Source organism: Lontra canadensis, unplaced genomic scaffold (assembly GCF_010015895.1).
Source record: "Lontra canadensis isolate GAN:19392208 unplaced genomic scaffold, GSC_riverotter_1.0 scaffold21, whole genome shotgun sequence".
In the NCBI taxonomy this organism is placed as follows: Eukaryota; Metazoa; Chordata; class Mammalia; order Carnivora; family Mustelidae; genus Lontra; species Lontra canadensis.
The window spans coordinates 11,049,244-11,121,332 of record NW_022631015.1 but is presented as its reverse complement, the minus strand read 5'-3'; the positions used below and the strand labels follow the sequence as shown (position 1 = coordinate 11,121,332).

Below are 72,089 nucleotides of genomic sequence, written 5' to 3'. Positions count from 1 at the left end.
GTAGGTGGACCTCAGACCAGTAAATCATCAGCTTCCCAAAGCTAGGACCATGATCTGCCCAAGATCAGACAGTCTTGGACTTCAAAACCAGATTGGATAACTGGTGGTCAAAGTCCCAGGGCTCTTGGGGCTGAAGACAGTTCCTTGAGACTCACTGCTCTCGACACTGGAACACTTAGGAGGTGCGATGCGAGGCACATCAGCTCCCCTCTTCTTTACTGCTTTTCACCAAAAATGGAAAGGCTTCCCCAAAGAGGTCCCCAGGGACCTCACGGCAGTGTGGTCACTGCTCTTATCACTGATATTACAGTAAGTGCTGTGATGCCAACGAGCTGGAATGTTTGCTCCAAACACCAGGATGTCCAGTTCTTTGTGGCTGCCCTTCAACAAGAACCTCTGGAATTTTGAAACTGACACACTTATTTTTAAAAAAAATTAAATACGAGGTTATCAGCCAAAATCCAAGGGAATTTCCCACCCTGAATTGTGCGAGCCAAAACTAACCAAACCACTTGGTTGTGTTTTCTTTTTTTATTGCTGGCATGCAAACAATACAAGCATCGTAGTTTATGCTGGAGATATGGTATCACCCCTAACCAAGACAAAAGATCAGAACAGGCTTTGTTTTAGGACTCTCTGTTCTGTGGCCAGAGAGTGCATGAAGGATTTCTACTTGCAAGTCCTTGGAGGGCAAATCAGATTCCTTGAAGTCCCTAGCAGACTTGTTACTGTAACCACAACATGAATAAGGACTTGGCATCCCGATGTCATCTTTGCCGTGGCTTCTCTGCACTTTCAGCCACAAGAAGGCATTGCCAGTGGTGGGGCTTTCCCTTCTTGCTGAGAAGACAGGAGGCAAATCTCTGCCACCATATGCATCTGGGTTTCTTACCTGTTCCTCAGGGCCATTCAGCAATTCTGAATCACAAAATCCGATTTTTTTTTAATTTTTTTCTTTTTTAGATTTTATTTATTGATTTGACAGACAGAGATCACAAGTAGACAGAGAGGCAGGCAGGGGTAGGGGGAAGCAGGCTCCCCGCAGAGCAGAGAGCCCAATGCGGGGCTCAATTCCAGGACCCTGAGACCATGACCTGAGCCAAAGGCAGAGGCTTCAACCCACTGAGCCACCCAGGTGCCCCACAAAATCTGATTTTTAACACATTTGGAAATCATCAAGTCCAGTCTCTTCTGCATGCAGATGAGAAACTCATAACCTTTAGGAATAAAGTGCCCAAGGTCATCCAGCAGTCTGTGGCAGAGCCTGAAGTAGAATTCTGTCTTTGGATCCCAAGCCCATGCTGAGTCCACTGCTGCCAGGCAATGGGCTGTCACTGAAACCCCATCCCACACAGGAACAGTCTGGATCCTTAAAGTGAAAGCCTGACCTACCAGGGGCACTTTATAAATGCTTCATTTTGGAAGCAGAGGAGATGACGATGCTGGCCCTCAAGCAGCTTTAACTGTGGAAAAGCAAAAGGATAAGCTAGCACGTCAAGCACTTACCACATGCTCAGCACTTTGCACGTGTTGTCTCATTTAATCCTGGTGGCATCTCTTGAACACAGACGCTATTGTGAAGCCCATTTTATGCTTTCAGAAACACAGATGCCAAGTGATTATCACACCCAATATCTCAAATCTATGTAGTGGCAGAGCCGACCTTCAAAAGTCCTCTGCTCTTGAGCCAGGCTTGCAGACTTGCTGCCTTTCCATGGCCTCAAGCCTTACCACACTTCTCCTGAGGTCCATCCATCAAGGAACTGGTTGACAACTCTTCTAGGAGATTTTTTTCTAACTGTGGCTATTCATTGGCTAGGGCTGCCAGAACAAAAGTACCACAGACTGGGGAGGCTTAAGCAACAGAAACGTAGTTCCCTCATTTGTTCTGGAGTCTGGGAGTCCACCACCAAGATGGCAGCATGTTTGGTTTCCCCTGAGATCCCTCCCCCAGCCATTTTGTGGTGTTCTCATATTCTTTGTGTCCAGTCTGAGTTGTTTGTGTTCTAATATCCTCTTCTTTGAGGACACCAGTCACATTGGATTGGTGCCCATCCTCATTTTAATTTAGTTACGTCTTTAAAGACTATTATTCCAAAGTGTCACATTCTGAGATACTAGGGGTTAGGACTTCAGTGTATCAATTTGGGGTGGGTGCAGTTCTGCCCATAACACCCAGATACATGGGGGTCTCCTCTGAAACAATTCTGAAATCCACAGGTACAAACATAATGGACAAAAGTTGGGGGGACAGGGGAAGAGCAGGGGGCATAGTTTCTGCCTAGAAAGATGCACAGATTTCTTTTCAAACACCTTTCTGTGATCCCTTCTGCCCCCTTAAATGATTTTACTACTTGGTCATTCCTTGCACCATCCATATTCTCCAATGAGCACTTTATACAGTGTGTCCCTGCTCAGAATCACCACGTACCCACTCTGTAGGTTGTGTTCTCTCTAAGACACTCGGGGCAGGGGTGAAAGATGGCTGAATCCAGCCCTGAATCTACTTGCCAAGACAGAGGACACAGGACACAGGACTGCGCTTCCTAAGAATGGGATGTCTTTTTCTTGATGCAAAAAAAAAAAGCGTATTTTTCTAATTGGTCTTCCCAGATGAGTACTTTCTCTAATTGGCCCAAAATCTTCATCTGGGCTCACAGGGCCCTGTCCCTGTCCCCTCCTCACCCCTCCCCCAAACCCACAGTGTTCTGAAATTTGGCTTTCTTCTAGAACTTCTCTCTCTCAATCTCCTTTCACTCACCCAATCTGGTGGCTTGCTCTCAGGCTCTGTTCCACATTATAGGACATGGCACACCTTTCAGGCTTCAACACTCTTGACCTCCTGGAGTCCCCAGTATCTCCCTCCTGATTCCTCTCCTACCTCTGAGATAAGTGTGCTGACTTCTCTGCCATTCTCTCTAGACTTCATCTTGGAGATCCCAGCCACACTACCTTCTCCACCTCGACTATGTGGGACACTTACAGATTGATATGTATCTATGATCTCCCTTCCCTTCTGGGTCAGACCTATTCGGGAAACATAACAGGCTGCTTATGGCAAATAACCATCCAAGCATACATCCTCAAGCCCAACAGACCTACCAATCAACACCTCATCTTCCTAGACAGAAAAGTGCCTATGCTCTGTCTCAGTTCATCAAAATCCCATTTCTTTCCAGCTCAAAACCTCTCTTATCCATAAAATGTTCCCTGAACTGTTCCCTGTTTCTGAAACAATGACCTGCATCACCTCTTTAACATCCATCATTTGTGACTTCATGCTGAAATTGCTTCCCATGTCTGTAGATATGAAGAGAGACAGATAAAAACAGAAAGGAAATAAGTGGGCTGTGGGGGGAGAGATGGGAGGAGGAATATTCCATCTTTGTAAGTGCATCCTTGAGGGCGGAAGTCTCTGCCTTGCATCTTTGGGTGTTCAATAACACTTAATGTGGTCACTCATAGAGAGAGAAAATTCCTTACATTTATTCCCAGGAAGGTAAGGCTGGGTCAGGAATGGCAGTTGGGGTAGTCTATGCAAATTTCAACTACTGGGATTTATTCCTGTCTTTATTTCTCAACACCTTCAGGGCCCAACTATTTCTCCTGCTATACCCAAATATATCAAGTCAAACTTTTAAGTTGACTCTAAACTCTGTATGTTGCTAAATTTTTCTGATTCCACCACCTCCTTCTATTATTTATAATCTCAATAAGGGAAAAGACTACAAGCATCTTCCAGAAGCAAACACACAAGAGCTTTAATCCGCTGTCCCTGGCTGTTCTCCTCTGTGATGTCTCTTCCTCAGCTACTTTCCCCTCCAAGTTCCACCACTTCCTCTCCTATCTTTTTTCTTTTGGTCTTCTAGCACAAATGTAACATATTTCTTGTTCACATTACAGTGCTGAGAAACAAGTTCTTTCCAGGGCATTTCTGCTCCACGTGGAGACTGAAATCTGGAAAAGAGCTATTGGAAGGAACTGATGTCATGGGCGAAATGACCAGACATCATTCCTGACACCCTTCGCTTCCTTGTGTAGACCCCGCTTTTTATCGGGTAACATGTTCCGTCTGCCTGCAGGATTTCCTTTAACATGTCTTGCACAGTCTACAAGCGATGAATTCTTTCAACTTCCATGTATCTGACAGAGTCTCCATTTTACATTTGTTTTTGAAAGTTATTATTGCTGGTAGAGAATTCTAGGTGGATAATTGTTTGTTTGTTTGTTTGTTCTTTCCAAACTTTAACATGTAGCTCCACCATCTTGCAACACACATTGTTTCCAAAGAGGAGTCTTCTAAAATTCTTATCTTTATTCCTTTGTATATGTATGTTTTTCCTTTGGTCACCTCCCAGATTTTCTCCTTACCATGATTTTTTTTTTAAATTTTAATCTAAATTTTAAAATCTATAGGGAGCCCACTTCTCCCTCTCTGCTCTTCCCCTGCTTGTACTCTCTCTCTCTGCCTCTCTCTCTCAAATAAATAAATAAAATCTCTAAAAATAAATAAGGAAGGAAGGAAATAAATAAATTTAAAAATCTGTCATGAACTTTATCCTCACCACCATTCTTACCTGATTGAATTTGATTATGATGTGCCTTGGAGTCATCCAAGAAATTTTTTCACATTTCTTCTCCTTGATTTTAGTTCCATTTCTTAGGTCTGTGAGCTTATGGTTTTCTACAATTTTAGAAATTTTTGACCATTTTTTTGGTCCCCTCTTACAACTTCATTTACACATATATGAAATTATGACTGGTTCACCCAGAGCCCACTGATATTTGGTTGATGTTTGTTCACCATTTTTCTTCTGCATGTTCCGTTTTGAGTAGTGTTTACTGCTGAGTTCACGAATATTTTCCTTCATCATGTCTAAGCTCCTATTAATGCCATCCAGTGTAATCGTATCTCAGACATGGCATTTTCATACTTAACTAGTTGACTCAGGTCTTTTTTTCTTTTAATTTTAAATTAAATGTCATGTTTTTCCTCCATATGCTCATAATTTCCTCTATCTTCTTAAATACGGAATGCATTTCTAGGGGGTGTTTTACTATCTCTTACCTCTTTTACATGGTGAGCCAATACTACAAGACCTTGTCACTCTTTACCCAGGCAATTGTTCAGGAATGTTCTTATAGCTGTTCCCCTTGAGAAATGAGACAACACCTGTCCCTGAATAAGGGCCAAATTAACTTACTGTTTGTAGTGGATCCCTCCAAGGTCAGGGTCACTTATAATGCAAACACACTGAGTGGCATTCATCTGGGCCACATTGTGTTTCTCTGGTGAGAAGGGGCATATGTTAGTGGCATTGCCATAAGTATTAGAATTCTTTTTCTCTGATACAAGAAGCTCGTAGCTTCTGCTGGCTTCCAGAAAACACTAACACACTACTTTGTTAACTTGCATATACGGTAAACATCAACCCCAGGCCCAGAAGAATACAATAGTGAACACTGAATAAAAAAGTAAAAGCGGTCTGATCTTTTAAAAATCTCAAATGAGAGGCACCTGGGTGGCTCAGTCAGCTAATAGCCTGACTCTTGATTTTGGCTCAAGTCATGATCTCAGGATGGTGAGATGGAGCCCCACATTGGGCTTTGCACTGGGCATGGAGCCTGCTTAAGATTCTCTCTCTCTCTCTCTCTCTCTCTCTCTCCCTCGGAACCTCCCTCAACTCAAAAAAATTAAATAAAATAAAAATCTCAAACGAAGCTCAGGTGAGTATTTGCACACACTTTGTTTATTTAATATAAACTTTTAAAACCAAAGGGATTCAGAGTAAATGCATTCCTCCTCTCAACGGCACTGGCTGAACCACTATCATTTGATAAATATTACATTTTACAACTGCTCATTTGCATTCACAGAAAGCAAATCAGGATTGGCTGTATACTTGTCCACCCATCCATCTTTCCTATGTTGACTCTCTGTAGAAGTCTTCTTAGCTCTAGGTAAATCCTTCAATTGCCTATGCATTCTGGGAATCCCCCCACTAGTGCTTTGGGCCTGAGGGCAGTTGTATGGCTGATATGGGACCCTCTGAGACAGAGAAGCTGGAGATAGGAAAAATGGGAGCAGACTCTAATGGTCAGCAGCCTGAAAAGGCAGAAGAAAAAGGTGAAAATGAAGCAGGTGAAGATGATAAGGCACAAGATGGAGAAAGCGGAAGAAACAATAGCGAGAAGGAACAGGAGCGTGAAGTCGGGGAGGATACCGAATCAGGAGGAGGGAGGGCGAAGAGAACATGGAACTCACCAGAGGGTGATCTTGGGAAGAACAAAGTAGAATATGTCATTTCTAAGGCCCAAGTAGCTGCTCCCGCCTCAGCTGCTCCCAAATCCAATGCCCGGTTGCCATGGAGGGTAGGAAGTTCAAGTCTCTGGTTGCCCTCCTGCTTGAGACAGAAATGAAGAATGTGGGGATCAGACTTGGGCACTTTGAGGCGCGTGGGGGTGGGGAGGGGCCTTAGAACGACAGAGGCAGCCATTGTTCACTGAATGCCAGAACTTGAATGTGGAACAGGGCAAATAACCTGAGCTCAGTGGCCAGTGCAACAGTGAGCGCACGGACAGGGGCACCTGTGCTCAGGACGACCTGGCCTGGCACCTGTCATGATGCCTCCTCAGCAGCCCCTCCCTCCCCACTGATGCATGCACCACCAGATGCCACTGCCTCCTCCTCCCTGGCCCACTCAGCTACCAGGTCCCATGATGCCTGGGCAGCCCCTGCCGGGACCCAAGACTCCTGTCATTCTGTAGCCTTCTGGGAGTAGTCCCAGCCCTTTCGGTGTTCCTCCAGGACCAGGAAACATCTCAGAACCCTGGGTACCCGCCCCCCAGCCCCTGACAGCATGTGTCCTGAACTCATTTGTTTGGGCCTGTAGTTCAGAAGCCACGGAACCTTCCAGGACTGTCCAACCCGCTAGCAGCTGCCTTGAGGGAGGCTCTCTGGCCCTGGGAGAAACAGTCCATCAGCAAGTAGTTATCACTCACCTATATGTGTCCGGCCAGATTAAGCACCATGAGAGTTAAGAAAGGAAGACACAGAACTCATCCAGGAATGAGCTTATCATTGAAGTAAATAAATAAAATTAAGAGAAAGCCATTAAAATACAATGAAATATTTAAAAAGACAAGGAAACCAAACATAATTAGTTTCTGGGGGGGAATAAAAGGTCAAAGGTCAATGCAGTTGGAGCTAGGTATATACTGAGCCAGGATCATTTGTTTATGCCCCAGTGGGATTTTGCGGGGGGCTGGTGTATCTCTGAGTATCTCTGAGCCCTGGAGAGCTGGGGCATTAGGAAATCAACAGCAGGCCAAAGTCATCCAAGACCTACATTCATCGTAAGGTCTGAAGCTGGCCATTGGCAAGAATGTAGGATTCTCTTCCAGGGCTCCTGATAGACTGTTGGCTCTCCTTAGCAAAGCCGTGCTAGCTGCACGGCTCCCCCAAAGCTTCCATTCAGATCCCCTGTATTTCTCTGTTGTCTTGAAAGTTTCATCCCACATTCTGCACAGAAACAGATGCAATAACATCATCCAGACCCCTATCTATGAGGACTCCAGTGATTGTGTTTTTCTGAAGCCTCAGACAGGCAAAGCAAAGACTCATCATTGTGTTATGTCTTTTTTCTGCTGGGGGTGGGAGGTCTCACTAGTCATTTCAACAGGTGGCTCCAATCTGTATAGAATCTCCTATTGCTTGACAAATTGTAGATGCCATGCCTACCCTTCCCATTCCTGCAACACTCTTCCTTAGGGCTAAGTTTCTGGCCATGGTAACCATGAGCAGAACAAGCCAGAAACGACAGAGAATTCATGTTCCCAGAAATAGAGTTCCACTCATGACAGATGGAAATTTGAAAGACAAACACCCCAGCTTCCTCGTTCTTCATCTGGGGTGACTGTGGGATACCACTGTCTCCTGGAGGTCCCAGCAGGATCGAGCTCTAGTTCCCCACAGTGGTAACTAGTTTGATAGCACAATGTTCATTGGCCTCCTTCTTTCTCTCCTTCTCTCCATCTCTCCCCTCCACACCTCTTCCCCTAGGGGGGTTTTCAGGGATCATCTTCCAAATACATTATTTCAACTCAAATCTTTATGTCAGGGCACACTTCTGGGGGAATGCAAACACAGTCAATCACTAAAATGAAATCCTATCTAAATGTGATGTGAACCCTAGTAGACCCGAGCCAGACAAATCTATGATCGGGGCTGAGTCTAGCGACCACGTTAGGTGTTTCTGCAGACGCTTGTATTTACCCCCAGCTCCCTCTTCAGTGGGGCCCAGGGCAAAGTGAAGATTGTTTAAAAACAAGGCGACTGGGGCGCCCAGGGGGCTCCGTCGATTAGGCATCTGCCTTTGGCTCAGGTCATGATCCCAAGGTCCTGGGAGCAAGCCCCATGTCAGGCTCTCTGCTCGGTGGGATCCTGCTTCTCCCTCTCCCTGCTGCTCCTCCTGCCTGTGCTGTCTCTCTTTCTATGTCAAATAAATAAATAAAATCTTAAAAAAAAATAAAATAAAAGCACGGGGACTAATGTTGTCAAAGGTACTAGAATATGGGGGGACCTAGGTGGCTCAGTCGGTTAGGCATCCAACATTTGATTTCAGCTCAGGTCTGAAATCAGACCTGATTTCTGTGTCGGGCCTTACTCCCGGGGAGGAATCAGCTTGAGAGTCTCTGTCTCTGCTCCTCCCCACCGCCCATGCTTTCTCTCTCTCTCTCTTTCTAAAAAAAAATAAATAAAATCTTATAAAAAAATAAATAAAATAGATAAAATAAAATTTAAAAATGAATTTTAAAAAGGTATAAAGCTGTCATATACAGCTTTTTCTTTCCTTCTTTAATCTTTCAAACTTGCCCTGGCATTTTGAATATTTGTTATTTAACGTCCTTCTAAGATAGAAAAATGAAACATTTTTTTTTCTGTTACTGAATATTTATTTAAAAATACAAATATGCTCTAAGCATACAAGTAAAACAGCTATAGCTTTGATTCTAACTTACGATTAATATTTTTCAATATTTGAGAAATCCTCCTTTTTTTTAAGGTTTGTGTTTCAATATTCTCCACATAATTTTTGTCTACTCTGATAAACAAAGTCAATGAGGAATTTTCTTTTTTTTTTTAATTTATTTTCAGTGTAACAGAATTCATTGTTTATGCACCACACCCTGTGCTCCATGCAATACGTGCCCTCCATAATACCCACCACCAGACTCCCCCAACCTCCCACCCCCAGCCCCTTCAAAACCCTCAGATTGTTTTTCAGAGACCATAGTCTCTCATGGAGATGAGCCATGAGAGACTATGGACTCTGAAAAAATGAAACATTTTAATTATTAGCATGAATTTTCTTTACAGGTGCAATGCCAGTTTTATTTTTTTTTTGCAATGCCAGTTTTAAATGCAAATCTAAGAATATGTAACTCATGCAGAATCACTGAAATTATATAATTCATATTTTGTAGTTCATTTTATTCTTACCAAAACAGTGGAAATGCTATTTAAAAAACCTAACTCAATTATTTTTATTTCATTTCATGATATACACACATGCTATCAACAGCCTATACCTCTGGCTTACTGGTGAGTAAGAAAGAACTGAAAAGAAAAAGAAGTGCCATTGGCTCTATTTTCCCATTTTCTTCTATGTCTTCATTTTCAGCCAAAATGATTGGCTAGCTCAGGGAAGCAAAAGCAGTACAGAAGGACATGGCAGGGTTCCGTGGTCATCTGTGCTCCTCAGAACACCACTGCCTTCTTTCTGGAGAGGAGTGAGTTCTGTGTTCACTTGGACTGTCAGTGCGCCCTCCTTCTTTCCTGCTCCCACCTTAGTCATAGGCACGCTTTCCTTGTATTTGCTTTGAGTCTTTCCTAGACTCAGACGCATCCTGGGTCCTGTGGAGTTCTGTGCTCATGGGGCATCTCAAATGGTACCCAGAAATGGGCACTAAGAACCAGAACCAATGGAGGTCCATACTGTGTGGAATTACTCAACTCATAGGCATATTCTGCTATCCCATTGGACTTCATTTACAAAACACAAGTTCAAAGACAATATTATTAAGAATTTCAAGATGGCGACAGCGGAGTGTTAAACCAGAGGGTATGGGTCCCTTCTGAGAGTGGGCTCCAGACCACAGCACAGTTTACTTGTCCGTGATGCCGGCCCTCCTCATCAGCGTAGAGAAGGAAAGTCGGCACGTTAGACACCGTGTGTTGGGAATCACCATTCTGCATTAAGACGGACAGATGACCCAGCAGATGACCAAGGGCAAGGCACAACTCCTCTTTGGTCATCAGAGTCCTTATAAAATGAGTTTCTTGTATATGATCTTTACAAAGTTCTTATTTCCAAAATCATATCATTGTACCAGAGAGAGAGGGGTCCTTAAAGCTCTTTTTCACATTCAAGCAGGTCTCATTTAAGACCTGGAATGAATTTATTTTTTTTAGTGATTTACTTATTGATTTTAGAGAGAGAAAGAGTGAGAGAGCATAAGTAGAGGGAGGGACAGAGGGAGAAGGAGAAGACAGACTCCACACAGAGCCCAGGGCCCGACTCTATTGGACTCCATCTCACAATCCCGAGATCATGACTTGAACTGGAATCAAGAGTCCGACACTCAACCCCAGGAGCCACCCAGAGACCCCGAACTATAATGACTTTAAAGAACATACCCGCCCCTTTCTTTGGGGTTCCCCTCACTCTCCCTGGTAAAATTGAGAAGAAAAAAGCCTGACCGCTGCAGAACCTATTTGGCAAGAACAAACTTCTTCCCTGATGTTAAGATAAATTCCATGGCTATTTTTCTCTGAAACGCTTAGGGCTTTACAGGCTTCCCACTGAGTCATTTTTCAGCTCGAGTGTCCCCACAGATTCACGCACACACGCTCTTGGCTTTGTTTAAGCAGCCACATCCGCCTGGTGGGGTCACTTAGGCTTCGGTGCCAGGGGACAGGAGGCTTGTTGTGCTCTCTGACTTCCAGCTGTCCTCCCTGCACCTGCCTTCACCTCTGTTCTCTGTGTTGCTGGAATGTCTGCTAGTTTTCCGTATCAGGCCCGAGGAGGAACACAAACATTTTGCCTTTTCTGAACGAGACGTCGTGTGTGTGCCTGTGTGTGTATCTAACTTCCTAGAAACCAGAACTGTTTGCTCTTGCCAGGCGCCACAGTGGGCCTTCCTGTGCAGGAGGTCATTTCAATAAGGACTCGGAGCTTAGTAAGTGGAGAAAAGAAGGTCATTCTCAGACAGGATGTTGGGAAGACGTCCTGAGTGAACCTTGCTGGGCAAGAGACGCCAACGGGACCAAGAATGTGGGCTAGTCCCCCAGGAAGTTATTCATGAGCCTGCACTGGATGATAAACAGGCAACCAAAGCCTTTCTAAACAACAAAAATCACAATGCTCCAAATTCCAGAAAATCCTCAAACAATGACTGGACATTCCTTATCCCCAATTTGCTTATTTGTGCACCAAATACTTTCAAAGAAGCCAGAAACTTGGGGTCTCACTTGGGCTCAGAGCTGAATGTAGTGTGCAAGGAGATGTGTGGGCAATGGCCTTCCTCCCCAGGGCCATCTCTCTTCATGAGGAGTGTGAGTCTCCCGGTGCTGTGCCAGCCCCAAAGCCTCGAATTCCCTCTGCTCCCAAAAGTCATCTTAGGGTGAAGGACAGCATGAAGTAGCTTTGACCTTGGTCATCAGGTTCGGATCAAAAGACGGGGAGTTTGCTTCTGCTGTTCATGTCACCAAGTTGACCGAGTGAGTTGATAAGGTCAAAAAGCTCTTCCTGAATAAACACAAAGACTATTTGGGGGACTGGAAATTTCAGATTTATAGGAATCTAGATCCCCCTGACTTGAAAGAGGTGTCAAAGCTCCTTGAGGATAAACTTTTTAATTAAATTACAACCTGTATTATTACGTACATGTGTATACATATAATTATAAAATGATATTCTGAATATTGTTTTCTAAATAAATATTATTATCTATGGAATAGAAGATTTAATTCTACAGACAATGCTATGTATATCACTGTCTCAATGCTTGTTTATTGGCAAGACCAACTCTCCATAAGAAGGAACAGAAATTCTCATTTGTCATTTTTCTCTCTTGTTCATTAAGGTTGCCCTTGAAAATATTTTGACAATTTTCTTTTCCCCATTCTACCTGCACACCAGGTCTCCCTTTTTCTGCTCCAATTTTGCTTCTATTTTGTCTCTATAACTTCTCTCTCTCTCTCTCTCTCTCTCTCTTTTTTTTTTATGATTTGTTTATTTTAGAGAGAGAGAGAGCATGTATGCATATGGTGGGGAAAGGGTGGAGGGAGAGACAGTCTTAGTCAAACTCCCTTGGAGTTAAGACTAAGCTTAGAGGGGCTCCTGGGTGGCTCAGTGGGTTAAGCCTCTGCCTTCTGCTCATGTCATGATCTCAGGGTCCTGGGATCAAGCCCCACATCGGGCTCTCTGCTCGGCAGGGAGCCTGCTTCCCCCTCTCTCTCTGCCTTTCTGCCTGCTTGTGATCTCTCGCTCTGTGTTAAATAAAGAAATTAAAAAAAAAAAAAGACTAAGCTTAGAGCCCAAGGTGGAGCTTGAGCTCACCACCCTGAGATCATGACCTGAGCCAAAACCAAGAAGCAAGTGTCAGATGTTTAACTGTCTACGCCACCAGGGCACCCTCTGCTTCTAGTACTTCGAACATGTCACACAATTTCCTTAATCTTTATTGTTTCCCATCTGTCTCCCACACACTCCCCACCCCTTGAAGGTCACAAGGTGACCTTTCAAGGCAGGAAGTTTTGTCAGTTTTCAGGTATCTCAAGGGCACAGACCAGTGACTGGCACACACTAGACCCTCAAAATTAATGGATGCATGAACGAATAAATAGGGCAGATAGACAAGCTTCGATGACAGGTGTCTAGAATTGAAGGCTTTTCCCCTAGGATGGGCACAGATCCTGGCACTCAGGCCTGGTACAGCAATGAGGAGGAACTGGGCTTAAATGTCTGGATGAGGGCTTCTGTCTGGAGAAGCTCATAGCCAGCCCAAAGACCGTCAAAGAGGCATCGTGGCTTCATTATTACGTTAATCAGAAGGCTGAGGTTTCTTAAAAGGCACCTTCCTCTCATGGATTTATCTCAAGGACCGGCTACACTCAGCTGAGTGTCCCTAGGGTGGTTCAGCAGGCTGTCTCTGTCACAGGAAGGCAGGTGGCCAACTAGATCTGGGAGGAGGAGGAAGCTGAACCTAGGCACAGAGTTGGTGAGCCCCAAGGTTAACTACCCATTGAAACAGCCTAAAAGGAGAAATCACCTCTGTTCTGCACGGTTTTCATTAGTGGCTTCATATGCAAAGGAGCAGAGAACCTGCACAAAGTCAGAGCTAAAGAAAGCCTTGACTTGGTTCACTGAATTCTAGCAAGCTTGCCAAAAACCTGAAGGGGCTGGGGGAAGAGCATCTGCTTTTATGAAGGGTCTTAAATGTAAAATCAATCCACTGTATATTGTTTTAGAAACACACACTCCTTGGCAGCTCTCCTGCCTCTCTCCAAGTGGCCAGCAGGGCCCATTTCAAAGACCTGCCCCAGGTCCCACCACCAACCCCCCGCCCCCCACTGCATCGAACTGGGGCAGCCTCGGAAGAAGCCCTATGCCCAAGGCCAGGGTACCTTGCTCCTTGCAAAACTTGAAGGCAGTGGCTTCTCTCCTCTCTCTCCTCTGGCATTACTCAACACAGATTATCAAATTTTGCTTTCACTCAAGTCAACCCAAGGCTTGTTTTCCTGGGAGGCTCAGAATGTCTTCTTTCTTTCTTTCTTTTCTTTTTTTTTTTTTTTTCTTTTGCAGGTGGTTCCCTGGGAGGCCTTCACTGTTTCCCCAGCCCCAAGAGCTTATATTCTATTTTCAGCCTCTGCACACGATAACCCTTTTGTTCTCTTTGGAGCCCTCATGCTGACACGGCGTCCTTCCTCCTTTATAATCTGTCTGTCTTTCTGTATGTTTATCTCGGCAGGAATGTAGCTCCAAAGAAAGAAAATCGGCTACAGGTTTAGTCCCCACAGCTTAGCAGGCTGTTTATGTCCATACAAAGCATTCACCCCAGAAAGGAATGTGTACAGCTGTAGGCATCCCAGAAAACAAACCATCCCGATGTCAGGTGGCAGAGTCAGGTACACGGGGAACTCACAACAGATCTATCTGTGCCTTTGTATGAGAACAAATGGTACCCTTGAGGGCCCAAACTCAAGTGGAGAAAGGGGAGGTGTTAGGAGAAACAAAACAAGTGGTGTTGCAATGTGGTTTTCTTCCTTTCCCAGGCCTTCCGTACCCCTCCTGTGGGGCAGCCAGGCCAAGAACCCGAGTAGATTCTTGATGGGAAAGCTCCAAAGGTTCTGCTCGGGGCTGCCTGGGGGAGGGGCCGTGGTTTCCGAGCACCTTCCCCATTGATCTTCGAGTCCTATCTGTGGCTTCCAGGGAATTCTCTGCAGTTAGTAAGTCACCTCTTACAAGCTCCTAAAATAAAGGTGAGTAACACATGATTCAAAAAGGAAGCTTCTGGAAGCTGATAAAAATTGCTTTAGGCTTAGAGGCAGAATGCCTTTTTCATGCTCTTCTATTCCTTCACAGAACCTTTTAAATAGACATGATAAGATTTTAAAAGGCCAGGTCTAGGGAGTCTAATAGGGAAAGAGGCTGGGGCTCTCCTGCTTTGAACCATTTTCTGACACTGACAAAACCCAGATGAAGCACACGGTGTAGACTTGGAGCCACCTGTTTTCTCCGTTCCCTTCCCGTAGCCCTTCTCCCTCTGTTTCTCACTTTCCTGGTCACCTGAAGTCATCCTGATGAGACTGCTTTTCTTGGGGGTTAAATATCACATGCAAACAAGAGCTCTCCAGAAGCAGTTCTGGGTTAGCCTCAGCCGGTTGGTGGCCATGGATAGATGCTATCAGCTCCTGTCCCCTGCGGTCCTCACCCGGCCCCACCCTGCGCTGCTCCGGCAACTCCCCCCTCCACCCCTCCAAAGTCTCTCTGACCAGAACCAGTGTTGCAGCCAGACTGGCCCTCTGTGGATCTTGGGATTCCAAGTTGACCCTAAGCAACCTGCATAGAGGAACTTTGAAAAAACAAGGTTTATTACTCACAGGTCCTGCACAGTCCACAGCAGCATGCCCGAGACCACACAGTGAGGTTGTGCAGGTGTGGGAGCAGAGAGAGAGAGAGAGCTCACAGACCTGGGGTTTCGCTTCAGGGAGGTCAAAAGTGGAGTGCCTTGGGTTTTTCAGGTTCATTTTTTATTGGCAAACTTAAAACCAGAGCAGGAAGGGGAAAATAGGGTCCCTGGAATGGTCTGTTGTGTTCGCACTCAGGGCTTTCTGTAAGGGGGACCTCCGTGGCTGGGGTGGCCTTTCTGCAAGGGGGACCTCCGTGGCTGAAGTGGCCTGGCCCTGCGTGGAGGTGTGTAGTGGGCCATGTGTGTATTGAAGGTGACTGTCTTTGAGATGGAGGCCTCAGTGATCACAAGCTTCACGTCAGGGACCCACACTAGAGCTATCCTTGAGAAAGTGCTGATCTCCCCTCCCCCCCAGGCCCCTACTCCTGGGTGACATCATCTTCATATGCCTTCAGCTGTGTCGTGGAGACAGCTTCCTTGTAGTGACGTGGACAGTCTGCCCAACCCCAGACACTGTCTTAGCATTCAGTGCCACCATGATGCCTTATAGGTCATTAGTCTGGTCTCGGCCTCCATTCACAAGGGTGAATTCTTGATTATTTGGTTCCTTTTCTTTGTCACTTGAGGCTCTGCCATCTTGATGAGCCGAAATGTGCTCTGGCACAGCTCTCCAGGGTAGGATCCTGGAGTGTCCCTTACCTTTATGTCCCCTGCCTGCATAGGGTTGTCCAAAGATTAGGAATTTGAGGCCTAGCTACTAACAACCTGCACTGTACTGTGGGTGAGCTGTCAGGTGCCGCGATCTCAAGAGTTTGGATTTCAACCAGGGATCTTGTGCATGAGTGAGGCCTGGAACACAGGGCTGGATGAGAAGGACCTCAGAAGAGAAATCAGATGCCCTATCACCATTTTCTTTCCTGACATAAAGGTTTCTCATCCACTCCCACCCCGAGCATGCAAACAGTCCTGGGAAGCAACTTTGGTAGTAAAAAAAAACCCAGGAGGCAACCCTAGGTGTTGTTTCCTTTTTTTTTTTTTTTCTTAAGATTTTATTTATTTATTTGACAGAGAGAGATCACAAGTAGGCAAAGAGGCAGGCAGAAAGCGGGGGCGGGGGGGAAGCAGGCTCCCTGCTGAGCAGAGAATCCAATGCAGGGCTAGATCCCAGGAACCTGGGATCATGACCTGAGCCAAAGGCAGAGGCTTAACCTATTGAGCCACCCAGGTGCCCCCTAGGTGTCGTTTCTAAACCACAGTCCAGGTCCAAGGTCCCAGTCAGCATCTCTGGATCTGGAAAAACACATCATTAACTGTCTGACTGTTGCTGCTGGAACTCACGCAGGCATCCCTGGATTAGTTCAATACTACCCACATGTTCAAACGAGTCCAGGGATGAAATCACCAGGGCCTTCCGGAGCAACAGCCCCGATGCAGTTGAATTGGGCAACATTTATCTTATGCCTATTACATGAAAGATAGTTTGGCCACCACTTAAGGGAGTGAAAAAGCCAACAGTTTCAGGGATGAGGAGAGATACACATAAATAACGATAATGAAGAGCCAAAAGTTTATTAGTAATCGTATGTAATTGCAGACCCAAGCAAAGTGCTGTCGGAGCACAAAGGAGGGAAGACGTGACCTCCAGTGGAGGAGGCAGTGGGAAGAAGGACTTCATATTACCTGGGCCTTGTGATCAGGGTCTCCAAGGGATTCTTACTGAGTGAGCCAAATGAGAAGTCCTCCATGGCGGCTCTGCCCCCCAGCCCGTGGGTGCTGCCCCAGAACTTCTCCTCTCTTTGTTCCGTTGTGAATTTGAGGTATCCGGAAGAAAGGACTCCCAGGAAAAGACTGATATTCTGAGTATCAAATAACCAATAAGTCACAAGCAGGAACCAGTGAGAATGGACATACTGTAAGCCACTGGGCAAGTTCATGCCTACGAACATCATTCCCACTTCCAGGAGTGCAGCTGGTACAGGAAATAACAAGATGTCAAAGAAGTTTGGGAGTAGGGCAAAGTTTGGGGTAGGGTTTTTTGAGTTTTGGATTTTATTTTTTTTTAAGGGAATAAGTCTTGTTTTTATCATTAAGTAATAAAGATATAAAAAATAATCTACTGATTCTAAAAGAATTTCAGAATATTCAAAAGGGTTTCAAAAGGAGACCGTGAAACTACCTCGTACCCATTAGGATGGCTACTGTTAAAAGAAGAAAAAGAAAGAAAAGAACAAGTGTTAGCCAAGATGCAAAGACACTGGAATGATCACACACTGTTGTTGGGAAGGTGAAATAATACAGTCACTTGAAGAGCAATATGGTGGTTCATCAGAAAAATTCCAAATGGAATTGCCACATGAGCCAGCAGTTCCACTTCCAGGTATAGACCAAAAAGAATTGAAACAAGGACTAGAACAGACATTTGCACACCCATGTTCACAGCAGCATTAGACACAATAGCCAAAAGTTGGAAACAACCCAAGCATCTATCAGTGAATGAATGGATAAGCAAAACATAGTCTATACACACAATGGACTATCACTCCACCCTAAAAAGGAGGGAAACTCTGACACACACAACAACATGGATGAACCTTGACAGCATTATGCTGAGTGAAATAAACCAGTCACAAAAGGACAAATTTAGTATGATTCCATTTATGTGGGGTCCCTAGAGCAGACAAATTCATAGATATGGAGAGTAGAAGGGTGGTTGCCAGGGGTTGGGAGAGGGGGGGATGTGGAGCAAGTGTTGAAGGGCTGTGGAGTTTGTTTGTTTTTGTTTCTGTTTTTTTAATATTTTATTTATTTATTTGACAGAGAGGGACACAGCGAGAGAAGGAACACAGCAGAGGGAGTGGGAGAGGGAGAAGCAGGCTTCTATGGAGCAGAGACCCCGATGCGGGACTGGATCCCAGGACTCTGGGATCATGACCTGAGCTGAAGGCAGACACTTAACAACTGAGCCACCCAGACGCCCCAGGGCTGTGGAGTTCTAGTTATAGAATATAGAAAGAGTTCTGGGAGTGGATGTGGTGACAGTTGTGCAACAGTGTGAATGTACTTCATTCCACTGAGCTGTACATTTGAAAATGCTTAAAATAATAAGTTTCATGATATGTGTCTTTTGCCATAATTAAAAAAAAAAAAGACCATGGCAAAGAAGGGTATCACAGGTGGGGGGATTGTCTATGGGAATCCTGGAGCGGGGAGAGCAGAGTGCATGCCTGATCCTGTCACCACAGTCACATGGCATTGCCTGGACCATTCACTGGAAATGAACGGTGAGAGAAAAAGTTGAAATATTTGTTTGAATCCAATGGTAAAAATGCATGACATCAGAGTCAGATAAGTTATTTTACAGTGATTTGACAGTTTTTGAGGAAGAGGGTGATATGATGAACAATGTATTTTGGGAAATATCTGTAAACAGAAATGCATGGTTCATCGAATGAGGAAGAGACTGGAGGGCTCAGAGAAGAAGGAAGAGCTAGAAGAACAGGGAATCTCGGGGGCACCTGGGTGGCTCCGTCGGTTGAGCGTCCAACTCTTGATTTCAGTCCAGGTCATGATCTCGGAGTAATGGGATTGAGCCCCGTGTCAGGCTCCGCTCTCAGCACAGTTTACTTGTCCATCTTCTTCCCACCTCCACCCACCCCTCAATTTATGCACTCTCTCCACGCCCCCACCCAATAAATAAATAAATAAATAAAATCTGAAAAAGAAAACAATGAATGTTTTCATGGGCGTGAAAACACAGGGAAGGATGAGATAGATGTTGCAAAGGTGGGACCAATGTGAAGCGTGAGCCAACAAGAGCCATCGGATATGACATTCAGGAGAGTTGGGGAAAAGACACTGATGTGACTTTTCCTGAAGCCAGCATGGAAGGGGTGGGAAGGGATAAGAAGTTTGAAACCTGTCCAGGCTTAAGAATCTGTCACCAAGAGACACCTCATCAGGTGGAGTTGTGAGTGCAGGAACAGAGCCAGTAGAAATGCCTGAGCTCCGCTGGTTGGTCCTACAGACACTCCCCCACACACTGTCCCCACCCTTCAGGTCTCTAGCTTGTCCCATTGCTCCTCCTCAACACTTCTTCCTTAGGGAAAGCCTTTCCTCATGGTCCCATCACTAATGAGGGTCCCTACTGGATTCTCCCAAAATGTCCTGTACCCACCCCACCACCCCCGCCCACATCACAGCACTTGCCCTGCATCATTTTAAGTGCTATTCCAACATCCTGGTACAGGGCCTGGCCCACAGAAGTTGCTCAGTAATTACCTGCTGGACTGGTGAGAGGAAGGGAATGAAGAGAGGGAGGGAGGAAGGGAGGGAAAGAAAATCTGGAGTTTGGAAAAGAGGGAAGTGCCTGTTTAGATGTCATTGACAGATGAAGTCAGAAGAAAAACAAAAGGGACAAAAGAGTATCCATAGAAAAAATGGAAAATATGTTAGGACAGAACCTGTGCATTGAGGAAGAGGAGGGAGAAGGAGGAGGAAGGGAGAAGAGAACACAGTAAAGAAAACAGAATGATAATAATCAAGGGTTAGAAAAAAAAATCACAATGGAGAAGGTGCCACTGAAGTGGGGAAAGAGAAGGTTTCAAGAAGGGGACACACTGGTGCATCAGGGAGGGGGACAGTGACCTGGAGTGCTTTGGGCTCAGAAGTCAGAGAGAGGATGAGAGCTCCCAGCAAGTGTGGCTGTGAATAGAATTGCCATCTCTAAGATCTTGGCCACCAGCAGGGAGAGGAAGATGTGCAGGAATTCAAAGGAGGAAGGGACGTGGGTTTTTCCCACTCACGAAGACTGCAAAGATGTGCAGGTATTCATAATAATCTGTTAGGAGAGCATTCCAAGACAAAGAAGAGAAGATACAGATAACAGAACAAAGTCAGTGGGGTTTGCAGAAGGACTCTAAGTCTAGGTCAGGGACTAGGGCATTAGCCTTCAGGAGGCAGAGGAGCACAGGGGTCCTGAAGAGAAGGGAGAGGCAGGAGGGATGGACAAGTAAAGAAAGCAGGCAGGTGAGGGAAACTGAGGGGCCAGTGGATGAGCCAAGATCATTGGCTGAATGGGGTTCAGGTAGGAGGGGCATGGGTCTTGCCGGGTTTGGAAAGAAAGGTTTAGAAATCTCTATCTGGTTAAGCAGAAAGAATGTTAATATCACAGAAGGTCTAGAACCCACAGAGTCCTTGAAATCACAGCATGCAAGTCCTGGAAGCTCACTCCTCTCCTTTTCCAACTGCCCAAGTGAGTTCGACAAGACTTTCCAAGAAAAGAAAAGGACTGTATCCATTCCAACAATTGTTCCAATTGGCAAAGTCAAGCTAAGAGAACACCCAGGGACAACCAGATCTCTGCCTGCAGGATGACCCACCCATGCTCCCACCCCTCTGCCATGTAACCTGTCTAGCTTTCAGCCCTGCAGCCTGGTCCCTCTATCCAGCAGTGGGTCTCTTTAGAGTCATGACCTTACTTGGCTGGAGCCAGCCTAACCTCCAGGAAGAACGGGGAATTCCCTACAGGATGGGTACCATCAGGGGTGGGCTGGAAATGTGTCACTCTTTAATTAGTAGAGATGTGCATTGGAAATCAAAATGACAAGAGAGGCACAGGAGAGAAGGTCATTCCTGTGGTCACCTGTGGATGGGTCACCTGTGCATCTCCTGCCCCAGGAAATGAGATTGGGGGAAGACCATCACCAAGACAGACCATTCTGGAAAACAAGGAAGAAGGCAGAACTGGGCAGGCTGTTGGCAGTAAAGTTGTCTGGAACTCTGGGTACTTGGGACTTTAGTGGAGCAGGCAAGAAGCAGAGATGAGAAACCTAGAGAAAAGAAGAGGTAGAGAGGAACAAAAACAAAGCAATACCGAAGCAAAGCCCTATCGGCATCATAATTTTACTTGGATTTCGCTTTATTGCAGAACATGGAGTGGAATTAGCTCAGAGTTTATTCTGTCCGAGCAATCTAGCCAAGTACAACAGAATCAAGTCAGGGAGTACTGGAATGACACTGGAAGGTATGAAAATCCCAGGAGGGCTGGATGGGGCGTCCCCAGCAGGTGGCTTATCTTACACTCCTCCTCCCTTGAGCAGAGAGTCAGTGAGTGGGTTTCTAAGGTTTCTAAGGAGCTCCTCCAGTTTCCTTGAGAATTCCCTTGTACTTTTCTCTCCTTTAACCATCCCGACCACCCCATGAGATGGCCACTGTGACCCTTCCCACCGTACAGATAAGGAAACAGAAGGCCAGAGAAATTAAGTAAGTGACCCAAGATCACGCATATAGTAAGTAGCAGAGTCTGGACTCAAATTCAGGCCATCGAGACTCTCTAGCCGAGGCTCCTAACCAGAAGCTTCACCACCTCCCAGATGCTGCCTCTTCCTGAGCATAGTAAAGAAAAATGATAGGGAAAGAGGGAGGAAGGGAGGGAGGGAGGGAGGGAAATGGTGGTGGGGAGAGGAAGGGAGGGAGGGAGGGAGCTGTAAGGGAACATTTTGAGAAGGGAGAAATGACCCTGAGACACATCCCAACAGGCAAGGGATGTAGTTCTACCGGATTTAAGAGAAAAGAGTTCCAGACCATCCAGTCCAGAAAGATGAGGCACTGTGTGCCCAGGGCCCACAAATGTATACCCCAACTTGGATATTTTTACCTCTGGCTTATTCCTGCTCCTGCCTCCCTTCCAAGTATTAGTACCATAACATTCTTTTGATAATTTTTCCTTTTAAAGGAGATACTACTCTTACAAAAAGGTCAACTAGCTAAAAATATTTTGCTTGAATTTTCCATGGGCTTTTCTGCATGATTTCTTTGCTTCGAGTCCTGCCTAGGAGAAACTGCGAAAACATTTTCCACACGTAGGGGCTCATTTTCCAGGCTCCAGTGCCAAGCTTTCTCTTTTCCTTCTTCCTTCCTGCTTCACCCCCTTTGGTCTTCTCAGTCACTTTCAGAAGAACTACAAGAAAGATTGTGTTTTTAAAGAAAGAGAGAAAAGTTTCTTTTTTGACATTTCAAACCGAAGGGCCAAAGTTCCTCTTTAATAAATCCCTTTATAATAACAAAGGCAGGGCGTTGTAGCATGTGGATCATTGAAATGAGCATTTTCCTGGGGGCAGGGCTGTGTGCCCCATCAAGTGATTTGAGGGGGACCCCCAGACGGGGTCTGGAATCCCTACCAGTAGATCAGTTGTTTGAGCCAAGACATGGAAGGTCCCCATTCGAAGCTCTCCTCCTGGAGCACTCCTCCCTGTGTCTCTATGTGGCAAAGTTGTACCCATTCTTTAGCACACAGTTCAGTCTAGATCCTCACAGCAACTGACTCCTAGCCCTGTTACTTTTGCTGTCATCATTTTTCTATTTGCATGGCTGTCTCTTCATGCCACCCACACTCTCCTTGTTGGATCCTAAGCACTTCTACCCCAGCTGGGACCAGTCTTAGCATCTCTGTAAAAATTAGACTTGGGGGAAGGAGAATAGACTCACCTCTGAACCTGGTAAGAACATCTGAGGGTTTACACCCAAGGAGTAAGGGGTCGGAGGGGAGGTGTGGTTGGATATTACTCAGAGGTCATGTCAAAAATAGGGGACTCTTGCTAGATGACCTAGCAGGATTCTTTGCTAAGTCTAGGCTGGGGTAGGCCCAGTACAGGAAGGGGGTCAATTTTAAGACCTAGTAGAAAAGAAGGCTCAGACGAGCCTGACCAATGTTTGATAAAGGGCAGTCTTAGTAGCAAAGGGCATGTAGAATGAAAGGATCTAATTGCCGGTAGTAACTCATTCTGACTATTCAACTGAATTCACATTATTCTCTCTATAAACCACCTCTGGCTATTTGATACACATTCTCTTTGACCAAACTCGAATCTGGCCTCTTCCAAACTCTTCCAGACTAGCCTTTGACCTGTGGGCTTCTGTGTTTGTCTCTGGATTGTCCAAGTTCAGCAAGAATCCTGCTAAGTCCATGTAGCCAGACTACCCCTCCCCATATTTTTTCCCCTAAACTCCTTGAGAGATGTCCTCTTCCCCGGGGTAGAGCAGTGTTTGCCTGAGAACAGAGGTGCTCCTCTGTAACCACAGTGCAGTTATCAAATTCAAGAAACTGAACACTGATAAGATATATTTCATCTCCAGCCCATAAAATATGGCTCTAATGTATCCCAAAAGTCTTAGCACAGTTTTAGGCAGTTTATTATTTGTCATAAAACCAAACGAAAACGTGTGGTGCACTGCAGAGACCATTCCTGAGAAACTTCCCACCAATTTCTACTAAAAACAAATGATTCGCACCATAAACTATTTATTGATCTAACTACGTTTACATTGGTTACTGCCTCATATTCAAAGGCCTCTAAATACTTATTTATAAATCCGGGAAGATATTCTGACCATCCTGCTGGCATCAAGTTGATTTGAAAGATCTGATATTTCATTCTAAATGCAATTAATCCGTAAGGAAGTCGAAGAGGCAAAATACAGCCTTCAACATTTTAGCAGGATTTGGGCTTCTGGGGTATACAAGAATGGAAATGTAGACTTGCAATGTTCTTTATGAAAATGACCCCAGGACCCCAGGAGACCAACAGCCACAGCAGGAGCCAAGAGCTAGAAGTGCTGAACTTAACACATGACCAACCTTGGCTCCGGCGCTCTTCCTTCTTACCGAGAGAGAGAGAGAGAGAGAGAGAGCGAGATCGAGCGAGCAAGCCCACACCGTTATCCACCGGGAGGGTATGTGCTGATTTCATGATCATGTGATATCAATACTGTATCAATGGCACGTTCGTTCCCACAGCCACACACAGTCTTCTATCCCTTTCTTCCTTGTCATTGAAAGAGAAGCCTTAGGAGGTCAAGGCTTTCGTCCTCTCCCACCCTGTGGGAACTTCTGGAGGTTATTTGCTCTCTTTCTCTTCCAACAATCTCTCTACTCCTCCCTCTCTCTGTTCCTCCCCTTCCCTCTCTCTCTCTCTCTAGCTCTCCCATTCCCTAGTTCTCTCTCCCCCCTTCCTCCCTCCTCTTCTTTTTCCCTCCATCTCCCCCTTCTCCTTCCTTCTCCCCTCTCTCTCCTTCCCTCTCTCTCTCTCCCTATCCCTAGCTTTCCCTCCGTCTCCTCCCTCTTTTTGTCTCTCTCTCTCTCCCTCTCTGTCTCTCCCTCCTTCCTTCTCTTTCTCTGTCTTCCTCTCTGTTTCTCTGTCCCCTTTCCTCCTTCTCCATTGGCATTTTTATCCCCATAACTCAGAGTCTACCCAAGTTCTTCCCCAGAAACCATGTCCAGGCACAGCGGCCCCTGGAGTAGGGCCATGGTGGGTGTCATGCCTAGAGGAGGTGGAAAACACAAAGAAAGGAACAAGGGACCAAATGGACACATTATTTTAAAAGCTACCACGTGAGGGGAGAACGAGATAAGGCCTTTAGTCCAGAAAGAGAGTCTGGGTTGAGGGGCTAAAATCAATTTTTTAAAATGATCTATTTATTTTAGAGAGAGAGAGGGCGTGTGGGTGGAGGGGGAGGGGCAGAGGGAGAAGGAGAATCTCAAGCAGACGCCCCACTCAGCAAGAGCCTGATGTGGGGCTCGATCTCACGACCCTGAGATCATGATCTGAGCCGAAACCAAGAGCTGGATGCCCCACCGACGGAGCCCCCAGTTGCCTGGGGTGTTCAAATCAATTTTGTAAAATCCCGACACATAGAGACAAGATAAGGACAGAAGGGACATAAATAAAATGTTAGCTAAAAATAACCATGTACTAAGTGTCTTACAGTTTAAATGAAATCCCATAGATGACAATGTACTTTTGCTTATTTTCAACACCTTGGGCCCCGGCTAGCATCCAGGTAAGAGCTCTTCGAGACAATTCCCATCTGTCCTTCTCTCCCCCAATTAAGGAACTTCAGAAAGCAGAAAGGGGAAAGCCACGAGGGAACTGGGATTTCCCAGCTTTCTGTGAAAAGAGCCAGGCTGGGGTCAATGGGTTTCACCTTCCTCTGACTGTCTCCTTTGCACGGGAGCTATCTGAGCAGATTGGGTTTCAGCCCTTTTGCTCCCAGAGCCAGCCCAGGTGGCTGCCTTTCTCCTGATGACAGCTAAGGCTAGGGCTAATGCCGCTGAAGAAAGCAGTGGTAGGGGGCTCCTGGCAAACAGACGAACCCAGCAGCTCAAGAAGGGGAAGCGTGGAGGTGGCAGGATCCTGTCTGTCCTGGGCACTTCGGGCCATGCCAGCTCAGGGATGCCGCCGGGGTGCGCAGCTAAGCCCACGGCACGCTGATCAACGTCTCTGTATCCAGAAGAGCAGAGTGATGGCCAAGGGCATGGCTTTTGCAGCTGTCTGCAGCCGTGTCTTTTATTATTTTTATTATTTAAATTCAATTACCCAACCTATAGTAAGTATGTCATTAGTTTCAGAGGCAGCGTTCAGTAATTCATCAGTTGCATTTAACACCCAGGGCTCATCACATCACGTGCTCTCCTTCATGCCCGACCACCAGTTGCCCCATTCCCCGACCTGCGTCCCCTCCAGCAACCCCCAGTTTGTTTCCCAGAGTCCAGAGTCTCTCATGGATTGTTTCCCTCTCTGATTTCTCCCCATTCAGTTTTCTCTCCCTTCCCCTGTGGTCCTCTGTGCTATTTCCTACATTCCACATCCGAGCGGAACCGTAGGATGGTCCTGGCCTTTCTCTGACTGACCGATTCGCACAGCAGAATCCCCTCTGGTTCCATCCACGTGGAGGCAAACGGTGGGTGGCCGCGTCTTCTTCCGACAGCACAGCCGCTTGACAAGGGTGGATCTTGGACGCTCATGAGAACTGGGTCCCCCCCCCCCCCGAGGTAGTTTCGCAATCATTTCATACATGAGGAAACTGAGATTTTTGTGAGGCCAAGTACGTTTCTCAGGATCATAAGTGAGATCAGGAGGAGGATTCTGGATGGAAGCCCTTGCTCTTTCCTCTAACGGTGAGAAGGGGACACTGGAATGACCGGGGAGCTCCTGGACCCCATTGCTCTCCTTCCCTCTCATCTCAGATGGAGGCATGCCTTTCTTTCTCCAGAAGTTCCAATGGCTCCTTCTTCCTCTAGGATCAAAGTCAAGTTCATGAGCCCAGGTGAGGGCTCTTCCATGTGGTGTCTATGCACCGTCCAGGCCCCCTTCTGCCATCTCCCACTTCCCCCTGTCCTGTCTGTCGCTCTCCTGGCACATCCCGCCCCACCACCTGGGTTTCTGTTATCCTTCCCCCTGCACTGTCCAGCTCTATCCTTTTCCTCCTCAACAGAGGCTGGAGAAACACCCTTCAGAGTCCTGCCCTAACGCCATGTCACTTGGGAAGCTGTCCCTGACCTTCCCGCCCCTGGAAATGCCATGACATTCAACCTGTACCTCTCACTTGACACGTGTCAGGTGTAACCTTTGAGTCTACATGAAAATCCCAGTGAACATGACTAACTTGGGCCTGGGTCACGGATGGCAAATGCCAGCCTGGGAACGTGGGACCGAGAAGCCCCAGAAGGGCATGCTAGTTACGGCAATGCCTGACATACCTCTGCCAAGCATGACCTCGCAGGGCCACATGGGAAGGCACCTGCGGCCAGAGGTCCGGGCCAAGCCAAGGGTGAGAAGCCTGAAGTTCGGCATATACTGGAAGCCAGAGAGGAGCAGCCTCGGGCCACTGGGATTAAAAACGTGGGTTAAAACTTAGATATTAAAACCCTACCTCATGTTTAGCATGATTGAGCCGGGGATCTTTGAGATGGGCACGCCAGGTGGAAATTTAAAAATACGTTTGGAAGTGCTTTCCAAAAGACCCCCAGATCAGCCATGAGATCCGTCTTACTGCCATGGACAACTTTTCAGAGGGTTCATGGCAACGAAGCAAAGCCAAACAGGGCTCTTAACTCAAAGTTTTCAAAATCTTAAGGAGGCTTGGGTGAGCCGTGACAGTCTAAGTTAGGAAGACGCGAGGCAAGTTTTATCACTTATGTGTCCCGGGAATTCTTTTTCTCAAGAGTGAACTTTGGAATATCCTTAATAAACCCTATTTACATTTATGTGAAACCCGTGTTTCTCCATGGCTCAGAAGCGGTGAGACTGGGAAATTTCAGAGAGATTGGGCCTGGTTGACCAAATTTTCACTGTATTAAGAGCCCGAGTTATTGGTAGCTTCAGATAAAATGATTCCAGCCTGGATTAATCAGAGCCAAGATAATTACAGAACAGTAAAGGTGCACCTCAAAACCCTGGAACCCTACCAAACGATTTGATACATTTCTCCAGTTGACATCTGATATTTTCTAATAATAGAGACACTGAATGGATATTTCCAAAAATAAAACAATTCGTCCTTATTTTTAGCTTGATTGTTCTCATCTTAGTTTATGAAAGAAACCTTGCCCTTGTGTCAGAATCTATTTCTAGGACTCCTTTCGTAAACTTCTGGGGTTGTTTTGACAAAAAAAAAAAAAAAAGGAATCTTATCTGCTCAATCCGTCTTAATTCTGTATTCTGCATGTAACAAAATCCTTCGAAATCCTTCAACACTTAACTACCTCTGCCTCCTTCCAGAGATGGTGAGTGAAGACCAAGTTTATATACATTTGAGAAAGAAATGCTTTAAGATACAAAGTGATGTTGATAAAGCAGCGTGGGTCTCAATGTCAGGCAAAAATTCTTTGGGGGTTATCTGCCGATTTATTATCTCTGCCTCTTGTTTCCTCCATTGTGAAGGGGGATGACATAATGTTGAGCTGATCTTTATTTACGGACACGGTTGTAATCTAGGTTTTGGTTCCAGCTTTCAATAATTTTCTCGATACAGTCTCGAATACCATGAACAGATTGCTGATGTCAAGCGCGGATGTGTTTTCACTTAGTCCTGACTCGTGCTGTCCACTCTGCCTATTGTAGTCAACGAGTCTGCTACGGAAATACCAAAGACCCTAATTTACAGATATCCCGAACACATTGCTTCCCATCTCCGGGATACTAAAATTACAGCTTTTTCTTTGGTCTCTTTTGGACGCAAAAATGTCTAGGAAGACTTCATGTTTTGCTTTGACTCGGCAAGTTTTCCTGTCCAGATAATTTGTACTGTGCATTCAGCCAGTTAAGGCGAAAACAAGAGTCTCTGACAATCATGCTGTTTTATTTACGAAAGGAATTGTTTGCTTAGTGAAGCTAACTCGTGGGAAAACCTTAATTAAATATGGTGGCTCTTCTGTCAATATGAGCATTCTACCGACACTGGGCACGGAAGTCTTAGGACTAAAAATGTTCATCACAAGGAAGTTCTTTCTTTCTTTTCTATTTAATATTTTCTTATTTATTCGAGAGACAGAGAGAGAAACAGTGAGCACGAGTGGTGGGAAAGAGCAGAGGGAGAAAGAGAAGCAGGCTTCCTGCCAAGCTGGGAGCCCCATGTGGGGCTCAATCCCAGGACCTTGGGATCACGACCTGAGCCGAAGCCAGACACTTAACTGACTGAGCCACCCAGGTGCTCCAGGAAGATATTTCTGTTGGAAGAAAATAGGTTGACTCTTCAATAAATTCTCAGTAGGACCCATCTGGGCCTTCTGCATCCTCTCTGAAAATGTCTTAGGCCAAAGCATTGTGGAAGAATGATCTAGTCGTGGGTTATGCAGGAAATAATTAGTTTCCAAGGGGATCTCTTCAGGCATCTGAGGGTTACCTGAGACGAGGCAACTAGGTTGCTGTGGCCATTTCCGGTCTGTTCTACTTATTAGCATCTGATCGTAATAACCTGTATTTAACCAGGTAAATGGCTTTGATTTAAAGAAAGAAAGAAAGAAAAGAAAAAAGAAAAGGCGTTTTTTCTTTTCTTCCAATAAGAACAAATTGTGAGAATAAAATGAGATTATAGATGTGAAAAATGGTTTGGGAGTAAAAACTGACTATCAACATTATTACAAGGATTACCCATATAGGTTTTACACATTTCCCCCAGATACTTGTTTAAAAAAAAAAAAAGTTATACCTTAGTTTTGAAAATTTCATCCCTCCTCCTTCACCTTGCAAAAAGTCTCCAAGCTAAACAAGCTTCAGATAAGAAATTGAAAGGTGGGGCGCCTGGGTGGCTCAGGTGGTTGAGCCACTGCCTTGGGCTCGGGTTGTGATCCCGGAGTTCTGGGATCGAGTCCCACATCGGGCTCCCAGCTCCTTGGGGAGTCTGCTTCTCCCTCTGACCTTCTTGTCTCTCATGCTCTCTCTCACTCATTCTCTCTCAAATAAATAAATAAAATCTTAAAAAAAAGAAAAAGAAAAAGAAATTGAAAGGTGGGCCAAAGCTTAGAACTGTAACAGATGTGGCAAATGTCAGGTCCAGGATGCCAAACCAGTCTGGGTCCAGTAAGATCCTTGAATGATGGATCTGTACTGATGTTGTCCCATGGAAAGTTTCAACCCACATTTAAGAGAAGACAGAAAGAGCCAATCTGTTTTCCAGAAGAAACTGGCACAGACAGGTTACTCTAACGTGAGGTCTTATGGGCACAAGGGGTCAGAACCAGGGAGAAGACCCAGATCTGATCCCTTCCCCATCAGTCCACACCATGGGGCTTCCAGAAATCCTAAGTCTCTCAAACCCGCTGTTCCCTCAGCCCTACATCTCCCAACCGTCTCCATCCCTCCTCTCGTTTTCCACACCGAAGAGAACACTGGTGTCTTGTATCACAAGCTGGGCTCACCCACCAACACCAGCTCTCCCCAAAACAACGGGGATTCAAACCAGGGTTCGCTTTGTGAAGATCAGTTTGGTACCTTCTCTGGTTGCTCAAGTCGGGTCTCGATTTCTTTAAGACCCTGAGTGCACAGGCATGTTTGTCTCCGCCTGTGCTTTTAAGGTCAGAAACTCGGGAGCTGAGAAGCCCAACAATTCCCTGTCTCTGCAGAACAATAAACAAAGTCGAGAAGCCCACTTGAAGCAGGATCTGAGGTGACTGATGACTCTGTGTACAGCTGACAGGCGAGTCACAACCGTCATCAGGGGATTGAATCGATGTTGGCTGCTGTGGCTTCCTCATCTTGTACGTATTTGGTTGGCAGAATGCAAGGAATTCACTTGCTGAGCAAGTTTATCCATTCTTTTTTTCTAACCAGGCTCTTGTCTACTGAGGTATGTCTCTGAGAAATTCCCTCAGCGGACTGTTGCCAGAGCAGCGCACGGTTCAGTGGGACAGTTTGAACCTGGAACGAGTCCTCTCTCTAAAAATACACTGTGTGCTATGTGGAAACAGGATCCGTCTCTGACTTGGAAATGGAGGTATCTGAACTTAACTACCACAACTGAGGGCAAAGTCTAGAAGGACATCACCCTTCCAGGTGCCCACATTGCACGAGAGGACGAATGGGATGGAGTATTTGCTGAGTACCCATTACATGCAACAGGAGACAGCGTCCCTGTTTACTGAGGAGAAAACTGAAGGTCACAGAAGGAAAATAACTTGGCCAAGTCCACACACTAAATGGCAGATCAGGAATGTACAACCAAGTCTCATGCTACAAGGCGGCATTATGTTGGGGTATCCCCTTTGATCCAACAAGTTGACCAACTATATAACTAAATGTCACTAAAGCATTAACTTTTCAATGAAAAAAAAATGTGTTAGGGGTTAGAATAACATATTTGAGAAAAATACGTAAATCCAGGTCCAGGTTAATGACTTACCAAAATCACACAGTTAATGTGATTTTTCTGATTTGCAAATAACCCCTGAACCTGATCTTAATGTTCTTTGGAAAGTTAAATTTGTTAGTGATAATGTATAGCTCTTGATTTTTCTCAACTTTACTTTCCTCATGTGTATTTTTGCCGGAAAAAAATGAACATTAGATGTAGCCTACAGAATTGAGTCCAAAAGTACAGGCTCTGTTGGTAGGGTACGGCCAAGACGAAAGCAGGGGAAAATAAAATGGAGCCATTGCGCCATCTAGTGGTACAACTCTTGCTCTGCAAGAAAATCCCCCGATGGTGATTCCATTTTGCCAATCAGCCCCCAGAAGTCTCTGAGCCTGAAGAATATTCGTAAAACTGGCCTAAAGAAAGATGTCCGATAACAACAAATAATGGGAAATCAATGGCAGTCAACAAGAACAATGGAACGGAAACGATTCTTCTGTCAAAATTCTTCTGGTAAGACTCCATTAGAAGCTGGAGGTGAACCCAAATTCTACTCCTTAAAGATCAGTGGCAGGTCCTGTTCTCCTTTCTCCTTGTATCCTGAAACGTTTAGTACTATTTCACTAATTGACACGGGCTCCATTTCAGCACATGGACGGTCCAGGTGCCTATCCAGGAAGTCTGAGCTCCTCTTCCTCTACAAGTCTCACTAAGACCCATGCTCCCTCACGGAGCTCAGCCTACCACCCGAACCTTTTCCCCCTGCTCTTGTTCTGCACCAGCGGCACTAAGTCTGAATTTGACATTTTTTCTCAATGCTCAGTAAATATCAAAATACCCAAGGATAGCTTACCCGTTAGAAAAACATTATAAAAATATTACTTTAAGTGTCAAAGATAAGAGAAGCAACATAGAAAATTAGGGGGGTTTTTTTCTGAAGATTTTGTTTATTCATTTGACAGACAGAGATCACAAGTAGGCAGAGAGGCAGGCAGAGAGAGAGGGGGAAGCAGGCTCCCTGCTGAGCAGAGAACCCGATGCAGGGCTCGATCCCAGGACCCCGAGATCATGACCTGAGCTGAAGGCAGCGGTTTAACCCACTGAACCACCCAGGTGCATCAGAAAATGCTTTTTTAATCTCAAGATTTATGTTTTGCTCAAGAACTTTTTAAGACTTATAAAGAAATATAATAATTTTATAATTATTATAGTTACCGAGAAAAAATATCAGTTCAGTAATTAATATGTCCATGTACATGGGAAAAAAAAAACCTGTTTACTTCCATTTTGCTTGTAGAGTTTTTACAGTTACCTCACTTTTATTCCTGTGGGGTTAGTAATGATGACAGTGACTGGCTCTGTCAGTCCCAGTCTTTTCTCAGGCAGAAGAATAGAGGAGTCTAACTGGGTATCCAGTACCAGCCCCTTGAAATCCCTAAGAAAAATTCCAAGTATTCATAAATTTGACAGTACAAATCCTGAGTTGATAATTTTTCAAATCCCTGTGAGGCCATCTGGTCTTAGTCAAGAATGAGATTTTCTTCCTGCAGGTAGGAGCTCCCAGAATGCTCTGTGGAAGCCAACAGAGCATCACGGAGAAAACACACAGGTAAGAGAGTAAGAAAACCCCAGCACAGCGCTGTTAGCTGTGTGACCTTGAGAAGTTCTCACCTTCTCAGAACCTCCAATGCTTCATTTGCAAAGGATTACCTTTGCAAACCTTAGTAATCCACTTAATTTGAAGGCTCACCGTGTTAAAGAATAAAGTGTCTAACATAATAAACACTCCATAAATGGTAGTCATTTATTAATAAAAGTGAGAGTGTGCCTTGTAAAACAATAATTCTTAGAAGATGTTTATGTGGCCTACGACTGGTGCTGGGTAAAACAATAAATTCAACCAAGTTTGTCTTTTGGACTTCTTACTTTTGCAGGACTACCTCCAAAATCCACATGTAAAACGGGCCGAGAAAACCCAACCGAAGGGTAAGAGAAAACATTCCAGTCCGCAGTGAATGAGTTGAGAAGCTGTCATCAAGAGTCAAAACGCCCCATAAAGCTTTTAAAGACAGGTTTATTTATATATAAGTGCATGAAATTGAATACAGAAATTTTATTAAAATACTGTATATTACAAATTTTTAATCCAATAAATTCTGTGTAATGACGTTTAAGTGCTGGATTCGCTTTTAACAGTTGTCCTGTGTGTGTCAGTAAAGAGTTCACCCTGTATATTACAAAGAGGAGAGACACACGGACCTCAGAAATGGTCCTGTGATCAGACAGTAGATAGTAATTGTGCATCTTTTCTTTAAAGCAATGAATTGGAACCTAGATCTTGTGTTTGCAGACCAACTTTCTAGAGTCAAAAATAACTTGCATGTGTTTATTGCTGCCCTTTGAAGAAAATGAGTGGTGAAAAACAATTTAAAATAAAGACCAACATCCCTAAGGCTAACTTGATGCTTACCACAATTAAAATAAAGTTCACTGCAAAATTTGTGTTCTCCAGGAAATGAGGCTATATACACAATGAGGTTTGTACATGAATTGGGAAATAAAAAAATCGCTTATATAAAATTAAAAATCAATAGTATACAATATTTACAGCTCATTAGGTATTATACATAAACATAGTTTTTAAAATAATCCTTCAAAATTAAACTGTATTATGTAAACATGCAGTACACATACTCATACAGTGTAGTTTATAGTCTTAACAGAAGGGGGGATTGTGTTCACATAATATGGGGTAGTTCATCACATATGCCTTTGCTTTTGTGTGTGACCCCGTCTAACGTTTATTCTTCCTGTCTTTAAACTTCACAGTACATTAAGTTTTTCTATAGTAAAAAGAAATCCCTGATGATAAACATATTCCTAAATGTTACATAAAGTTTCTGCCCTTTAATACTACGATATAAAACACTGTCCACGCTAGAATTTCTAGTTTACGACAAAACTGAATTTTAAAATCCCACACTTCATTGTCTTGACTACATATTTCTCCATCTCAAACTTACTTGTAAAAAGAAAAAATTATAGACAAATACCACATCATGAAAATGTAAGGAAAGTAGTTGTCATCTGTCGGAGTCAATGGCAAAATGGCTGATTTTTATTCACCATAAGGAGTTAATTCAATAAAACCATCCCTAAATTCTAAATCTCCAGTAACAAGTATGCCAATCCTGAATCCCGCCAAATTCACTCTGCAAAAGTATCTTAACTTCCAAGGCACTAAGGCATCATTTAGCTTTTAAAAACTGCTATGTTTTACTAAATGATTAATCAGTGACCTGAGAGTTAACACAATTTGAAAGTGAATTTTTAATACCTATCGGGTAAACTATATTTTTTGCTATTTAAATCAAGCCATTGTTGTTGGTTAATTTGAAGTTGATCCCCTCATCCTCAAATGTCTAGAGTCAGGGGTTAATACTTCATGGCAGAATCCTATAACTTTTAGTAAGTTATAGGACTGTAATGGAAAATACTGTGGAGTTTTATTTGTTCATCTAAAATGTGTACAGCTCACGTGTGTGTGTATTGAGGGTGGAAACTAAAAATTTCTCCACATAAATGCATCTGCTATCACAAACACCAAGAAAGAGTCAACAGTTAGACAACCAACTCATCCAGTACTGAAAGTAAATCATTTTTAACTTCTTTTCAAACAAGGGCCTCTATTTCGCTCTCTATGGAGGAAACTTTAAAATGTTCCTTCCCCCATGATACTTAGTGATGATGTGCAAATATTTAAGTCTAAAAACAAGAGAAATTTCTCCTAATCAGTAGTACTGTCAAGTTAACATTCGTTCGTACAGGGCTCTAAAACGAGAGATGGACTTTGGAAATTTTCAATATGTAATTAGGAGAAAAAGTGTTACAGTTATGGTCATTATGGATGATGGTGCCTCGTTCTATATATTAGTGTTACACCGCTTTCCAGTTTCAGTTCCGTACCTAAAGAGATTCCCAAAGAGGGGACAGTCACATTACCATTGAGGGGAGATTGATAGGACGCAGTACATCATCCAAAAAATATGGAAGAGGTTCATGCTTTCTTGGCTTGCCTGGAGCATTTATTTTTCAGTGAGATTCTAACTGTAAGGTATTAAGAACCTTTTCCTCTAAACAGCGCTTCTGAGTCTATCAACAAACGGCACTTGGGTTTAACCTTTAACTTATGACGTCGGTATGGAAGGAAGGGGGAGATTTTTAAGAAACTGGAAAATTCGTTCTTGAAATTGACAAAGGGTCATTATGTAAGTCCAACGTATGTGCAATGAATCTAAGGAGGAGTCCTCTAACCTTCAGGGAGGAGATAACAGTTCAGAGCTCAGCTCATGCAGAAATGTGGGTGCTTCCATCGATTTAATCAAGTATTAACTGGTAAGCCTCCACATTTACTGAAACATATGAAGTACTACTCCCCCAAACAAATTCACAGATATATTTTTAGATAACTACGTTAGCAGCCTCCTTAAAATCACTGTACTGTCTACACTGAACAGAGATCGTTCTATGAGAAGAGCAAACCTATCAAAACACACACACGCAGACACACACACACACACACACACACACACACACACACGGATTGCGAATGCTCCGTTGAGTCTCTCAAATAAACAGCAGACGTCCTCACAGTGTAGTTTACAGACCTACCACCGGGGGGCAGTTGTGTTCGCCCTGGCTTGCGGTGCTTCCCCTCCAGCTTCTTCCTGCCTAAAGGAAAAACTGCCCCCTGCTACAAAATGCTACCACGTGTTTGAAACACCTTGTCATCTTTAATCGAATAATGTCCTTTTGCATGAAGAGTCTCCCCTCGAGTTAAGAGAGATTATGAGCCAACTGATCGGATCACTAGCCAATTTTCCGCACTGAGATTCTCACCCCTGACTATTAAAAGCAACAATTTACACAGCAACCCAGCAGGTGGTGCCCAACTTCTCTGCCCTTTAGGTCTACCAGAACTTCTTTGTGACCTTCTATGTTCTTCACATCTTACAAACAAGTAAGGACTGTGAAGAGATTCTGATTAAAACAGTCAAGAGACAAAAAAAAAAAAAAAAAAAAGGTAATAGAAGAGTGACGTAGTTTGAGAATATTTCAGAAAATACCCTTCGTGTCTTGTGACTTCATGAATTATAACCTGACATAAATCAAAAATAACAGAACCCCCTGCAGTTAGAAACAAGTAGGGCATAAGCACCTTTGGTCCGTGGGATGAGGGACGCGGCAGGCACCGCAGCCCAGATCTATTTCCTGCAGAACTGACCGGACACCTGAAGCCGGTGGCGCAGGGTGGCGGAGGAGGGGAGGACGCGGAGGACACCCTGTCCCATCCCTAAAACAAGGACAGTGAAGCCGCATGTGGCAGCTATTCAGTGGACGTAGGCTGAAGGATCCAAGGGAAGCAAAGCAGGATAAGACAAAGACCGGGCCGGGGAGGAGGAGTGTCTCACCCTTTTTCTAGTTGAACTAGCAATAAACGAACGAATTTACTCCTGCTCGCCCTGGCCATCTCCACCCCCTCCAACTCCCAGAAGTGGTCTTGGAGAATCTGCTCATTTCCAAAATAAAGAGCTGGAGAGGAGGTAAAGGAAGCAAGATTCTGAGACTTTTTTTTAGTTTCCTTCTTAAAATAGATGTAGGGGAACATGTGGAAATGGAAGAAAATAGATGAGTTTTACAAAACAACATATTCAGTTGGTGTTAAAAATGTAATTGAAACCATCCTAATGATTCCCTTGGTCACCTACTGCCCAATAGTTACTGCTGTGCATTCAACGAGAGACGGGTCCTGGGTTCGAGGTGAGGCGGTGGGCTAGAGTCTAGCCTTCTGTCCACTCTGTCAGGGCAATGGTATCTCACTTTCAGAAAGTCTATTCAGTGGATAAACTGGGAAAACCAGAATCTGGGGGCAGGGGGGAGGAGGAACAGGACTTAAACTCTCAAACAGAATCGGGAAGTAAAATATCCCAACTTTTTAGGATTTACAATTACCTTGCTAGCTCTTGGTGGACTCAAGGGCGGGGACCCCCATCCTTGTATTTACTATAGAAATACTCAGGACGGACCTGGAAAGCCACAGAGCCATGCGTGCCAGACGGAATTAGCTGGCGTGGAAGTGCTAGCATGGGCACAGCAACATGGCAGAGCCCTCTGTGTCTTAATTAGTCCTTCTTTAAAGGCGCTTTCAACAACACTCTTTGATTTTAACTTACCCCTATTCCTTATATCACAGATGCATGATATACGGGGCAGCTCATTTCCTCACTTCTCATTTAAAGTACAAACAAAACCCTTATGCTTTTTTGGGCTGTGCAAATATATGTTGCAAATACTAAGAAAGTACCTCAGGTAACAGACTAAGACTGCTTAGTATACATTAAGATGTAAAGTAAGAGTGATTAAGCTGTGGGCATTGAATACAGCCACCATTTAGAAATGTCCTTATTCTAGGCAACCAGTGGAGTCATCCCATGGGGCCACCTGCACTGCCTTCATTTAAAAGCTTCAATGGGCCCCCCTGATCGATTCTGATCTATGGACAGTTCTAACCAGTATGTTAAGTAATAATTAGATTGGAGATGTTGGCATAGATCTCTTCTTTGGGGAACTGATTTCACCATCAGTAGTATTTTAGTAAACTTTTTTTTTTTTTTTTAAATAAAGGAGTATCAACTCTAAAAGATTTCCCCCTTCCTTCCTGCATTTATCACAAAGAAAGTTTACTGCTAAATCATATATAAATTTTAAGATGGTGTAACCCAAATACATCATAAGGGCTTTTTGTCGTATCACAAACAAGGGTCTCCAGCACTAATAACCCAAGAAAAATTTCTCCAAATTCAAAAATCTCAAACATCCTTGCTTATTTAAAGGATCACTCAACTGAACAAATATATAAAATTCTCTACTAGAACGGGAAAGTGTTCACTGAACAAAAGCTTTCCAATTAGACTATATTCATATGTAGCAGCTTTACATATATGTATATAATGATATATATGTGTGTGTGGATATATAACATTAAGCATGTGTTGTCTCTGTAGGAAAACCACTAATTTAAAAAAAAAAATCTCGGCATAGAAAGAGCTATTAAGACAATTTCATCAACTCACACGATTCAACTGCATTTGAAAACATCAAGAGAGTGACATCTGCACAAAATCCCAATGGAAAGAACTGAAAACAGCAAAGAAACCAGCAATTCCTCCAAAGGTTAAGAGCACACACACAGACACAATTCATAATGTAAAGCAACCTGATGGGGAGAGCTGGACACTCCATAGACTAATTAAGAACCATCCAATTCTACTTCCATTCTAGAGTAAAAACAGGAGTTAGAATCTCTTTGGTCCACACACGGATGGATGTAATGTGTCTGCGTTATTTTCTGGCTAATTTTGGATTCTAAACCATGTGCTCGTTATTCCCTTACCAAGGTAACTTTCTTAAATCACGAAACAACCAAATGTTCAAAGAAATACTCGTATCGTCGATCTGAAACAATGTGAACATGTGACTGGTTACTCCTCTCAAAGACGTGAAATGACCAATAGAAGAGCCAAAGTAAAGGAAGAACACAATTCAAGTCTGAAAGAAAAGGAGAAATCAAACTGACTTGGAAAATTTATGCCTAAATTTAATTTGGGAAAACATCAGAAGCATGAAGAACACATGAAAATAATTTTTAGGCTCGTACATAATAAAAATAATCAATTTTAAGGTTTACTTCAAAGATCTCTAGGGATGCATAGTTGCTTATTGGTTTAAAAAAAAAAAAAACAGATTTCCAAGCCACAGCATTAGTAAACCCCCCAAAACTGGCTTCCATACTGGTAAAAGTATCCCCTTCCCCAACTCCCTATCGTGAAGTCATTGAAAGATCTTCTGCTTTTCGGTCGAAAAGAAGTGGTGTGGGTAATGAGGGTCTTAAATTTGAATGGGACCTAATAGAAATGTACTTTTTAGCAAATCGGGGTATAAACCAGCGAGGCTAGAGTATGCAGATTGTTTTTTGGATTGCCCTTAACCTCACATTTTCTGCAGTGGGTTTCTGAGTTAGCACATTTATCAGAGGACCTGGAATTTAAAACAATCAGTTGGAGACAAATTCAACCAGGTTCTGTCCCCCTTACTCCTTGCACTTTTAAAAACAACTCCATCTTGCCAAAACCTCTTAAAATGTTGTATAACTAAGGACTTTTTCATTCTATTAAATGTCATCACTGATTCTAGGAAACTTAATAGTGCAAATCGAGAACTGAACGACAGAACCGCTCTAATATATGTTCAGTACTGTACTGATATGCTGAGATTAAGTGCCAAATTTTTAAATTACTTAATTATATTCCCCAATTTTTATTTAGCGAAATTATGTTACCACATGCCCAATGTAAGATAGTTTATCACTCTTATATAACTTGTCATTTATCTACAAATGAGGCTCTTTGTTTTCACAGCCTAATTTAGGCCACTCTTTAAATATAGGTAATACTCCAGAATGCAAGATCGTTTATGTTTTGTCAAAAATCAAGATATATGCAACAAGTAATATAATCCCACCGAGATACGAGTTATAAAGATGTTTTCTCCATGAGATACATGGCAAAAACTTACTTTAGAAGGGTCAAAGAATGCAACATGCATTTCAGACTTCTTTTCTTACAAAGTTTATAAGAAAATTTTCAAATTATATTTTTATGACACACAAACTACAGTCAATGTGTGTGACCCATAGTTTTTGAATTCATATCAATAGAATAGTTACGTAGGGGGTAAACTATTAAAAGAGTGTTATTTAAGTGAGTGGGAAGGATGCACCCTATGGGTCTACTTTGAGTCCTTACAAGAGTTTAGCTAGTTTTCCATTAAGTATTATTTTCCACATAAATTAAATAACAATAATGCCTAAACATATGAAAGCCCTAAATCCCAGAAACGTTCAACATTAAAAACCAAAAAGTTCACCTCATACTAAAGGATTCGGTGTTCAGCACTCATACGGGATTTAGCGTCACGAAACAAAAATCTCACTACGTTACCTGAATTCATGTCAAATGTGGTTCACAGCACTCATCTACATCTACACTTGCAAATTGTCACAGGATCAATGTTTAAAAAAAAGAGAGAGAGAGAGAGAAGAGTTTGGCACATATATCAATTCCTCAAAACGTCCCTGTAACTCAACACAACACTGTTAAAGAACGATGAGTCAACACCAGTGTTAACCTGATTGGCCGCTGAACAAGGTGCTTCTGCTCACGGCTTCCAGGATGCGCCTGGCCTGGGACGGAGGCACGTTAAGGTGCGGTGCGGTAGTGCAATCACTCGGACACCAGAGGGCGATCTTCGCACACAGCTCAAGGCCTTCTGCAGCGACCTGCTCCTTCCACGGTCTCCTTGCTCAATTTCATCCCCGCTCCTTCACAAGGCCGTGCTCTGAGAATCTGTACATCTGTTTCCTTCTGTGAAGTTAGACATTCCCACCGAAAGCTCAGAGTGTGGCGAGGATCCTTGAGAAGGAGATGATTAATGTCAATACAGTCTGTCCCACGCCCCACACCAGCGCCTCCAGGGGGGCCATGTTCTTCCCTGCCACTCGGTAGATGCCCGCGACGGCTGCGCCTGGATGACAAGGGGCAGAGAAAGACAAGAACACGTTCATTCCCTTCCTGACACCCTGCGCCGTGGGCGCGTCAGGTCGTTCTCCATCTCAGCACACCAGAGTCAGTCACCTACACGCTCGTGTTCTAAACTGTCCACGGAAGTTTGCGTGTGATCCGTAAGTCACACTTGACCACATCGCTTCCAGGAGAGACAGGATTTCTATTCAGCTGCAAAAGACGTATTTACAACACACGCTGTTTAGGTGACACCAAACATGTTCATAAACATGAGTAATCGGTTGCTGTAATCTCCCACCTGGGTGTTGAACTGGCCAATCACTATTTTTATAAACATACAACTCAATATGCTGATAATCATAAATGAAAATACAGAAAACTGCACAGTATAATGCAGTTCCTAAATTACTCAAGAAATTTTTTAAGAATTCTTAAATGTGATAGGAAATATTGAAGAATACTCGGCTACATTTCAGAATCTACCATATAGTTTTTATTTTGCAATAAAGCATACAACCATAAAGTTATTTAGAGACTAGTATCATGACATCTAATAAAAATGGAAGATGAATCTGACGTCTGTTCTGGAAAAATGTTTAGATCTTGAACACTTCCAAGAATGCGGGAATCCCGGAGTTCCAGGAGTCTCAGAGCCTGTCTGATTCAACACTTCACCTTATTAATATACTACCTATAATGAAACATTTAATTTAGAGTATGCCTTCTAAGCATTTAATTTAGAGTAAGTAGAGTATTTAATTTAGAGATTGAGATGGCCTTCAAACTTTCCCCTAGAAAAAAACGATCTACCCTAGAATGGCCAAACAAAAAGCAAGACCAGAAGTAAATGATTCAGAGATACTGACGCGACAATTCTTTGAGATAGAAATCTGTTCATAAAAAATTAGCTAAGAATTAACTCTGTCGTTCTCTTAAAATCCCCCAAATAAAAGTAACTATATTCCTTTAAAGAGATATAAACTGGAAAGAGAAGTTACTGATCTAAGCCAAGGACTTCATATGTGCATTTTTTAAGAAGGAAATTAAAATGTACTCCCTTTTTACTACGTGTAATGTATCTTGATAGCAATTTTACAAATACTATCTTTACAAATACTATCTTGTTTAAATATCATCCCAGGCCAGAATATTATCACCTACTGTAAAGATGAAAAACAGAGGTTCAGAGAGGTTAAATGACCCGCCCAAAGAAGTACAGTGAGGACAAGAGCTGGAATTTCAATATCAGTTAATCTGGCTATAAATCCCCAAATCGTTCTATCATTTCACATATGTACTAAGTAAAAAAGAAAGCAAGGAATTCAGAAAATCATAAAGTCTGATAAACATCTCAACATTAAATAAAACTAGTGGCACTAACATTTACCTCATCAAGTAATAAGCTTCACTAGTGTAACTGGTGATGTCCTCAAATTTTAGAATTAGAGAACATTCTTTAAAAAATGTTAAAGATCTGGGGCCTGTGGGTACCTAAGGGGCTAAGCATCTGACTCTTGATTTTGCCTTAGGTCATGATCTCAGGGTCCTGGGATTGAACCTGCACGGGGCTCCTTCTGCCCCTTCCTCCCTCATGCACTCTCTCTCTCTCCCTAAAATAATAGATCTTTGAAAAAGAAAAAAAATATTTTAAAGATTTTATGCTTTCTCTGTTCTCAAAAATAATATTAAAATAAACCTGAAGAAATACTGTTTTTCTGTGGATTTACCCTAGATTTCCATGACTCTCTTCAATTTGGCCTCCATCTCTCCAGCACTAAGTTTTCAAAAATGATCCAAGAAGTGAAAATCTAAGCACTTACTAGTTCAGGCTTCCCAGGAAATGGTAAGCAAATGCGTCAAGTCAAACATCTCATGCTCACGTGAGGTGAAGAGCACGGGTTTTGGAGCCAGACTTGTGGATCAAACTCCAAAATCCACTAGCTAGCAGACATGCTACATGGGGCGGTCCCTCAACTTCTCTGTGCCTCATTTCCTCAACTGTAAAATGGGCGAGCATGAAGATAAAGAGTGACTGGTCCTAGTATGCACTCAGCTTTGGCTAATGGTTGTCATAGTAGAAAATGAAAAAGGTATTTCCAGTGACTTAGCATTCGGTAGATGATGTTGGAACAACTAGCAGCCACTGGAAGGAGAAAATCTAGATCCCTCCTTCACACCACTCCCCAGAATAAATTTCATATGAGTTAAAGAACAAAATATTAAAAACAAACTTATAAATGTAAACTTTAAAACAGAAGAGAATGTATCTATGATCTTAGGCAAAGAACACAGCTTAAAACTATATAAAAAAGAGAAAAACCCTAAAAGGACAGACTAGAAAAATACTTGATTCATGCCCACAGCACAGACACACACATACACACAAACACACATATGATAACCAAGGGAGTACGTTTTGTAGTAGCAAAAACAAACACAAACACACACCACAAAATCAAAAGCAAGGACCCAATATCCTTCAGTCTGGACTGGGTAAACCAGATCAAGCCCACACGATGAAACCCATACAATTTCAAAGGAAAAATAAAAAAACGTATGAACTGATATGAAAAGAACCTATGACATATCATTTATGCAACAAAGAAAATGAAACCTAAAACTCTATCTATTCTCTACTAATACGTGCATCTGTATGCAGGTGTGCCTGTATGTAAATGTTTATATATGTAAATATGAATAAATGTAATATTCATATAGACATACATCTGGGGGAATAAAAGCCAAACTAAAAATAGGGATTACAACTGAGAAGAGCACTAGTTTGGGAGTGCTAGTCCAAAGAGACCTTTGCCTCATCCATAATGTTTTGCGTTTTACAAGGAGAATATGCAGTCATTTATTACTTATGAAATTAAAACTCATTTTAAAAATCTAACAATTTCCAAGCCAACTTGCCTATACTTCTCTATAAATCTAAGAAACTTTCATCCTCAAGGTCAGAATATCGTTCAATCCTATTTTCCAAACTAAAATATTTGTAGGTAATGACAAAGTTCACTGAATTCTTAATATGAAATAATAAGGAATAAATTACATTTTAAGCTAGGTAGCAAATCTTACAGAATAAGAAAAATTGTGTACATGTTCAATGTCAAGTGTTTTCTATGTAACTAAAAGAGGCAGTGCTTATACTTATTATTTCTGTGCCTCTGAAGTTCAGGGTGGGGTCCTTTGGCTGGAGGGAGAGGGCCCAGGAAAACACATTTGGGGCATCTCTGTAGGGGGTTAGATTTTAACTGGAGGTCAGGAACCATGGAAACATACCCGAAGAGACAAAGGAAGAAGGGAATTAAAAAAAAGATTTAAGGAATAGGAAATGAGTACTGAGAACCTTTCCACTCTACTGGCATCTCCTTTCCCAAACAAGCTGACTCCTTTACTGAGTATTTGGCTGCTCTGCTGATTAAAATGGATTTCACGCTGGAAGGCCTTGCTGTTCGAGGAAAAACAAACAAAGCTACTAAATAAACCATTCTTCTTTAAAATCTTTCAAGGAACAGAGGACAAGCTCTTCAAGCCTATATAGTGTTATACAGAAAATAAACCACCATTTTCTTTCCAGTTGATAATCAGTCAGGAAACAATTCGGAAGTTACAACTTTCCTCCAGAAGAAGCAGATTTACAGAAATCCCCACTGTGTTGTAGGATTCCACACCCAGACACACTGGCCAGAAGAGTGTACCAGTGATTCTCAATCTAAAAGATCTACAAGAAAACAATTTTAGGTGCCTAATAAATGAATTTTGAAATATTACTATTGAATATGGAGCAGCTCTGAAAGAATATTTATAAAAACATATGTAAGGGGGGTGCCTGGGTGGCTTAGTTGGTTATGTGTCTGACTCTTGGTCTCAGCTCTGGTCATGACCCTAGGGTTGTGACCTCAGGGTGAAGCCTGTTGGGGTTCTCTCTCCCTCTGCCCCTCCCCCACTCTCTCTCAAATATAAATCTTTGAAGTGTGTGTGTGTGTGTGTGTGTGTGTGTAGATTATAAAATAACAAATTCCCAAGTACCATCATCCAACTGAAGAGAAGAACGTCACTATCTCCTCTGAAATTCCTGTGGACTCTGCTCAGTTTATGTCCCATTCCCTCCTTGAATTTGTTTTTTATCATTCCCTTACTTTTTGTCAGCTTTACCACCTTCTTGTAACCTAAAAATATATATTATTTAGTTTTGTAAAATAAATTAATTTTTTGTAAATTGACGCTGTAAGTATTCCAGAATTTGGGCTCAATATCATAGGTCTGAAAGCTACCCACGTTGTAGTGTGTAACTATAATTCATGCATTTTCACTATTGCATAGAATTCTAAGCATGAATATACCACAATTTGTTCACTCTACTGCTAGTAAATTTGTTTCCAATCCTTAACAATGACAAACACTGATTCTGTGAAGATCCTTGTGCGTGACCCCTGGCCCACATACACAGTCAAAAATTTCTCTTCAATACACGAGTAAAAGTAGAATTGCTTAGTCTTATATTATGGGCATTTTCAACTTCAGTAAGGAATGCCAAACTATCTTCCAAAGTAGTTGTACCAATTTATATTTCAGTTACTTCATATCTTTAGAAGCAGTTGGTATCTATTTTTTAAATTTTTGTCAATCTGATAAGAGATGTCATCTCTGTGATAAATTTGCATTTCCCCGATAATTAATGTGACTGAACTTTTCTTCACATATTAGAGGCCAGGAGGGTTTTCTACTTTTACTAAATGCTTGTCAAATCTTCCATCCTTTTTTCTATTGAGTTTTCTTCTTATTATTTGATTCATAGGGTTTTTAAAATATAGTTTGGATATTAATCCTTTTATATTTATATATGTTCACAAATGTCGTCCCTCCAATTCTTGCTTTAGTTTTCACTCTCTCTACAGTGTATTCTGCTACACACTAGCCAGATGAAAGACCACAAATATTATGGTCTTTATTTTTTTGGTGAAGTACAAGGCTAAGTTATGCAAGAATAAAGAAGACACAAGCAGAACAGGATGCTTGAAATAAATGGTGCATGTCTGGAACTGCCCCCACCAACCATGGAGGAAAGAATCACTTAGAAATAAGGAAAGAGATCCTGAGGACCTAGGGACTAGCAAACTCTTGCACAGTAAAGATGAAGTACGGAAAGCAATACTGCTGAGTTGACATGAGAGTTAGTGAAAGACATGAACCTACAAGGTCAAGAGAGACTAAAAGAGCCACCAACGGAAGAAAGATGTCAATATACAGTGACACACCAAAGAAAGTGACCTGACTTGCCTCCGAATTTCCTGAGAATAAGTAAATGTGAAGGCTAAGGCAGGTTTGGTTTTAACAGTGTTGGTTCCACCAGCCTGTGTGGTCCAGTGAGGGGCTGGCAAGCTGCGGTTCACAGGTCCACTCTGCATACCACATCACACAGACGTGGCACAGGAGTGAAGAATGGTTTTTACATTTTTAAATGATTTCTTAAAAATCAAAAGAAAAACACTTCATGATACATGAACGTTGTACAAAACTTAAATTTCAGTTCCCATAAATAGCGTTTTATTGGCACACAGCCATAGTCATGTCTGATCCTGAATTATTTTTGCATTCCTAGGGTAACACTCAAAAGGTAAATGAGCCTATACTTTTCTGCTCCTGCACAGTCTTTATTTTGCTTAACAAGATTACCTTAGCCTCAGCAAATGAACTGTGCATGGCTTTTACTCTTTCCATTTCCTCAAAAATTTGGATAAAATAGGAACTAAACTGTCCCTTCAAAATATTGGTAGAACTCATTTGACCCTGGAATTCCTTTGGGAGGGGAAGATCTTCAGCATTTCAATTGTTTAAATATACTTACTGTCCTAATCTCATTTAGTTTCTTCTAATGCCAATTTTGACATTTTATACTTAGGAATATATCCCTGTTGGCAAAACTGTTATTTTTATAATTCTTTATTCTATCTCTACCATTGGGTCTCTAGTTATTTATTCTATTTTGTTCTATACTTTATTTTTCTGCCTTCACTTTTTTTTAAATTAGTTTACCAGCGATCTATTCATCTTAGTATCTTTTCAAAGAATCAGTGTTTTGCTTTATCTTTCGTAGACTCCACTCAGAAAATCGAACAGCGTTTCTCTATACCAATAAAACTAACTAATGTCATTGAAAGATACTATGCACAGCAACCACGATGTAAGAGTTTAAGAATTAACCAAAAACATGCAACCCTCTTGTTGAAAAAGACATTTTTAAACTCTAACGAAAGACACAGAAGGTGATCCAAATACATGGAAATCTAATACATGTTCTTGGGTAGAACAGTTTACTATGACAGGTCTTCCCAAGTTAACCTCTCCATTAAATTAAATCCCAATAAAAATTATACAGTTACACTTTTTGAGAAATTGAGTAAACATATTCTAAAATCTATGTGAAAGAATAAAAGTCCTTAAACAGCCATGTTAACTTAAAGAAATGAGAGGGATCTAGCCTGATCAGGTATCAAGAAATAACACAAAACCACAGGGGAAAAAAAAAATGTGACCTTGCTTCAAGAACACATAAAAAGACTAACAGATCTCGGAACAGGGTTCAGAGACAGATCCTCATGCTTGAGCATAATACGCAGACAAGGTGAATCGATGAGGAAATGATGGGTATTTTTAATGGATGGTGTGGTCAAAACCGACTTATTATGTGGGAAGAAAAATACACCTGGAATCCTATCTAATTCCAAATACAAAGTTAGACTCTCAACCAGGGCACAAGTCAGGAATTTATGAAATTATTCCTGAATGCCAGACCCCTGTTTTTGTAGTTTTATTAGAAAAAGCGATGCCTATTCATTTACACACTTCTGTATCTGCTTTCACACTACAGTGGCAGAGCCAAAGAGCTCTGACAGAGACCACCGGGCTTGCAAAGTTTACATACTCCCTTTAAGAAAAGGTTGGCTGACTCCTGTTCTGTAGGTATTAAAGACCTCAGTACTAAAGGTAAAACAATAAAATTAACCTTAGAAAATATTTCAGCATATCTCTTGACCTTGGTGGAGGGAAGAACTTCTTAAATTATAAACCATAACGTGAAAAAACTCTTTAAGCTGATAACACAGAAATTCAGGCTTTCTGCTCAATAGATCATAGAATCATAGAATAGATCATCTACCATCATAGATGATGGTAACTGATAAAAGATGGAGAAGTTATTTGCAAAGTCCAAAACCAACAAGAGACCGATATCTCTAGTGTATAAGAAACCCCTAAAATTTAATGAGAAGGAAGCAAGAACCCCAAAAGAAAAGCAAGCACTTAAATTGCTTAAAGAAGCAATTTGCAGAAAAAGAAATCTAAATATATAATAAGCATAAGAAGAGATGTTCAAACTCCGTAGTGATCAGAGAAATGCAAATTAACCCAACAAAGAGATGTCATTTTATACCTTCAGATTTGCTAAAATTAGTCAGCTATATAATGTTGGCTGATGGCAATATACAGACACCTGGTTTCTCCCAATTTTGTTATTAACCATCAATACCAACTAAAATGAAAAATCACTGTATTGGAAATAAAACCTAAGGAGGAGCAAAATATAATAGATACGTGTCTATATTCAATCAGTTTCTTATTCAGAAGAGATCTGAAGCAATCATTTGCAGACTTGAATACACAGTTGTGAGAATACGGACACTCACAAATTGCATTAAGAAAATAAATATAGCTAAAATAGTTTCACTTCAGCTAGTTTTCTTAATTCAAGTGTCTGCAGGTCAAAAGACTAGCCAGAAGACATTGAAATGCTTTATTGCTAACCTGGATACACATTTTTACTTGAAATTATGTCAGACTTATCTTTTTAAGGATTTAATATATAACTCAGCAGTTTCTAAAATCACTGGCATATTTTATTCTTGGCTGAATTGAAACTAGGTAATAAACATACAAATGCATCATTAGAGATAAACTGAAGGAGAGTGACGTTTCTCCTGCTCTCCGAGCTTTTACGGTAATTTATGCCAAGGGATGCACATATCCTCACGCGGCTCACAACTCCTAAGCACAATGTTCCTTCTTCCCAACTCTGTTTGTGGGTTCAGAATCACAGCAGTGGCGCCCACCAAAAACACTGCAGTCCCTTCCAAGCCTCTGTGTATGCCACCACAGTGAGTAAAACTAATTTGGGTTGTTTCCTTTTGCCATAGTCCTTACCCGTCATGTCCAAGCACAGCTACAACTCTCGTTCAGATCCCAGCTTCAAGTTCAGATCACAGGTAAGGTCTCTTACTTCCTCTTCCTTCCCCGTTTCTCCCTTCTTCACTCCCCTGTTTCTTCCTTTCTTACCCCTGTACCTCCTCCCCTACTGAACCCATCCCTCCGTCCAGCATTTTCTGAGAATCTGTTATGATCCCGGCACTGTTTTATTGCTAGGAAGGCAGCAGTGGTGAAGACAGACAAGGCCCCTGCCCCTTCAGAGTTGTCTCTTGGTTCTTTATGTATAACTATATTCAGCTATTAAAACAAATTTTTCCATCAGACTGCTTTGTCCCTTGCCAACCCCATTCAAAACGATCTTACTTGTTTTCCATGGCCTGCGGGAAAAAAGCCCAAATTTTCTGGCTCTCCTTCCACGGCCCTCTAGGATCTGGTTCCACTGTCTTTCCAGCTGAATCTCCAGCTTCACTCTGCATGTCCTGTGCTTCGGCTAAACCTGAGCGCTTGCCCTACACCCCAGCTATGGCAGAATGGCCGCGGTACCGTATGATAGGGTTACAGGCTGCCTGCAGCAACAACGGAAACCTAATACAGAGTAACACAGAAAAACCAAACGGTGAGAGAAGAAAGGATGAAGAAACAGATGACAACATGGAAATCTAATACATGTTCTTGGGGGGAACAGTTTACTATACCAGTTCCCTCCAAATTAACCTCTCCATTCCCTTAAATCCCAGTACAAATCATAGTTGCACTTTATCCCACAACTGTTTTATGAATGTCCTATTAGTGCCACAGGACAGACACTGGGACATGGGAACAGGGCAAGGTATGCAAATCCCTCTGGGAAAAGGTGACTGCCCCCCACAAAAGGAGGCCTTTGAACTAGAGAAGAAGAGGACTGACTCTTACATCTGGGGGGCTAGGAACCAACCAGAAAGGAAGACGTCCTTCTTGTGCAGCAGTGAGCTGCCCCAGACACCAGGGAGCAGGCCCCAAGTGCAGGGCCATGTAAGCCGCTAAGATGCCCTAGTGAGGGCAGAAGTCCCCAGCAGCACGGAGAAGCAGCCCCGTGCAGGCAGAGCTGCATCAAGGAAACGGCCGTGGCACCCTCAGGTCTCAAAAGGATGCATCTAAGTCCTGGCTCAACCAGCACAGCAGGAACTGGGACCACCTCTCTGAACCCCAGGCAGAGGCGGGGCCCCGCTCCAGCGTCAAGGAAAGGCAGAGGGAAGGTCACCCAGGGCCTGTATGCTGGGCACTTCGGGCAGCACAGGAGGACAGCTGATCAGGGCTCGAGGACACTCGCATGTGGCCGATCCCCACTAGGTCAGGGGAGATTTGTGTCGTAACAAATTGTATTTAAGAAGAAAATGCGGTTTTACCTTGTAGTCCTCACAGATAACATCAAGGACCTCGGGGCTCTATTTTCACTTTTTTGATGACAATCATCACTGTCAAATCAGTGTGCCTGTCTCTCTCCCTGACTAGATCGGGAGTTCCTTTAAAGCAAAAACTAAGTCCACTAGAAAATAAACTCCCCCCTGAATTTCTGTCCCCTTGTCAATTTTCACAAGTTGTTCTAGTTCCCACAGAACCTTCCATAGCGAGTCTTTACAGAGAAGTACTAAAACTCTCCATTCCATGAGCCCATGAACGGATCTTTCCCTCCCAGGTGAAGTGTGATCAGTGCTGAAAATACCTTCCACGGGAGATGACACGAACGTCCCCTTCATCGTAAGAATAAAGTACATGCACAGTCAGGTCCTTAAGCAAAACAAAACCAACTTACTAGTAATCATCGCGCCGGTGACAGAAGCCAGAAATCCGACGCTGACAGCGATGAGTGAAATCACTCTCCCCTGCCTGTGTCTCTGCAGCATCACGAACATCAACACGCCCGCAGCACCGTGGACAAACAGGGACGAGAAGAGAGCCCACAGGAAGATCCAGTACCACATCTCTGAAAAGAAGAGCAGAGGGTTATTAATTCTGTTGGAAACAACCTAGACAATCTGGGTCAACGAACAGGGGCACACCCAGGCTTTGGAGGAAGGGTAAATGAGAGAACGGATAGAAAAGTGCCCAGTACTGTGCCTCACATGCAGCAACACTGACTAAACATTAACGGTGACCATCATCGCTGATGCTCGAGGGGGGAAGAGTTGAGCCTTCAACACATTACGGCGAAGACGCTCTGACTGGCTCTGTCTCCATCAGCGCATCTAACGCGTCCCTAACGTATTTGCAAATCTCGTGCAATAAAGTAACTGCTGTTTCAGACAGCATTTTCTAGTTTCTACACTAAATAACGGCGTTGACATTTTTGAAATCTACCTCTTAATTCAAATTGTTCCAGAAATCAACAATTTCATCTTTTATGATTTTGGGCATTTCAGGCAATTCCCCTCTTGGCTCCCAACTTTATATACTAAGGCATCACTCAGAATGGTTTTGTTTTTTGTTTTTTTTTTTTAAATTTCTTTGTCTCGCATAATTTTAATAGTCCTTACCCAGACCTTCCCAAGCTTCATTGTCCCTTCCTCAGAGTGTCCTTAATTACTGTTCACTGTGGTTTAGGTTACGGTCGATGAGCGCACCTTCCATGCTGTCTCTCTCGTGCTCGTTCCCTTTCTTTCTGGCTTCCTGCGCCCTCCCAGTCAACCCGTGCAGCTCCTAGAGGCTTGGCCAGGTCCTTGCATTGACTCCATCTCCCCGCCCAAGCCCGTGGTGAGGTACGTCAGGGGAGACAACTGATCCCAGGTGAGCCGCTCTTTCCCTTCCCCAAGAATTCTGGACTGGGCCCAAGGGAGCACCTCAGTCTTTGGGTGGCTGAGGGATCTCTTCATCACATGATGAGAGCCTCGGGACAGGACGAAAGAAAACTGTACCCACCAAAGACAAGAGACAACCAAATCCCTCATTCCAGTGATTCCTATGGCCTGCCACATCACCACCCTTAGTTTCCACATAACACCCAAGTTTCCTTGTCATAAAATTCCTTTTTATGTAAACAAGTTGTGTGACTTAGAGCTGGAAGAGCTGACAGCAGAACACTGGGATGTCACCTTGAGGATCATCCTTGGCAGGCCAACATTCCGTAATGCAAAATATCTATCTGCGTTAGCGTTCGCTCCCTATCACTGTAAAAGAAAGGTCAATGAAACAGTCATGAAACAGACAGAGAGAACAAAAATGGATGAATAAGAACAGATTTATCAGGTATATGCTGTTGGTGGGAATGTAGAATGGTGCTGCTGCCAGGAGAAGTAGAGTAGTTCCTCAAGAACTTGGAAAAAGAACTACCATGCGATCCAGCAATTCCGCTTCTGTGTATAGAGCCAAAGAATTAAAGGCAGCATCCCAAAGAGCGATCCGCACACCCGTGCTCATAGCAGCTTATTCACAGCAGCCAAGAAACGGAAGCAGCTCGAGTGTCCACCAACGGGGATGGTGCATACAATGGAATAGTATTCAGCTTAAAAAAGTAAAGAAACCTTGGGACATGCCACAACAGGGCTCAAGCTTGAGGACTTCATACTGAGTAAAGTCAGCCAGTCAGAGAAAACTACACATACTGTGTGATTCCATTCACATGAGGTATATCAAAAGCAGTGTAGTTCAGAGACGAAACGGAATGATGATTGCCTGAGGCTTGGGAAGAGGGAAACAGGTACAGAACTGCAGTTCTGCAAGACGAAAAAGATGTGGAGATCCGTTATACAACAGTGTGAAGGGACTAAACGCTACTGAACTACACACTTAAAATAGCTACCATGGGAAATTTTATGCGGTTTTTTTTTTTAACCACACTAAAAATAAACTTTTTAAAGTATGGATATAATTTTCAAAGATAATTATTTTCTGAGTCCACAGTCTCTCACGGTTGAGAAACAAACAGGGTTTTGGAGGGGTGAGGGGTGGGGGGTTGGAAGGGCCTGGTGGTGGGTATCACGGAGGGTACGTATTGCATGGAGCACTGGGTGTGGTGCATGAACAATGAATCTTGGAACACTGAAAAAAATAAAATAAAATTTAAAGTCATGACCATAAATGAGAAACAAATTAAAGACGTGTGGAGTGGGGCGCCTGGGTGGCTCAGTAGGTTAGGCACCTGACTCATGATTCTAGCTCGGGTCATGATCTCAGGGTCCTGGGATGGGTCCCTGCGTCTAGCTCTGCGCTCAGCGGGGAGTCTGCCTGTCTTCCTCCCTCTGTTCTCCCCGCCCCTGCGCTCTCCCTCTCTGAAATCAATGAATAAATAAATTCTTAAAAAAAAAAAAAACACCTCATTAAGGAAAGAAGGTGTGGATAGAAAAGGTAAATACTAGGGGTCTTGGGCAATAGAACTATTCTATAGTTTGACTGCAGTGGTTTTGTACAAGTGTACAGTTTTGTCACTCTGTAAAGAAATAAATACACACACATAAATGAGTACACCTATCCAAGTAATACTGGTGAAGTCTGAATAAGGTCCGTATCAAGGTTTTGATATTATACTGTGGTTTTCCAAGATGGTCTCATCGGGTAAACTGGGTAAAGGGTAAGAGGGTTCTCTCCACATTATTTCCTGCAAACACATGTGAATCTACAATCATCTCCAAGTGAAAAGCTCTTTTTTTTTAAAAAAAAGAGAGGATACACAGAAAACAGATTAAAAAATAAAATCATTTCAGCATGACAAATTCTTAAGAGTAACAATTAGATTGGACTCAGTTAATGTGAAATAATTTGAAGGAAGAGTCATCGGATATATTTTCCAATGTGTGCTGAAGGACCATGCATGCTTCTCAGTGGCATAAGAGACAGATGCTGGTCATTACGGAAAAGAAGACAAAGCTTGCCCTTCCAGCTTTCAGGAAAATAGTGTTTTCATGCTGTCACTCCCAAACAAATAGCTTCGATTTATAATAAATGCATTAAAGACAAAAAGCCTTAACCTGCTCAGAAGATATTTCTATCTTAAAAGATGTAATTTTTCAAAGTGAACCTAAAAAACTGGAAATATAAGGGAATAATAATATGAAGGCATTTTCATCAGGGGAGCTCTGAGACAAGAAGGGTTCTATAGCAACAGGCACATACTCTTAAGAAAGAAAACAACCGGGGCACCTGGGTGGCTCAACGGGTTAAGCCTCTACCTTCAGCTCAGGCCGGATCTCAGGGTCCTGGGATTGAGCCCTGCATCAGGCTCTCCGCGGAGCAGAGAGCCTGATTCCCACCCCCTCTCTCTGTCTACTTGTGATCTCTGTCTGTCAAACAAATAAATAAAATCTTAAAAAAAAAAAAAAGAAAGAAAGAAAGAAAGAAAGAAAAGGAAAACAATCATCTGCCTCGTATCCCAAGCCAACTCTGGTAGCTTACCAGATCTACCCCAGAAAGCACTTTTCTTCGTTGTCCTTGAAATGCAAATAGGGTGAAAGCATTCTTAACCATATTTAAGACTATGAGTGAGGGATTATTTGACATTATAAATAATGGTGTTTGTCTATTGACTAGATAGTTATTGGCCTCAACAATAAATTGGCCTGATCATTTGGAAATGTAATTTTTAAGTTTAATGTTCTATGAAGCCCCAAGATATCAAAGAATTATACAACTAAAATAGAGCCTCGAAGAGTCCTCTAGAGACCAGGCAAGGGTTATCCCTTAAGCAGACTGGGCATAAACTACCTAAACTTAAATTTATTTTCATATTTCTGTCTTTGTTAAAAAATAGTTATTATTTATCTTGGAAAAACTGAACTCTGCTGAGAATATCTATAGCTAACTTAGGCCTCATGTTATCACTATGCTTGTGAACTACCTGATGGATGCACATAACCTGGTCCGTGGACAGGCTTCTGAAGAACTCGATCTCCTCTGCATAAGCAAGTCTGTCTTAGGCCCTGCTCACTACTGGCAAACACAGGAAGCCTGCTGGGTTAGTTCAGGTGAAGAGAACTACAGGATCCTAAGCGGTGAGCAAGATCAGATGTCCAAGAGCCCTAGAGGAAGGACAGATGCTAGGAGGACAGGTATGGAATACCACCACCTTCTCTTCAACTGCCTAGGCCATACAGCTGATGTGGACATCCACAGGCCCAGTGTTCCTGTCTGCCAACGGCCCACCTAATCCATGCCTCCAGCAATTGAGCAACAGTGAGAGGAGGATAGGCCAGAGGAAGACTCGGCGCATGCTAAACAAGACGCAATACAAAATTTTAAAAATACAATGCACCAAACAGAAAATTCTGAAGCCTGCCATCCATACACTTACCTTAATTCACTGGAAGGAAATATTCCTTCTTCTTGGGTGCATCTCCTCTGGTTATTTTTCCCTATTCAAAGATTATGGAATCTTCACCGTAAACAAATTTTGCCTGAATTGTTGCACGGAGAACTGTGATGTGTCCCGGCCTCCAAACAATCCTAGAATAGCCCTGCTCCCAATCTGTATCTCTCATCAGCTCCTGTTGCCAAGTTGCTCAAAAATTATCTTCTGTGCTTTTGTTTTTAATCCTTGGACAAAATTATTTATGAGAAATGGTTTTCTCTAGATGTCTAAAATGTATTAACTGAGTAAAAACAAGTCAAAGAATGGTACATACTGTACAATCCTATTTGCTAAAAAAATGTTTATGTACAGAAAAAAAGCACAAACAGAAAACTTGGCAATGGCTATCTTTTTAAGATAAGAGATGGGTGATATTATTTTATATATCCTTTATATTTTTCAGCACCTACCTGAAATGTGTATATTTTTTTAATTTTGCTGCAAACATACTGTCTTTAAAAAAGTAGTTTTTCATTCTAAAATTCATCAATGAAGTTGCTCTACTAGGCCAAAGTTCCTCAACCCGGGCTGCTCACAAGAATTACCCTAAATTAAAGTAATCTCTGGAGGTAGGACCTAAAGAACAACACTGTCGTCAACTCTACCAAATAATCACAACATGCAATAGAAATCAGAATTACTACTCCATGCTAAAGTTACAGAAGAGATACTTATGAAAAAATCCCAAAGTCATAAAAACAACAAACCCATCTCATTAGACAAACAATGCTAAATGTATTAATCCTCTAGAGACTATCTCACCTTTCTACTAAAATCATTAACAGATACCAAACTCTTACTGTGTGCTCAAATACTCGAAGTCTCCAGCAGAAAATACCATGCCAGTAAGACCATATGTTGAAGCTGTTCATGATTTCTACTTTCTTTATAGAAATGGTCCACATTGTATGTTTAGATAGTCTGTGTTCACATTAGATTATCTCAAGCTTTGTTCTCATTCCAGCAAATCTGAAAGTATGGAAATCACTCCCCTTAGTTTCCAATATCAGTGACTTCTCAGTTTGGGGATGTATCTCACCTAGGTGACTTATTAGACTCTCAGGAAGATGATGCACTTATAATTTGAAAAAGTCCCCTAGATCAGAGGTCAGCAAAGTAGGGTCCATGAGCTGTAGCTGGCCCACCACCTGTTTCTGTAAAGTCCGTGAGCTAAGAATGGTTCCTACATTTTCAAGTGGTTGAAAAATCAAAAGAACTGTATTTCACACCTCAAAATTACACAGAGTTTGAATTTCAGTGTCCATTAAACTTTACTGAAACATAGTCAGACTCATCCAGACTCTTTATGGCTACTTTCATGCTATAAAAGTAAAACTGAGTAGTTATGACAGAGATCATATGGCCTGCATAGCTGAAAATATTTACTGTGGTACTTTAATTAATTTAATACAGTATTTTCATATATTAGCAAGAGCTGACACGTTGAGTGTTTTAGTTAATGATACTTCAATGGCATATATTCTAATAATTCAGGTTCTTCAGAGCACAGTGGGTAGCTGATGTCATGCGGAAGAGAAGCTTGAACAAGAAGGACAATGTCAAGGAAGGTCCCAAGAGAATTCACTGTCACATATGAATTTTTTAAGTAAATTTAATTTAACCAAATAATAAACACATTGGAGATGGCATGAGAGTAAAGAAAACAATCCACTGTCAAGAAATAAAGCAATTGATAGAACCAAATTGAGGAATGACCTAGACTTTACAACAAGCAGAAAGGGACTTTACAGTTACTATAATTTACATATTAAAGGCTTTCATGGGAAAGGTAGAAAATTCACATGAACAGATGGGGAATTTTAGCAGAAAAATAGAAATTCCAAGTAAAAGTCAAACGGAAATGCTTGAAATTTTTTTAAAAGTCAACAACAAAAACCATAATATCTGAGATAAAAAATTCTGTTAATGGTCTCCCCAATAGACCTGACACAGTTAAGCAAAGAATCAGTCAACTTAAAGATGGGCCAAAAGAAATTATTCAAACTAAAATATGAGCGAAAAAAAGAACGGAACAAAAGGAGGAGAATAAGGGAAAGAAGGAGATTAAGGGAAAAGAGGAATCATCCATCTAAGAGCTATGCAACAATTTCAAGTGGTTTAGCACACATGTAATTGGAGTCATAGAAGAAGAAGAAAAAGAGAATGGAGAAGAAAAATATTTGAAGATAGTTGAAAATTTCTAAAAATAATGAAAGAAATCACACCACAAATCTAAGACTCCCAGAGAATCTCAAGCAAGATAAAGACTTGCCAAAATAACCAAACCACAATAAAATAAAAATAAGCTACACACTACCTAGATACATCATAGTGAAATGATGAAAAATCAAAGATAACGGGAAATTATTGAAAGTAGTAGTAGGAACAGTTTACATATAGGAGAACAAAGATAAAAAGTATAGCAAACTTCTCATCAGAAAGTATCAAACCAGAATACACTAGAGTGACATTTTTTTAAAGACTGAAAGGGGAAAACAAACCCAACCAAAACAAAAACCCTGGAAAGGCAGGAATCTATATTCTGGAGAAATAGCTTTCAAAACTGAAGGTGAAATGAAGACTTTTTTCAAAAAGAAGAAAAGCTGGGAGAATTAATCGCCAGTGGACCTAAAAGACATATTAAAGGAAGCTCTTCAGACAGAAGGAATATGATAGTAGATGGAAGCTTAACTCTACACAAAGAAATGAACAAAAAAGAAAGGTAAACATAAAGGACATTTTTCCTTATTTTTAATCATTCTTAACATAGTAACTGGACTTAAAAATAAGTCACTGTATTCGTCCATTTGAAACCCCAATTAACATGGAAGTTGAAGCTACAGTAAATATTTAATAGCTATCTGCTTCTGCTTCTTAAAGAGAGGAAAAAACACTAGTTTTTAAATTCAAGGGTGATACTTTCAAGGTTTGCCTTAATTCACTGGCTTTCTCAAAGCTTATGGCAACACTTATTACCCACTTTCACTAAATTACACTTTTGCCAGCTAATTATATAATTTCAAAGTGTAAATTACAGTACTCATTGAATAGTAAAAGAAATTTCTTTAAAAAGCAAGTTTTTTAATTTAAAGCAATCAAAATATCACTGCTTTAAAGCAATCAGGTTAAGGCTACTTAAAATAGTTCAAAAACTGCTCTATATTCAATCCATAGTACTGTCTTCCTGAAAGATGTCACTCAACTTGTTCTTCCTTGTAATGGATTAGCTACTCAGTTACAAAAGCATAAGAATTAAATGTCAAAATCTGAATCTATTATGAAATTATAGCATTATACAATGATTTCAATTGTTCTTACTTGTATGCCCTCAAGTATCTTAAATTATACATGTCATACTAAAAAAAAGTCAGTAACAACATGTTTGTTTGAATCAGTCACTGATCTAAAAAATCTTGTCAGCAATTGATAAAATGTTTCACAATCTCATGACACAGTATTTCCAAGGGATATTAACACTGAACCCTGAAAATTGAACTTTTTACATCAATGAGCATAACGTATAATGAAATTCTCGATGTAATAAACTCCTAAAGTTAAATCTAAATACAGGACCAGATGAATGACAGATCAGAAAATAAAAGCACAACCAAGAAAATTTAGCAAGTAATGTGCATGCCTGGCCAGAGCGTCACACCTTGGATATCACTGACAATAATCCGGAGGAAGCAGTTACACCACACACGGATCAACAAAACGAAATTAAACAAAGACATAATTTCAGATACTGAATCCAGAGTTTCCTAAACCAAATTTTAAGAAGGCCCCATCCTAAGAGCTGTTAAATGGTGTTCACAGAGTATGGATTTTTCTAGGTCCTAAGCTTCACCTTACAAATCAGCCTATTAAAAATCTGAGGAAGCACCACTTAAAAATGAAAAATTTCTTAATTTTAAAGATTAAAGAAACAAGTTTATACGCAAATGGTAAGCATTTTCCTTAACTCATAGTTAACTAAACTTTTTTCTTTTCTTTTTTAAGATTTTATTTTATTTATTTGACAGAGAGAGAAGGAACACAAGCAGGGTGAGTGGGAGAGGGAGAAGCAGGCCCGCTGCCGAGCAAGGAGTGCAATTTGGGCTCCATCCCAGGACCCTGGGATCATGCCCTGAGCTGAAGGCAAACACTGAAGGACTGAGCCACCCAGGTGCCCCTAACTAAACTTTCCTCTCCCTACTTTCTAATTTCTAACTCAGCTTTCCCATAACATCAGCATGAGAATGGCTGGTATCAGATTGTATTACACACAAGGAACCTGAGCCTGGGAAACATGCGGCTTGTCCAACGTGCAAAAACCAGTTAGTCGCAGTCAAGCATAAGACTCAGTTTCTTGATCCATAAATGTAAGGATCCTACTGCTTCTTTAGACTCTTTATTTGCATACAAAAATCTGACAGAACCCAGATTATTCCGGAAGGAAGAATTCCAATAACTGCACATTATCTAAGTGTTTACATAAATATTGCTAATGTTAAATTCTCCCATATACTTCAGATCTAATATAGCTAAGCCATCTTGAATTTTCAAAATATGGTCATTTAATAGGAATTATTCTCCACAGCTAATGGTTCATATAAAGAAACATTACTAAAATATTAAATAGACTAAAGTATTAAAAATAATATTAAGGGGCGCCTGGGTGGCTCAGTGGGTTAAGGCTTCTGCCTTCAGCTCAGGTCATGATCCCGGGGTCCTGGGATCGAGCCCCGCATTGGGCTCTCTGCTGAGCAAAGAGCCTGCTTCCCCGTTCTCTCTCTGCCTATCTCTCTGCCTACTTGTGATCTCTGTCAAATAAATAAAAATCTTTTAAAAAAATAAATAATAATATTAATAATTAAGATTAAAAGATAGTCACTTTTTAAAAACTGGGTTTGAGCATCCTCCTGGAAATGAGTTGTTTATATTGAAAATTTAGTAAGTCTTTAGTTATACAAAATTCTCCGTATTAATTTGCTTTATATATCACAACATAGCTACAGATTGATCACCAAAAACTTTATTTTTAAAAATTTGGTGTTCCCAAACCTCGAGATCTCAATAACAAAATCACCCAGAACTAGCTAAAAATGTAGCTTCATAGACCCCATTCTCAAAAGTCCTCCATAAATAGGGACTGGAACCCTGGATCTGTACCTTTAACCCAACCCAGGTGATGCTGATAAGCAGCAAAGTTCGGAAACTATGCTGGATTAAAGTAATTCGTGGCAGGGAATGGGAGAGGGGAGCAATTTCATCATGAAAATCCAGTCCACAACACTGACAGAAACATCGCAGCTAGACATTGATATCTGAGAATAGTATACAGGTTCCTCCTGCTTTCCAAAATCTCCTATTATACCACTTCACTCTCACAAAAAGTCCTTCGAGATTATATCCCAAGATTTGTAAGAACAGGCAACTGGCCCCAGGTAAAAGTCTGGTTCTTCCTACTTGTACAAGGTTTGGTGAAAAATCTCCTCAGCTAAGGTTACTGGAATTCGATAATCTAATGAGACCTTTTTTCAAATGATTCCACTGCCACTGTTTATACTACTTTTACTTTTTTTTATATCACTTTTTTTTATATTGCACTTTTACTGCTAAAATACTTTGTCACGAAAAGCACAATTAGTCTATCATACCTGATATAACCACATACATTTAATAAAGCAGTAGGTTACACGGTCACTTCCATTATAGGAAAAAAGAAGCACACCAAACGCTTTGCATTGTGTCCAGTATGTAGTAAATATTCAATGAACATCACTATTTTAGAGCTTTGGTATTTATTAGAATTTTTCATCTGATACTGCAGTAAAGTCAACAAGCTATATAGTCTCGGGGCTCTCTTCCTACAGCTGATTTTTGTTTTAGTTGAGGAAGAGCTGACACACAGTGTTACTTTCAGGTACACAACACAGTGATTGGACAAGTCTACACGCTGCACTATGCACTCCACTCACTATGGCAGCACTGTCTCCATACAACGCTATTACAACACCATTGGCTATAATCCCTATCCTGTATCTTTTATCTGGGTGACCTATTCATTCAATAACCAGAGGTCTGTATTTCTCAATCCCCTTTATCTATTTTGACCCCCTCCATCTCCCTCCCCTCTGGCAACCATCAGGTGGTTCTTTGTACTTATGGGTTTGTTTCTGCTTTTTAATTGTTGGTTTGTTTTGGTTTTAGATTCCACATGTAAGTACCATCACATGGCATCTGTCTTTCTCTGACTTATCTGTCTGGCTTATTTCACTCATTGTAATATCCTCCAGGTCCATCCATTGTGTCACAAATCTTTCTTTTTTAATAGCTAATATTACACTGTACATATCTACCACATCTTCTCTATCCATCGATCTACCAGTGGATACTTGGGTAGCTTCCATACCTTGGATATTGTAAATAATGTTGAAATAACAATAGGGCTGCATGTATGTCTTGGGATTAGTGTTTTTATTCTCTTTGGGTAAATACCCAGTAGTAGAATCACTAGATCACATGACAGTTCTATTTTTAATTTTTTGAGGAACCTTCACACTGTTTTCCATAGCGGCTGCACCAGTCTGCATCCCCACCAACTGTGCGTGAGGATTCCTTTTTATTCCCATCCTCACCAACACTTGTTATTTCTTGTCACTTTGACTCTAGCTGGTCTGACAGATATAGGTGATACGTCATTATAGTTTTGATTTACACTTCCCTTATGATGAGTGACGTTGAGTATCTTTCCAGGTGTCTGTTGGCCATCCAAAGGTGTTCCTTGGAAAAATGACTATTTAGGTGCTCTGCCCATTTTTTAATTAGATCATTCATTTTTTTGGTATTATTTATATTCCTTTGAATAGCTTGGATATTAATCCCTTAACAGATATATCAGTTGCAAATAACTTCTCCCACTTAGTATATTGCCTTTTTGTTTTGTTGATGGGTCTCCTTCGCTGTGCAGAAGCTTTACTTTGCTATAGTCCCAACGGTTTAATTTCGCTTTTGTTTCCCTTGCCCAAGGAGACAGATCTAGAAAAATGCTGCCATGGCTAATGTCAAAAAGATTATTGCCTCTGTTTTCTCCAGGAGCTTTTCAGTTTACACTTAACTATTCTTAATCCCAATTTCCTTTCCTGGTTTCACTGCCTGCGCCCCACCCTGGACTCACCCTTCCTCTGCAGTTCAGGCTTTCTCTCTACAAGACAAATATCTCTAGTTATTTTGACTCCTCTTCCTGAATTATCTTACTTTTCCGGTCCTTCCTTTCAATCACCAAACAAAGCAAAGGTAAGTTTATATTAAGAGTCTATTAAAGCGTCAAAATTACAGCTCACACAGTCCGAAGACGTACCCCGAAATTGCTTTAAGAAATGTCATCTAGACCTCGGACTTGCTATTGCCAGAGGGTATGGATGAATCACACGGACGCATGATTCAAAGATAATGAGACAGAGACTAAGAAAGTAAGAACCCGTGGTTGACAATTCTGGTTTTTGAAAAACTACAGTAGCTTCATTCTCAGTAAGACATACAGGTAAAACTTCCAAAAAGTGAAAGCCTATAAAGTACAAATCATAGCAGCGCTCGTTAATGGGCTCTGTACCACATAAGAGTAAGGAATTTTTTCACTTGTATTGCAGAAAAACTTCCTGTAGTAGAGCATTTAGAAAGAACTTAATTCACTGGAAGCTAGGGAGCAGGGTACCCCCAGAAAGCTGCACACTTTCTTGGGAGCACATTGAAGGAAGATGCTGGCTATTCCCATGTGAGTATGGACAATTCCAACTACACAAAATGGATAAAAATTTTTCACCCCCTCACCTTTCTTTCTTTTTTTGCTGACAGTCAATATTAACACTAAAGTAGCTCAGCCACTATGAAGTCTAAAAGGGAACTAGAATAGTGTGTATGTATAACAGGAAAAATAAGCACATATATATTTTATCTGACCTTCATTCAAGCCTGAATTCCCAGCTTCTCCACATCTGTACCAACAGAAGAGGGGCACCTGACCCACATTTGCAACAGACACTGCAAAAGGAGATGAGCCTGAGGCCAGCCTGTGCCTTTTTTCCCAGGGACCAATTATCTTTTCCCAGTACCAGCCTCACTCTGTGTTTACACACGGGTTTAGGGATCCTGCGTTTTTCTGAGTAAAAAATTCTTCTCTAAATTCTTAGCAACTAAATTTGGGTCAGAACACAAAATTGGGAGCCAAAGTAGTTGAAGAAAATAAAAGTAAAGCAAAGGAATGTATTACACTGTAGGTTATTTTTTTAAGTCAAATTACCCATAAAACTGAAAGAGTACATGCATACTGACTATAATTTTAGATTGGGGAAAGGGGACTTAGAACATATGGAAAGAAAGAAAAACTATTTCATAAAGAAGGCATTTATCTCTACTTTAGTAAGCTGAAGAAGCATATAACCTACACACTGTTAATAATTTTGGAATCCTGTGAATTACACACTTTGGGAAGTGATGGATAGAGAAGAGAACTTTAGCAACAGTGATTAACAGAAGAGATGGAATTTCCAAGTACTAATCTGTTCTTTATGGAATCCCTGTACTAGTGTCTTCAGGAAGGAGAAAAAATAAATAGCAGAGCAAATTTCGTAGGATTTCTAAAGCTAAATATATCATAAATATGGATCACTAACTTTTACACAGGCAATGGCAACTTAAAATTTTGGGAAAGAAATATTATTCAATAATATCTTACATTTTCTAGTATCTTTTGTTTGCTGGACAAAAAGTAGTTCCATTCACATGTTATTAGGCTTATCAGGGCAAATAATGCTAGGCTATTCTTAAGTATCTTAAGATTTATCACCAGACATGCCTGAGTTAAAAATCTGGAACAAGGGGCACCTGGGTGGCTCAGTGGGTTAAAGCCTCTGCCTTCGGCTCAGGTCGTGATCTCAGGGTCCTGGGATCGAGCCCCACGTCGGGCTCTCTGCTCAGCAGGGAGCCTGCTTCCTCCCCTCTCTCTGCCTGCCTCTCTGCCTACTTGTGATCTCTGTCAATTAAATAAATAAAATCTTTAAAAAAAAAAAATCTGGAACAAAATGAAAGGCACAGAAAAGCATCAGTGAACATCATTTCTAGGCCTGCCTCTGTCCCTGAGTAACTGATTCCAGCCATGTTACTTTAATGATGTGATACATCAGTATTTCTAAAATGAAGCAGTCAAATTATGTAAGTTCAAGTTCTAAAGCCTGTTCTAATTTCTAGCTCTTATTTTCATTTTTTTTTTGAAAATACACAAGACTGTTTCTTAAAGATAAGGGTCTAAGGGAAAAAAAAAAGTCAATATAAAAACTTCCCTACTTCACCTTTGTTTAGGATAAAATACAAAGAGAAGAATAAATAACACCTGTTATTTATGTTAGTGTAAAGAAAAAATAGAGATGAGAACACACTCTCCTTTTGCTTAATTAACCAGAGTTCCTATTAACCAGATTTCTGCAATCCTTCCCACAATCATTTCTTAAATCCAAATTAATTTGGTTCTACACTATGCTCCTTTCTACCTGTTTCATTTCTAAGTTTATCATGATGACAAACATGTCTTCTGAGTTAATGTGTTAACATTGTCTGAAAAAAAGGGAATAAATTTTCATTTATTAGCTATCAGAGCTGAGCAAGTTACTCTCAGCTTCCATGTCTGAACCCATAAAGATAAACAATAATCTCTTTCAAGATTATCGAAAAGATCAAATACATGACGGCATGATAACAAGCACAGAAAAGTATATTTAATAAGCATTTTAAGTAGTTTTAGGATTAAGTAGTTTAAAGGTTCAACATCTAGCCATAAAATTTGCTTACACAACTCATCCCCTAGTTAACAGTATATTCACACCAACTAATGCAAGTAGAATGTTTAATTAATACAATTGTTAAGTATTATTTTAGAAATGCAATTCGATAAACACATATTGAGTATTTATATGTGCAGGTAGAATAATGCTAAAACTCTAGAATTTCATGATTACGACAATGACCCCCCCCAAACGCTCAGTCTGGAAGAGACAAATAAAAATTATAATTGGGACAATATAATAATAAAAGCACGTACATGGAGCGGAAGCAGCAGGGTGAGGTAAGTAACTCATTCTGCCGAAAGAAAGAGGAGGAGCGGAAGCAGGTGGCAAAGGGGAAAGAGTACATTTGCAGGCAAAGACAGGGGTTGCAAGTCCTGCTCGGCCACTCACTGGTGATATGATTTGGGGCAACTTCGCCTCTCTTCTCTGCAATTCTACTTTGGAAAGTTATTCTTAAGATCAGAAATAATATATGGAAAGTGTCTGCTACATAGCAGGCACTCACAAAGTAAGTGGCAGTTGAGTCTTGTCTTAGGACGTGTGTGTTTGTTTTGAATACACCAAATCCTAAATGGCACTATGGCGAGCATCTCTTGACTACTGACCAAGCTACGTATGGGATTACTAAGGTCACCAGCAGGAGAGGGCCACAGTGAATCACATCATGTCAAATGTTACCACTTCCAGAATCCACATTTTTTTAGAAATGGATTCCTAACATGTGGTCCACTCACCTGCTGGTGAAGCGTATTTCTGACCTACATATTCCTCTGTTTCTACCGAGACAAACAGCATTTTGCATAGTCAGGCTCGATATTTCCTAGAAGCGGTCCCCATGTTCCTCAGTCCCACCCAAGGAACTAGTTTTGGACTTTACGAAATGGCGAAGTCTGATGAGCAACTGACGATTATTAAGATTATATTAAGCGATAATGAGAGCTAACCCTGGGTTGAAACTATTATCAACCTACTGGTTGACTCATAGAACTGGAAGCCACTATAATGATTGGAATCCTAAAGTCAGTATTTTAGAAATACTGTTAAATCTAACCAAGTGGTAAGTTACATTTACACTACTCTATAGCTCCCCAAACTAATTATCTCTAAATAAATGATGAGCTAAGCCAGTCCTTACCAAATACAAACATATATTTAAGTTCTTACTTTTCACTTCAATCCTACAAACACTATTGATACAACATTTGAAATATGAACAGTAGATAAATAGAAGCAAAGCCAGAAGTAAGATAACGTAGGCTATCTCCAAGTTCAACTGAATCATGAAATGGTCTTCCTGTCAGTGTATTTTTTTTAGAAATAAAAATATGTTCCTGACCCTCAACCATCATGTAAGGTCAGTTTGTATCAAGTTAAATAACCACAGATTAAAAGGGAAGACACCATGAATCAATTGAGAATCTATGTTAATTTTATAGTTGCCGCATTCAAGAAAACCAGTGTCTTTAAATTCATTCTATGGTATAAAATTCTATAAAATTGTTCTCTACAGATATCTGAATTCCATATCATGCCAGATTTTATAATAAATATATACATATGTTACTATATTATAAGTGATACTCTATATTTATCATGTATATAATACACATGTGTATATAATGTCAGGACAGGTTATATTTGTAAAATACTCCTCACACTTAACAAGTTTGACATATTGTATTTTAAATGTTCCTACCAAATTTAGCTTTATACATTTGCAAGAATTAAATCCTGAGTATGTTTTTAAGTTTTTTCCCTGGGAAGCAGAGACTGAGGAGACACCACATTGCAAGTGAATCTCTTTCCTCTAACCACTAATCTTAAAGAGTATTTTTTAAATTCAGAAATCAGAGTGTAAGAATTTCCACGTTAACGCAGAAGTTTCTTCACAAACCAAACCTACAAATTCGATAAAAATGAGTATTACTGCTCACTTTTACAACCAAAATTGAGGTTAATTATTATAATGTAGTTAAGTCCAATTCCCTCTTGACAGCCTTGACGAATGAAGGGAAATGCAAAAAAAAAAAAAAAAAAAAAAAAAAATCAAATGTCACAGAAGCGGCAGCTTGAGGCCAGAGAGAGACAAGAGGGAGAAAATGGTTAAGCTGAAATGCTTAAAATGCACTAGATCTTGGCCCAAGCCCCTGACCCCCTATAACCTACTTCATCAGTCATCTAGGGCAACAATTTAACAGGTGAAGCAAACTGATCATGGTAAACAGAGAATTTAAGTCCTGCATCCGGTTTGAGATTTTCCAGAAAGAAGAGGATTTTAGCAGCAAGAAGCGGGGTGTGTATGCGCGCTTGCGGGGCCGGGGGTGTGGGGGAAACCAACGCTAACTGTGCCCGAGTCTCAGCACTAACGCTGTTCCGCGCGTACTACACAAGGCAGCACCGTCGGCGGCCCTCCCCGCGCCGGGCAGGAGGAGGGGGTCGTGGATTCTCCGCCCGCGATCAGGCCCCTCGGAGCGCCCTGGGAGTGGGTCGAGCGTCTGGCCCCGGGGACCCGCGTGGAGTGCCCCCAGTTAACACCTTCCTGGCCAGGACCTGGGACCGCCTGCCAGCCCTCCGGCGCGCACGGGGGTGGGGCGGCAGGAGCGCGGCCCCTCCTCGGGAGGGAGAAGGGAGGCAGGGGGCGGCACCGCATCCCGTCCCCACCCCGGGCGCATCAATTACCCGTGAGGTTCCTCAGCACCGTCCCGTGGGCCCAGAGGCTCAGGACCTGCTGCACCGACAGGTTGATCATGGAGTGGTCGCCCCCCTCCGCCTTCATCTTCCCCGGGGGGCGCCCGCCGCCCTCTCCTCGGGCGCCGGGTGGCGGCGGCGGCTGCGAGGCTCCGGGGGCGGCGGCGGGTGCAGGGCTCCTCCAGGACGCCGCCGCCGCCGGGGAAGGCTGCGGGGCGCCGGGCCGGGCGCTGCTGCTGCCGCCGACGGGCCTCCGGGGGGGGGCAGCTCAGCGCGTCTCCCAGGCAGCCCCCTCCCCGCCGGGGAGACATTGAGGACGGCGGACGGGGGAGGGGAGGGGGCCGGGCGCTCTCCCCGCGCGGCCCCCGAGCGAGGACTCGGGGCGGAAGAGGCCGCTGCCGCTCCCTCTCAGGGGCAGCCCAGCGCCGCGGGGGCCGGGCACGCGAGGAGGCCGAGGTCACGCAGGGAGGCCCGGGGTGATGGGCAGACGGCAGGTGCAGCCCCCGACGGGGCCCAGCTCATCACCGCCGGAGGACGAGGAGACCCGGGACCCGGAGGAGGCTGCGGCGGCGGCCGCAGCGGCACCTGCCGCCAGCCTGCCCACCCTCCGGCCGCGGACACTCGAGGAACCGCCCCCTCCACCCGCGGCCGCCGGCGGGCCGCTCGTGCGCGCGCGCACAGGTCCCCACCTCCCCCGCCGTCCCCGGAACCGCTGCGCATGCTCACTCTCCCCCCTCCCCTCGACCCGCCGCCCTCCGACTGCCGGCCGGCCCCCAAAGCCCTCCTCCTCCCCCTCCCCGCGCGCGCGAGCTCGGGTGGCTGACGGCGCCGAGCGTCGGCCCGCAGTGGGGCGGAGGGAAGCGCGGCCTACGTCACTAGCGCCACCGCCCGGCCCCGCCGCTGATTGGGTGCTCCGAGGGACCCACCTCCACTCCCTCCCCGCCCCCAGACCCCGGGCGCGCGCCTGGTGTGAGCTAGAGTCTTGCCCCGGGGCGGAGCTGGGGGCGGAGATGCTGAACCCGGAGCGTGAGGGGCAGCCCTGACCCACCTTGTGGGGAGCCGGGGTGCTCAAGCGCGTGTGATGGGTTCTGTGGCATTACAGCTCTTTGGCCTCAAAATGCTTTTAATAAAGATGTTTGCGTGCAAGTTGGGTTTTTTTTTTTTTTTCTTTTAAGGGTGTAAATATCTCAACGTTTTAGATGTATTAAAATTTGCGGTGTTTTTTGTTTTTTGGTTTTTGTTTTTCAAGTAAGCCAGCTGATCTGGCTAGGTCACAACCTGCAGAATATATTTCTAAGCCTCTAAAACAGAAATAGACCCGCTGTATCATTCATCCAGTCCTTCCCGCTTCAAGAATTTGGGCCTCCCGTGGCGCTAGCATTTGAAGTCACCTCTGGACCCAGGGATCCGGAGGTGTCCTACTCCTGAATGCCGTCCTCTAGTCTCGCTCTCTTTTCGTTGCAATATTCTTTTTATCTAAATTGTCAGAGCCTCCGTTGTTTTTTTCCCCCTACGACTGAAACCATACTCTCTTCCCATGGCTTGCTGCCTTTCTCTGTGTCCAACCTCACCCCGAGGAGCTGTCTGATTTACAACTACAGCAAATTCATTTATTAACTCCTCCTTGAAGGATGAAACCTTTTAATTTGAAAAATAAAAGCTAAATTTTGACGATAACATAAATATACACTAGGCAGCCCCCTCCTCCTCTCCAGCCTTTTTCAACTGCTCTGCTTTCTGGAAAAGAAAATCGACAAAGAGAAATAAAGAAGTTCATGTGTTAGCTAAATCACCAAGTATATTTGGCCAAAGCACAGAGGGATTGAAACACCTATAAGACAGTGGTCTTGGTGACCACTTTAAAAATAATTTTATAGGTATGTAATTGTCTGTTGTGTATATATATGTATTATCTGTTTGATATTACAACACAGGAAAGGGAAATTTTTGCGTTATTAATAGGAATTGAGCCAAAACTCACAATGTACAGTTTATCTTCTTCCTATCATTTAGAAGTATTACATCTTAATTAATTTAAGATTATACACTACCAGACTTAAAAGAGGCTTTCATAATTTTCTAATGCATTTTATTTTACAGGTAGAAAACTAATCCTGCAGAATTAAGTGATTGAACAGAGGTGACACCGCTCGAAAGTCCAGTTTCTGAATTCCTCGTCTATGAATTCTTTCTTGCAAATGACACTATCTTTCTCACCTCAGTAATTAACTCCATAATTTAAGGTTCTGAATGGGGAAGTGCAGGTTACCTTATGGCAACATTAAGAGACTTGGTATTATTTGGTTAGTGGTATTAGAGAACATGAGCACATCCCATGATGAAGGGTTTATAGGAACAGCTGCATTAAACTCTCACATCAAGAACTTTTAGTCAGTTTACATAGAATCAATTGGGGTTCTTCTGATTACACACTATTTAAACATGGTAGCATATATTTAAAACATTCAGGAGTTGGGGCAGTGCCTAGCATGTGATATTCAATAAATATTAGCTGAATGAAAAATTGAATGAACTTCATAGAAGAGTTGGCATTTTGCTTGTTTTGCATATTTTTTTAAACTAAATCTAAACAATGTCAGGAAATGAGAAAGTAAAACACAGCAATGAAGCCTCAAGTTGATCTGCACTTCGATAACCTGACAATTTTCTCCCTCCTTTTCAGTTCACTTTAGTAAGTATTTATTCGGCTCCTACTATCCATAATGTTCTATGTGAGGCCTCATCTATAGGATTTGAAGATGAATAAGGTCCCTATTCTCTAGGCTAATGTATTGCATTTAATTTGTCTTTGCTTTGATAAGCTAATCATACCCACCATGTAGAACCCTATAGTCTTAAGAGAACTGAACATTTTCCCAATAGCCAGAGTAATGAAACTCCAAACTGAGTTAATGCAAAAAGAAGTCACATGCGTAACTTCTTTCCTTGCAGATTTTTGATACTGAATTAATGTAGCAATCAAGGAATGGCTTAGTCACACTGCAGAAGTCAGGGAATGCCTCAAATGAATCCTTGAGGTGTCTTTCAATCTTGTGCCCTTGTGCCCAATCTACAAACAGATCCTGGTTTATTTTTTGCTTGCGAGTGAAGGGACACCCCTAAGTCTTAGGCCTCTTATTAATCGTTCAGAGAGGGCCCGGAAGAAAGCTTTCAAAATCAACCAGAATGTAAAATGATATGATCCTTTGAGAAAAACATTGACAATTGAGAATTTTTTCCTTCACTTTATTATCTTCCTCTTTTGGTCTACAGTACTACAGCATAAGGTCACATTGTGTAGACAATCTAATTTCATCTTCTTGCACATCTTAGGGGTTCTAAACCCTGAGTGGTGGAATAGGTTCAGTAGATTGATTATCTGAAAAATATGGTTTGAATACTGCCTGCAACACTTACTAGCTTTAAAATAGGAATACTAATATTATCTCTCTCTCCAAATATTTGATGTCCTTTGAGAAATAGTAATAATGAACGCAACCTCCTTCCTTATGTCAGGCCTTGTGTAAAATACTAAAGATTTAATTTTCACAAGAATGAGTTAAAATTTCACACTTTTAAACTATTTTGTTTTCAAAATCCATACATAAAGCTGTCCAAATCTTCTTTGCACACACACAGACACACACACACAGAGTGAGATCATTGTTAGTTGTTTTCTGAAGAAAATAAAATTCAGTTGAAAGAATGACAGAAGTAAGAAGAAGAAAGAGTCGTATATAGATATGCTACGGCACCGAAATTTACATGTTGCAGTGTTTCTCAGAACACCTATTAAGTCAAGAGACATTTCTATCACAGTAAATCAGAGAAACAAGGTAAACAGTGTTTCCTTCTCTGAAAGCTGTAATTCTAAAAACAATGTTGCAAAATGACACTGTGGAAATTCACACCCTAAATATAGCCTAGCTACCACAATTAGAATCATTCCACTTTGCCCACCTTGGGAATTTAAAAAGTTGAAATTTCTGTGATGGGGAAATACAAAGGTATGCCCTATTTTATCTCCCCAATATGGCACACTTAGGATGCCAAGCTACCTTTATGGAGCTGCCCAGAAAAGGAAAAGTTTCTCCACATTGGCAGTGGGACATCCATCCATAGTCATCAAGAGTCAAGGCCATGTTTGAGATGGGAGGACAGATAGATAACTGCCAGTGCCTCCAGCTCCATTTTCCATCTCATTTTTGTGCCTTATCTCTACCTGTGTATTCAAACCACCTTATTTATCTTCCCAAGTCTTTTTTTTTTTAAGATTTTATTTATTTATTTGACAGACAGAGATCACAAGTAGGCAGAGAGGCAGGCAGAGAAAGAGAGGGGGAAGCAGGCTCCCCGCTGAGCAGAGAGCCTGACTCGCGGCTTGATCCCAGGACCCTGGGATCATGACCCGAGCCGAAGGCAGAGGCTTTAACCCACTGAGCCACCCAGGCGCCCCGAAATCATCCCAAGTCTTAAAAAGAGAGAATACATAATGAAATTTGGACTCTAAAAATTCATATATTGAAGGCTAAATGCGAGCATAAGAAGAAAAATATTGCTAAAATCACATGCACACAAAATCCTGCATTGGCA

The 72,089-nt window shown here is 42.3% G+C and overlaps 1 protein-coding gene across 1 annotated transcript; it reads right to left on the bottom strand.

The window, feature by feature from the left end:
- Nucleotides 1-38,461: 38,461 nt before the first annotated feature.
- TMEM170B (transmembrane protein 170B) lies at nt 38,462-67,584 on the bottom strand. Its single transcript, XM_032861567.1, has 3 exons — nt 67,488-67,584; nt 50,464-50,634; nt 38,462-40,464 (listed from the first exon to the last, which is right to left on the bottom strand). The coding sequence occupies exons 1-3, from the start codon at nt 67,582-67,584 to the stop codon at nt 40,334-40,336; spliced, it is 399 nt and encodes a 132-aa protein (XP_032717458.1). The 3' UTR covers nt 38,462-40,333.
- Nucleotides 67,585-72,089: the final 4,505 nt, after the last annotated feature.

Bases quoted from the DNA above. Each gene is read 5' to 3' on its own strand.
- TMEM170B (XM_032861567.1), bottom strand. From the start codon at position 67,584: ATGAAGGCGGAGGGGGGCGACCACTCCATGATCAACCTGTCGGTGCAG. The intron at 50,635-67,487 runs GTAATTGATGCG...TCTTCTTTTCAG, and splicing joins GGTGCTGAGGAACCTCACGG to AGATGTGGTACTGGATCTTC. The intron at 40,465-50,463 runs GTAAGTTGGTTT...CTTGTCATCCAG, and splicing joins CACCGGCGCGATGATTACTA to GCGCAGCCGTCGCGGGCATC.